Source organism: Cupressus sempervirens, chromosome 8, assembly GCF_028749045.1.
Source record: "Cupressus sempervirens isolate cs-2001-9-10 chromosome 8, ASM2874904v1, whole genome shotgun sequence".
NCBI lineage: Eukaryota > Viridiplantae > Streptophyta > Pinopsida > Cupressales > Cupressaceae > Cupressus > Cupressus sempervirens.
In genome coordinates, this window is record NC_143125.1 from 237213369 (window position 1) to 237285457 (window position 72089).

Below are 72089 nucleotides of genomic sequence, written 5' to 3' on the forward strand. Positions count from 1 at the left end.
ATCACTGCAATTGAGCTACTCTATATAGGTTGATTCATGTGAAAGACTTTTAAATAAACATGTATATGTTGAGCTCTATAGGATTCGAGAAATTCTTTGGTCGCCAAATATTTTTAGTATAAGTTGAGCCTAATGTTTGTTATGAAGTCATAGCATATTGATGCCAACCTACACAAAAGGTGTCGAGTATAGTTGAGGCTGAGCAACAAAAGAAAAGAATAGTGAATGTCTAGCATCATAAATAGTGAGTGTTAAGCAACACAAAGTTGACATTCAAGTCAAAAATGATATAAACTTTGAGGTAAACTATTTTAGGCCAACATATACATTCCATTTAATATTTTTAGAGGTTTTTATAGAGGTTATTACACATTTATGATGTGGGTCACAAATCGCTATGAGAAGTGATCAACCAATTAGATGAAGATGCGAAAAGGGAAGCATCTCAAAAGTTCTCAAATAGACATGTCTAAACCCTAATTTTGTATGAGTGAGTGTGTGTTTGAGTGTGTATGGAGAAGAGTGATCAAGTTTTTCATGCAATCAAAGAGAAGATTCAAAGTATGAAAGTGTGAGCATTGTGTGAAGAAGGAAAATGAGTTGAGCTTTGTTATTGCAAAATAGAGATAGAAACCTTATCAAGTAGTGAAGGACATAACAGAGATATATCATATTGAAGATCATATCAGAATTGAAGAGAGGAGATTTATAATCAACAATAAATTGTAGATTGAAGGATTATGTGCTGAATCATAACTAAGTTAGGGATAATCTCTTAATAAAGTAGTTTTAATAGACCCTTTGTAAATTTCTTAACCAAGTCATTATTTATTATAAAGGTAAAATCCTCTCACAAGGTAAGACCTAATAGTCTTAACAACCTTTAGTAGGGTAGGCCCCTCACAAGGTAGATCATTAGAAGTGATCAAAATTGTAACCCTAATAGGTTAACTTTATTACCGTAGTAGTGAAGATTTGTGGGTGTCATCCCCACCTCAGTTATACCTTCACCTTGGAGGGTGTCTAGGTAACCAAGTATTAGCATTATGTGTTTACATTTCATGCATGTGATTGATAGCTAGATCTACATGTTACAACATTTGATTTTATAAGTTATGTTATGCATGAATTACATATGATATGGGAAATGTGGTAAATGCACTATAGTTATTTTAAGGGATTACAGATCCTGATTCACTCCCCATCCCCCCTCCCCCCTCTTAGTATAAATTGTTTCCCAATTAAGATTTCCAACACAAATTTTATAGTATTGAAGTGTAAAAACTTGGTGGGAGACATTGAATATCTCATTGATTTTATTGGCACCCAAAGGAAAAACCAAATTCTCTAGGTTCCTTAATTTGAGAAGCACATTTTGAAGAAATCTTACTAGATTGTAGTACTGACAGACAAAAAACCCCTCATTTTCCTCCATTTTTTTGAGTTTTTGTTTAATACTAAAGATTTTCTATTGCCATTTTTTCTCTCACCATGGGAAGAAGTTGTCATCAAAAGCATAAATAGAAGAAGAAGCTAAATAATGAAGAGATTGAAGTGTATAGAGAAAATGATAGGGTCAGCCATTAGAATAAGAGATAGGGTATATTCAATACTAATAAAGGTGAGGTCATAGGCACACCCTAAATGTTGTTTCAAGTGAAGAAAAAAATCAATTTTAAATTATGTACGGTAATAATCTTATGAATGAGACTTTATGGATTGAAGATGAGAATTTACATAGGGGACAATTGAAATGTAAACAATGGCAATGACAATCCAATGATTGAAAACAAAAGAATTGACAATGACATTGATACACAAGAACCAAATTAATGGTGTGCACATCTCCACATTATATTGAAAAATGAAGTCCTTTGTGAGAGAGAAAAATACAAATTTCAAATTTGAGAGCTTCAAGAAAGGTAAAATGGTTAGTTGAAATTGATGCAACATAATGAGCAATTTTGATGGCAAGAGATTAGAAATAATTATTTTTTGTAGGCTTTAAAACTTTTCATCTTTTTTTTAAGACACAGGAAATTGGTTGATAAATGTCAAAAGCTTGTGTAGTTGTTAAAGATGTAGAAGATGAGACCTATCCTAGTTAAATTAAAGATTTGTGTGAACAAGAAAATGGAGAGGAATGCTATTATTGTGAGAAATATTTTTTGTGCTATCAATTCTATTGGGAAGACTACCAAACAAAAAGATAAGACAACCTCTTAGAGGATAATCACAACCTCCTTACTAAGTCATCATTTGAGAAAGTGATGTAGGAGAATCTTGGGTACTTTAGCAATCTTGCATCAACCGCATATATTTCCTTTTAGTTATTATTGTCTCTTGTTTAAGGAATGACACATTTATTGTTTGTGTTTTCTCTCTTTGCTTATTTGGCCCCTTAATAAAAACTCATTGTGGATCCTTTTCCTATGTTTTCAAAAACTAATTTGATCATATGTTGGATTTGTCCTTTCTCTTTGCTCATGGTTTTCTCTTTCCTAGTAGCTTGACTAAAGTGTGGATTTGGCTTCAACAAGGTTAGGTGTAGAATCAAGACTTTTTGCAAACTTGGATTTTCTTCTTGGATCACATATGGATGTATCTTTGTCCCTATGGATGTTATTTTTCTTAATTGTAAGGTTTCTTAGTTATCCTTTGTGGAAGAATCTATATTTTGTAATAATTTTTTTGATAAGTCAACTTGTGGTATTGTTGGCTATATACTTTAAGATCTAGGAATAGGATAGGTAAATAAACTTAGATATAATGAAAAAATTAAGATTTTGGCTCTATAAGCGCAAACTTCTAAGATCACATATAATACTTTGGATGTTTATGATTGCAACTAGGTAGGCCTTGTGCATGGCATGCCAATGGAAGATTGTCTCTTCATATCTACATTGAGGTCTATATAATCTCTTATGATTTCTCCTATATGTTAGCATCCTTGTTTAACTCTTAGCGAGGATAGCTTGGATTTTTTATTTTATTTTTGCATCCTATCCTTGTCCCAGGTGGTATCAGAGTGAAGTTTGCTTTACTTGTGAAGTTGGGGATCATGGAGAACCTTATCGTGGATTGGTTGTAGGGTGGCAGACTAAGTTTTTGACCTATAACGTGTAGAAGGTTATGATTTTTGTAGGAAATATTGTAAAAATAGTTTGAGGTAGAGAAAATATAAATAATTTTGTTATGGATATGTTGAGAAAAATTGTAGCTAGACTTGAAGTTTTTGAAACAACCTAGAGAAGAGGAGTGCATCTTGATGATGTTAGTGATAGAGAAGAAGAGGTTGCACCTAAAATTGAAGCTAAGGTTGATCAAGATGAAGAAAGACTCTTGAAAGCCTTAAGTGGAGTGAATTATAGACCTTTTTCTGAGCTTTCTTGCTTTAGTCTAAAGTTAGAAATAGATGTCTTGTTGAATTAGATATCTAATATTGAAAATATCTTTGATTACAAAAGTATTCCTAAAGATAGAAAGGTGAAGAGAGTAGTTAAAAAGTTGAGAGGTCATTCTTCTTTTTTTTGGGAACACTTGCAGACTGATAGACATAGAAGAGGAAAAGAAAGATCAAGACTTGGGTAAAGATGGTTGGTAAGTTGAAAAAAAAAACCTTCTTGCTGATTATCAAGTTAATTTATTGAGAAGAATATAAAATTTGATATAGAAAGATATGACTATGAAAGATTATACTAATAAACTCTATAAGTTGGAAATTAGATCTAGACATACTGATGATGAAGTTGGAAAGGTTGCTAGATATTTGAGTGGTTTGAGGGCTTCTATACAAGATGAAATTAGCTTTGTAAAGATGGAAAGTGTTGAAGAAAGCTTGTATGCCCTAAGCGCAGAAGAAATATTGACAAAGAAACATGACCATAGATAGAGAGCAAGAGGTGGCATATTTTAGAGGAGAAGAGGAAGATCTTATGGAGAAAGTAGAAAATTTGATAGTACACTTCATGATATAGGTATAGGGTTTGTGCAGGATCATGGTGTGCCAAAAAGTGGCGATTTGAAAAATTTGTAGTTCTGAAATATCTCAAACCATTTCAAAATATATTCCAACTTTTTCCCCACCCATCCTGATACTAAATGAAAATAATTAATATCTTTATAAGGTCTACTATATTTTTTGATACCAAACCTATATGGTTAAATTTAAAAAATCCTTAAAATGTGCTTTTGGCCTATTTTTATGCAATTTTTACTTCAAACATGTAGCTGGCGACTTTTTTTCCACCAAAATTTGATAAAATGAAAAGGGTTTCTTAAGAATGTTCTTATCTTTCCATAAATGTAAGGTTTGTCAAATTATGAGTTGAGTGAGTAATAATTACTTATTTTCTAATGGAGTTATGTATAAAGTACTAACTGACAGACTACTTGAAAAATAACTATAACTTTCAAATGGTACAACATTTTTTAAATCCAAAAGATGCATCACATTCTATGTTTCTTCTACTATAAGGGAAAAAATGGAAAATTTAATTTTATAGAGTTTTGAATTAGTTAAGGTGGTCAGACATGAGAGTTTTTTTATTCCAAAAATACTACAGTCAAAAATTTATTATTTATTATTTATTTAGAATAAAAATACCCAAAAATATGTGTCACATCGAGGCATGAGTCTACTACTTATATCTAGAATATTATTCAAAAATATTATCATTTGATTTTGATTAAGGTGGTCAAACATACATCTACTTCTTATTTTTGTGCTGAAATTTTTGTATTATTGCATTAAAATTCAAAATTTTAAACAATCAATTTTTTTTTTTTTTGAGATAAGTCGTAGTAGTTTAGAAACTAGATTCAATTTGCTAGATATTCTTTTCTCTTGACTTTTTGATATGAAGTTAATAACAAGTAGAAAATTGTACGTCAAGTTGACATAACCTTGATTTTCTAATTTCTTATTGCCACTTAAGGGCATAGTTTGGTTGACCATGATCCTACACATACCCTATATACGAATGGAAAGAGGATAATGCTAACAGAGGACAAGGTAACTATACTAGAGGTAATTATTTTGCTTACTAGTAGAAAGAGAGAAAATAGGTCTTGGTTTAAAGGATTTTTTTTTTAATGCAGAGAAAAGGACATAGAACTTTTGAATGTACTCAAAAGAAGACATGAAGTAGTGGCAAAAATTATTTGATGCAAGAGGAAGTTATCAACCTTGCAATGAACCTGAAAATGGAGAGAACCTAAAGATGAGAAGAACCTTCTAGAATGAGCAATTGAATAATGAACCCATTGTGAGAAAAAATATCTTTAAACCCAAATGTAAGATTGAAGGAAGATATTGCAAAGTCATCATTGACAGTGGTAGTTCTAATAATTTGGCATCTAAGTAGTTGGTATCTAAATTGATGTTACAAAGATTGAAGCATGCTCTTATCACATTTCTTAGATCAAAGATGAACATAATTTATTGGTAAGTGAAAAATGCCTTATGAAATTCAAGATTGAGAACTACTTTGATGAAGTTTTGTGTGATATTATACCCATGGATTGTTACATCATATTCTTTTGGGAAGATCTTGATAGTATGATAGAAAATTGATACTACTTGGGCTAATGGAAGAAAAAAGTATTATTTCCTTTGATTGAGAAACATGAAGAGAATCATTGTACCACAATTAGAGTTTACTTGGTTGAAGAAAATCAGTTTGTTAAAGCAATGTAGAGACAGAATGATTGCTTTGCAGTTCCTAGAATGACTTAGAAACAAGATGAACTTGAGCATACACCTGAGATTATATTTTGTTGATAGAGTTTCAAGATAATATTTATGACAATGTACTTAATGGTTTAAAGCACTACATAGACTAACACATGCAGAGAATGAATAATTGAATAGATAGATGCATGAATTGTTTGAGAAGGGTTTGATCATAGAAAGTTTGAGTCCTTATGCAATGCCTACTATATTGGCACCTAAGAAGACTAGAGAGTGGAGAATATGCACTGATAATGACATAAGAAAGGCAATGCATTTTTCTAAAGTAGATATCTTGAATTTTAAAAGATATATATAAGAAATACTAAGCCACTCTCATGGAGAACCTGGTATTGGTGGATGGATAAAAGGACAATCCAAAAGAGAATGATTATTTCATGTCAAAATTCATGGCTTTGCTTGAATATTTTACCTTCTCAATTAGAGAACTTCAAATAATTTTTGGACTTAAAGCTCCCTCTCAAATTTTTTGACCAAGAGTATAATCTTTGGACATAATCAAGTGTTAAATCTGGGCCCTATATGTTATTTGCAAATGTGATTTTTACTCTGGATCCATGTAACCCTTCTTGTCACACATGTAAAATAATGAGGCTAGAAATTTAGGGCACGAACTAGGATAGAGATACCTAGTGTAGTCAAGTGCATATAGATCAAGTTCTTGGACCATAGAACAAAACAGATCCAGATATCTCTTTAGAATCTGGGAATGAAGTTGAGACTTTAAGAAACTTTGGTTAAAAAATGGGTAGAAATTGTCAATTAGTTCTAAACTTAAGATCCCCATCTAAATTTATATGGACAATCATGCTTGTAGTAAAATTTTTGGTGATTTTTGACCTTTCAACTAAATCTATGGTCATTGATTGCTCGATCTTAACTATAAGGTGCCACATATTGCCTAGTGGAAGATCTAGGTTGTAATTTGTTACTCAAGCTCCAACCATATGAAATATGAACTCAATATTGTAAATTGACTAAATTTTATAAAAATGGTAAGAATCAAGTAGACTTCACACAAAATTTAAAGAATCTCAATCATTTCAACACCCATATATTGTATTCAAAAGAAGTGAAAAGAAAATCCCATCTTCCAACCCATCTCACTATAAAATATTTCACGATAGGGGGATAACCTACATATTAACCCCACATGACTTGGCTAATGAAGGACCAAATCACTCGATCATCAAAGAATCTAATCGACACAAGCAAAAACCAAGAGCATGCCAAGTAATGTTAACACTTGTCGCAATAGCGTGTTAACCCACATAAAAACACAAACATCATTCCACAAAAAATGCAAACAGCAAGAAAAGAGTGCTACTCTATTTTTCCTAAGATCAAGAACTTAGTGGAATAAACAAGGAAGGAGACAACTCAAGTGTAATAGGCAGGAAGTATGTATGATTATTTGTTTGCTTTCTATTAACTAGAAATGAACTATTACATAATATAAATGTAAAAACTACAACTAACTACAACTGTTGTGCATGAAATAAACTTGCAGCAAGTATAGCTACATACAAATAAATTTAGAGCTAGTCAACACTCTCATAAAGAAAACTTGGAGCAATCACTATTCAAAAAATAGAACAAATGATGATACTGATACACAATATACTCAAAAAACATTCTCTAGTACTGCTGCAACAAAAACTGACTCTGTATGAGAATGAATGGAGATTATGGAATGAATGACATTCCCCCTCTTTTGTCTTCCGACTGTCCACACAAAATTTCCCCCTCTTTTCCAAATTTGAACTCACCTACCACAGTAAATGCATATGACTATTGGAGCTGGACAGGGGATGCCAAGTTGGTAGATGGGCACAAGACAACAAAAAATAAAATAAAATATTCCAACACTCCCCCTTTTTCTCGAACCAATAAAATAAGGATCAATGTTGATCCAAACCAATTACACCAAGACTCTTTCTTAGGTGCACAAAAGTTCCAATGCCCAGAGGTTTAGTGAATATGTTTGCTAGCTGCTACTCAGACTTACAAAATTCCATCTTGATATCCCCATTCTCCACCAAGTCTTTGATGAAGTGGTATATGATCTCTATGTGCTTGCTTCTCCCATGGAAGACTAGATTCTTAGATAGTGCAATTGAGGAGATGTTCTTACAAAAGATTGTGGTTCCATCCCATTTCCCTTCATTCAAATTTGTCAAGATTCTCCTTAACCAAATAGCTTGACATGTTGCTATATTTGTTGCTATGTATTCAGCCTCTACTATAGATCGAGCAAAAATAAGTTGCTTCTTGGATGCCCATGAAATTGCACCCAATCCCATATGGAATATGTATCTGGAAGTGCTCTTCCTCTCATCTAAACTTCCAATTCAATCACTATCAGTATAACCAACCAACTTAAAATCATTATCTATTGTATACAAAATCCCAAATCCTTTGGTACAATTCACATACCTTAGGATCCTCTTTCCTGCTTTCCAATGGGAATCTTTTAGTGTTTCCATAAATCTAGAAATCAGACTTACTACATGCATTATGTTAGGCCAAGTTGTTGTCAAATACATCAAGTTTCTAACCATACTCTTGTACAGTGTTAGATTCACACATTTTATGCAATCTTCCTTGCCCAACTTTAGACTTACTGTTGTTGGTGTTGGGACTGCCTTACTGTTCTACATTTTGAATCTCTCCAAGATATGTCTTGCATACTTTTCTTGAGAGATGAAGATGCCATCATGCCTAGAAAGTACTTCAAGGGACCTAGATCTATCATCTCAAATTCATTCTTCATGGCCTCTTTGAACTCACCAATTAAAAAATTATCATTTCTCATGAATATTAGATCATCTACATACAAGACAACAATCAACACTTTACCATTTGCCACCTTGATGTAGAGAGTGAGATCACCATCACTTTTTCTAAAGTCATTTCTCATCAAATATGAGTCAATTCTACTATACCATGCCCGTGGAACTTGCTTGAGGCCATAAAGAGCTCTCTTCAATCTATACACCTTATGTTCTTCACCTAGAACTTCATAATCGGGTGCTTGCTCCATCTAAACCTCTTCTTTCAATACACCATTCAAGAAGGTGGACTTTACATTCATTTGATATACATTTCATTTGTGCTGGGTTGCAATTGCTATACCAACATGCACGGTTTCCATTCTTGCAACTGGGGCATATGTCTCATCATAGTCTCTTCCATATTTCTATTTATACCCCTTGACCACTAAACATGCCTTATGCCTATCTATTTTTCCTTCAGCATTGCACTTAGTCTTGTAAACCCATTTTACTCCAATTACTTGCTTCTTGGGAGGCAAGGTAGTTAACTCCCATGTCTCATTTCTCTCAATAGCATCTCTTTCCTCATCCATGGCATTACACCATTTTTCTTCCTTCATAGCTTCTTTAAAGTAAATTGGATCACTATGAAAAAATAATGCAAAATTAACACTCTCATCATGATCTTCCTCATACCTTTCATCTTGGTATATCTCCCTTAGGCTCTTAGTCTTTCTTGGCAATAGGGAAGCGAGAGTGGGATCTAAATTTTCAGTATTGCTATTACTTTTCTATACATTCTATACACCAATCTGGAGCTGTTTGGAGATACCCAGGGTTGAATCTCTAACTATCATTTAATACTTGCCTTTTTGCCTTTGTTTACAATCATTAATATTTTTTGCTCCATCATCCTGCTCATCACCTATGTCTTCCTCTTCCTCATCAATACTTGGCACTTTTCTTGAAGTGCTTGAAGATAGATCAACTATGCCATCCCATGACTAATTTTCAAAAAATTCTATATCTCTTGAAATGATGATCTTCTTGACCTAATTGGATCATATAACCTATAAGCCTTTGATTCTAAGCTATAACCCATGAAGGTACACTCCACACCTTTGTCATCTAGCTTTTTCCTTTGTTCCTTAGGCACATGTGCATATGCTACACATCTGAACACTCTCAAGTGTTCAACTATATATCTATTCTTTAACAAAGCCTCAAGAGGAATCTTTTCATGAACTGACTTTGTGGGATACCTATTGATCAAACATAGTGCCCACATTCCTTTTCAGCCAGGGCTTTAAATTCAAAAAATTTATCAAATGCTTCAGATCTACTTTTCAAAAAATACAGCCATACTCTACAACTAAAATCATCTATGAATGTCGTAAAATAAGTACTACCCACAATAGAAGTAGTTTGTACAGGGCCTAGACTAAATTAGAATACACCAACTCTAATGGTGCTCTAGCCCTTCTAGAATTTCTAGAATTAAAGGGAAGCCTATGTTGATTATCCAAAATGCAAGCCTCACACTTGTCAATATGAATCTACTATGCTTAGTGAACTATCTACTATTCTTTTCTTAGACAACAAATTTAAACCAACAAAGCCAAGATGTCCATATCTTAGATGCTAAAGCTTGGAGGGGTCTTCAATTACACTCCTAAGAGTTGATTGTTGATGTCTTGTTGTACATGCATGCTTGGGAGGTGTAACACTGACTTGAGAAGAGACACACATGTCTCTATCCTCAAAGGGAACATTCGATTCTTTGTCATTTAGACTATTGCAAGTAACCTATTACTCCCATCCTTCTCATGAATGATACACTTGTCATTTTCCATTAGCACCTTGTATCCATTTTGAATGAGTTGTCCAACACTCATCAAGTTGTGCTTCATACCAAGTGCAAAGTACATATTTTGTATCTCCTTCTTCTCACCTACCTTGGTGCAGACCATGATAGATCCTTTGCCCACTATGGGAATGGTTCCATTATTTCCCATCTTAATTTTAGACTTGAAAGTCTTATCAATGAAAGAAAGTAAACTTTCATTACCACTCATGTGGTTGCTACAACCACTATCCAAATACCATACCTTAGGGCTACCTTCTTCACCAATGTTACACATGATGAAGGCTGTAGGATTGTTTGCATTTCCTATGTTTACATCAGCCACATTTACATTTTTCTTTGACTGATCACCCTGCTTTTTCTAACATTCACTAGCATAATGCCCATACTTATGAAAATAGTAGCATTCAACATTGCTCCCATTTCAGTTCTAATTCTTTTTATCTCCTCTAGAGGTGTTTTGAGAGGTGCTTGCTTGACCTAAGCTTTCTACACCAACATCCCTTTGACCATTCCTTACATGACCTCTACTTCTTGAGCCTTTATCGGAGTCATTTCTTCCTCTCCCCCTACCTCTTCAATTCTCTTGAGCCTTGAAGAACTGCTCTTGGGAAGTTGTTGCTAATCTATTTATCAAGTGCTCATGGGTTTGGAGAACACCCATAAACTCATCCGTTGTCAAAGTGGTGAGGTCCTTTGCTTCCTCAATGGTCATCATAAGGTTGTCACAATATCTTTTCCACAATCCTTTATTCTTCATGATCTTCTCCATTTGATTTAAGCTAGTTTATCAAAGTGGAGATTTGTGAGATGAACTCTGCAATAGGTTCATTGTCATTTATCTAAAAGTTCTCAATTTCCCTTCTGATCTACTATAGTTTCATTACTCTGACCTTATCAGTCCCCTTGAAGTTCATCTCAAAGATATCCCATGCTTCCTTTGTATAATTTGCTACTACAATCTTGGGGAAGACTATCTCTATCATTGCTGCCTCAATCAAACTTAATGCCTTAGCATTCTTTCTCCTTGACTCCTTCAACTAAGTCTTTTGATTGTTAATAAGGGAAACATATTAAGTTGGGTATGTCACATCATTGAACCCATTAACCACAAACTCACACAAATCATTAGCTAACATTATGGTTTTCATTTTCTTTTCCTAAATGTCATAATTTTGTCCATTAAGGATGATGGTTGCTGCCATATCTTTCATGCATCTCCTACCATGTCTCCTACACAATAAACTTAAATACCCAAAAAAAGAATGCCCAAACTCATAAGGATGTAGGGCCAATAAGATCTGATACCATGTAAAATATTTCAAAATAGGGGGATAACCTATGTGTTAACCCCACACAACTCAGCCAGTAAAGGATCAAATCACTCGGTTATCAAAGAACCTACTTGGCACAAACAAAAACCAAGAGCATGCCAAGTAATGTTAACACCCGTTGTGGTAGCATGTTAAACGACGTAAAAAAGACAAACAACATTCCACAACAAGTGCAAACAACAAGAACATAGTGCTGCTTTGTTTTGCCTAAGATCAAGAACTCAATAGAATAAACAAGGAGAGAACACAAGTGTAATAGGTAGGAAGTATGCAAGGTTATTTGTTTGCTTTCTATTAACTGGAAATGAACTATTACATAACATAAATGTAAAAAATACAACTAACTACAATTGTTGTGCATGAAATAAACTTGCAACAAGTATAGCTCCATACAAATAAATCTGGAGCTGCTTAGAAGCTCTCATAAAGCAAACCTAGAGCAATCACTTCAATAGATAAAACAAATGATGATGTTGCTGCACAAAATACTCAAAACAAATTCTCTGCTACTGCAAAAACTGACTCTGTATGAGAATGAAAGGAGATCATGGAATGAATGACATCCCCCCTCTTTTGTCTTCTTGTTGTCCACACAAAATTTTCCTCTCTTTTTCAAATTTGAACTCACCTACCAAAGTAAATGCATATGATTGTTGGAGCTGGACAAGGGATGCCAGGTTGGTAGGTGGGCACAGAACAACAAAAAAAATAAAAAAATATTTCAACACACCCAAAATTGCTGAAAGCTCTAGATATTCTACTAGAGCAAATAGCACCAAATTTTGTCATTTATAATTTAAAATCTTCTCTACTTGATTTATCAACATGTGCATCAAAATTATCATGATAGAATAGGGAACATAAAATTATCTCAGCAATTGCCTAGAAATTAGAAAAAACTACAAGCAACCAATCCTACAATCAATGGTAAATAACGATTAAAATAATCTGGGCTTTTAATTATATGGTTTTTTTAAGTTTGTGTTTCATAGAATTCACCCATGATTGAAAAAAGATCATCTTAATATGATACAAAATACTCATTTTGGGTGGTCAAACAAAATCATTATTTTTAGCACCACAACTAGAAATCCATTATTCATACATTTGTTTTTGTAAAATTTACTTCATTCTTTCTATTAAATGGTGGGTTTGGTCATGCAAATAGGTTTATATTTTTTAGTAAATGTAGCATGAAATGCCCATCTAAATTCTTTTCATCTCATGTCATATACTCAAAAGATCGAGGAGGAGAACCTACCAAATTGCAATTAGAATGGCCTGTAGAGGCCACAACAAACATGAAAGCAAATATTCAAAAGAGGCATTGGTTTTAAATAGTATTTAACTTGCTAATGATATTTCTTGGAGAGATGAATAGAAAGGCCAAGATGTAGAGAATGCAAAATTAGATAAAAAGCCATTACTTCCAGGGGATAATCAAGCATTAGGAAATTGTTGATTCAACCAACTATTTAGCTATAAGTTATGTTTTTTTGAATTGTTGATTTAGGTAGATTTTAATATTTGAATTATTTGTCTAATTTAGGCCATTCACATAGAGAAACCCCAAATTATCTTCATCCATATTATTTCATATGTATGACTTATTTAATTGATTTGTTTGTTATCTAAATTACTCACACAAAATACATTGACATACATTGTTTCTTTATTTCATTATTTTTGCTGCTAACATTTCGATTATTTGAACTATCATTGTGGAATACTAGTGTAGTGATATACATTTTTAAAATTTAATTTCAACTATCATTTTTTATTTTTATGAAAGACTAAAAGCAAGGTTTGGACCTGGGACCTGTTGTTATTGTTATGACTCGTCACCTTATTTGTTGTCCCTAAGCAACAACTTGAAGAACAATATTGTGAGAAATATAAATTAAAATCAATACTCACAACCCTAAACCTAAAAAAATTTCTCAGCACTTAAAAACTACTCGGCACATGAAGGTGTTGAGTGCCAATTTTTCTCGACACTTGAAGGTGCTAAGAGCCAATTTTGCTCTGTACTTGAAGGTGCCGAGTCACAGATTGCTCAACACTTGAAGGTACTGAGTGATAGGAAACAATTGTCGAGTGATAGGATGCTCGACACTTGAAGAAGAATGCAATAGGTGCCGAGTTAGCTCGGCACACAAAGTAAAAGCTTGACAATAATAGATGTCGAGTGAGCTAGGCTCCAACTGAGAAAGAGGATGCTGAGTGTTCTGTTTCAAACTGAATAAATATAACTTAAAGAATATTTCAACATGAATGCTTTCACCATTAAAACCAGAGAACCAAAACTTTAAGCTTCAAAAAAAAAACTTGTCAAATGCAACATTCAAGGGAAGAGTAATGGATTCATGTATGCCTACTTGCTTTACTATTAAACTTGATTAAACCATTACAAAATCTGGGAGCATTCGGCTTCAACCAAAAAACCCTAAAATAACCCTAAACTGATAATACTTTAAACTTCAATAAACTTCTAAACTTGCAGCTCTAATGGCTGCATACAAAGGTGCCTAGAGCAATCACTGCTTCAACAGGACAAAACAAAACAAAAACCAACTCACAGAATGAACAAAGGAGTCATGTGCAACTGGAGACACTAAATATACTTCCTTCTGTCTCTACAATAAGTGGATTTGCTAACCACTTTCTTCTTCTTCCTTTTCTCTTCTCTGCTGAATTGAATCTCTAAATAATTTGACTGAATTAAAATGAATGTAGAAACATTCCCTTTTGTCACATTCCATTTTCCCCCTCTTTTTTGATTTCAAAAATCTCACCCACCTTATTTATGTTTCTATCTGTTATGGACGTCAGAGGTGGTAGGTGAGCATTTGGCTCTAGGGAGAAACAACCACTGCATTTAATTTTCCAACACTCCCCCTTTGTCCCAAGCCAAACAAACAAGGATCAGTGCTGATCCAAATCAATTACACCAAGACACTCTCTTAGGTGTACAAAAGATCCAATGCCTAAAGGCTTAGTAAAGACGTCTACTAGCTACTGCTCAGACTTGCAAAATTCCATCTTGATATCTGCATTCTCCACTAAATCTCTGATGAAGTGATGTCTAATTTCAATGTGCTTGCTTCTACCATGGAAGACTGGATTCTTGGACAATGCAATTGATGAGATGTTGTCACAATATATAGTGGTTCCATCCTCTTGCCTTTCATTCAAATCATTCAAGATCCTCCTTAGCCAAATTGCTTGACATGCTACTACATTTGCTCCTATATTTTCAGCCTTTGCTATAGATTGAGCAACAATAGATTGCTTCTTGGATGCCCATGAAATTGCACCTGATCCCATATGGAACATGTATCTGGAAGTGCTCTTCCTATCATCTAAACTTCTAGCCCAATCATTATCTATGTATCCCACCAACTTGAAATCACCATTTTCAGTATAAAAATTTCCAAATCCCTTGGTAGCTTTCACATACCTTAGGATCCTCTTTCCTGCTTGCCAATGGGAATCCTTTGGTGTTTCCATAAATTTGAAAATTAGACTTACTGCATGCATTAGGTCTAGCCGAGTTGCAGTCAAATATATTAAACTTCCAACCATACTCTTGTATAGTGTTGGATCCACTCTCTTGCTAGAGTCTTCCTTGCTCAAATTTAGACCTATTGTAGTTGGTGTGGGGACTGCCTTACTATTCTGCATTTTAAATCTCTCCAAGATCTACCCTACATACTTTTCTTGAGAGATGAAAATGCCATTGTGCATTTGTTTTACTTCTATTCCTAGAAAGTATTTCAAGAGACCTAGGTCGATCATTTCAAATTCACTTTTCATGGCCTCTTTAAACTCACCAATTAGAGCCTTGTCATTTCCAGTAAAAATTAAGTCATCTAAATACAAGACAACAATCAATACATTACCATTTTCTACCTTGATGTAAAAAGTGGGCTCACCATTGCTTTTGCTAAAGTCATTGATCATCAAATATGAGTCAATCCTACGATACCATGCCCTTGGAGCTTGCTTGAGCCCATAAAGAGCTCTCTTCAATCTATATACTTTCTTCTCTTCACCTACAACTTCATAACCAAGTGGCTACTCCACATATACTTCTTTCTTCAATACACCATTTAGGAAGGTAGATTTTACATCCATTTGATATACCTTCCATTTGTGCTGAGATGCAATTGCTATGACAACATGCACGGTTTCCATTCTTGCAACCGGGGCATATGTCTCATCATAGTCTCTTCCATATTGCTATTTGTAGCCCTTGACTATCAGCCTTGCCTTATGCCTATCAATTTTGCCTTCAGCATTGCATTTGGTCTTATAGACCCATTTCACTCCAATCACTTGCTTCTTTGGAGGCAATTCAGTTAGTTCCCATGTCTCATTTCTTTCTACAGCATCTATTTCCTCATCCATGGCATTACACATTTCTTTTCCTTGATAGTTTCTTCAAAATATACTGGATCACTATGAGAAAATAATGCAAAATTAACACTCTCATCATAAACTTCATACCTTTCATCTTAGTATATCTCCCTAAGATTCTTAGTCTTTCCTGGTAACAAGGAGGAGAGTGTGGGATCAGAATCTTCATTGTTGCTGCTTTGTCGAGTAGTTTGATCTTCATTGGTACTTGGCACTGACACTCAGTCATGCCTAGAGGAGCTCGACAAGAACTGAAGCTACTTTCCTTTTCTTCTATCTGCTCCTTCTTGCTGTTCATCAACATCCTCTTCATTCATGATTGGCACTTTACTTGAAGTTCTCAGTGACTCATCAGTTGGACCATACCAAGACTGATTTTCAAGAAATTCCACATCTCTTGAAAGAGTCATCTTGTTGTTCAATGGGTCATACAATCTGTATGCCTTTGATTTTGAGTTGTACCCTATGAAGATACACTTCACACCTTTGTCATCCAATTTCTTCCTTTTCTCTTTAGGCACATGTGCATATGCAACACATCCAAACACCCTTAGGTGTTCAACTGTCCATCTTCCTCATGACCATGCTTCCATTGAAATTTTGTCACAGACTGCCTTTGTAGGAGACCTATTAATTAGGTAAACTATTGTTGCCATAGCCTCTCCCCAAAATTCAGTTGGGAGACCTTTCTCTTTCATCATGCTTCTTGCCATTTTAACAATGGTCCTATTCTTTCTTTCAACCACTCCATTCTACTGTGGTGTATAGCTAGCTGTGAGCTCTTTCTTTATGCCATGTTTCCTGAAAAATCTTACAAAAGAAGTGGAGGTATACTCCCCTCCTCTATTTGATCTTAGGACCTTGATATAACATCCACATTCTCATTCAGCCTGGGCTTTAAATTCTACAAATTTATCAAATGCTTCAGATTTATTCTTTAAGAAATACACCCATGTCCTACGACTGAAATCATCAATAAATGTTATGGAATAAGTACTCCCCTAATGGAAGTGACTTGCATAGGACCGACTAGGTCAGTATGCACTAACTATAATGGATATCTAGCCCTCCTAGAATTTCCAAAATTAAAGGGAAGCCTATGTTGCTTACCCAAAATACAAGCCTCGCACTTGTCACATGAATTTCCTATGTGTGGCAAACCTTCTACCATTCTTTTATTTGACAATAAAGTTAAACCAGCATAGCCAAGATGACTATACCTGAGGTGCCATAGCCATGAGGGGTCTTCAATCACACTCCTTAGAGCTGATTGTGTGGGAGGTGCAACACTAACTTGAGATGAGAAACATGTATCAATCCTCAAGGGAAACATTCTGTTCTTTGTCATTTGAACTGCTGCAAGTAAGTTCTTGTTTCCATCCTTTTTTTAAATGACACACATGTCATTCTCCATCATCACTTTGTATCCATTTTGAATGAGCTGATCAATGCTCATCAAATTGTGCTTCATACCAAGGGCGAAATACACATTTTGTATTTCCTTCTTCTCACCTTTCTTGGTGCGAACCATAATAGATCCTTTGCCAACAACTGGTAGGGTTCCATTGTTACCCATCTTAATTTTTTATTTGTAACTCTTGTCAATAAATGAAAACAAGGTTTCATTTCCACTCATGTGGTTGCTATATCTACTGTTGAGGTACCAAACCTCAGGGCTTCCTTCTTCACCAAAATTGCACATGATGAAGGCAGTGGCATTGTTTCCACTTCCCATTTTCACATCAGCCACATTTGCTTGTCCTAACTGATCATTTTGCTTCTTCCAACATTCACTTGCATAATACCCATATTTATGATAGTAGTAGCATTCTACATTACTTCTATTTGAGTTATAGTTTTTCTTACCTCCTCTTGAAGTATTTTGTGAGCTAGTTGCTCCATCTGCTCTTCCTGAGCCTTCTGCTGCAGCATTCCTTTGTCCTCCATTACCTTAACCTTTTCCTCTAGAGTTTCTGCTTGAGCCATTTCTTCCTCTCCCCCTACTTCTTGGACTTGACTGAGCCTTGAATGCTTGCTCTTGGGAAGAAGAAGATGTAGATCTGTTGATCCTATGCTCATGGGTTTGAAGAGTACCCATCAATTCATCCATTGTCAAAATAGTGAGGTCTTTTGCCTCTTCTATGGTCATGACCAAATTGTCATATTTATGAGGTAAGATCCTCAATATCTTTTCCACTATCCTCTGCTCTTGATAGTCTTCTCCATTTGACTTCAATTGGTTAATCACATTGGAGGTCCTTGAACTAAAATCTGCAACTAATTCATTTTCCTTCATCTGAAGGTTCTCAAACTCCCTCCTTATATTATGTAGCTTTACTATACGGACTTTATTAGTCCCCTTGAAGTTCATCTCAAGGATATCCCATGCTTCCTTTGCATAATTTTCTACTGCAATCTTTGGAAAAATTGCCTCTGTCATTGCTGCTTCAATAAGACTTAATGTCTTTGCATCTTTCCTCCTTGACTCTTTCAAATGAGTCTTCTGTGCATTTGTGAGGGTAGCATACTGAGTTGGATCGGTTACATCATTGAATCCATTAACTACAAACTCTCACAAATGATTTACAACCATTATGTTCTTCATCTTCTTTGCCCATGTATCATAATTTTTTCCATTAAAGGATGGTGGTTGCTGCCATATCTTTCCTGCATCTCCTGCCATGTCAAATATCCCAAGAAAAAAAATGCCCTAACTCACTATGGATTTGGGGCCTCAAAGCTCTGATACCATATGAGAAATATAAATTAAAATCAACACTCACAACCCTAAACCTAAAAAAAATTCTCGGCACTTAAAAACTACTTGGCACATGAAGCTGCTGAGTCACAAATTGCTTGGCACTTGAAGGTGTCGAGTGATAGAAAATAGGTGCCAACTGACAGGATGCTTGGCACTTGAAGAAGGATGTGGTAGGTGTTGAGTTAGCTCGACACACAAAGTAAAAGCTTGGCAATAATAGATGCCAAGTGAGCTCAGCTCCAACTGAGAAAGAGGATGCTGAGTGTTTTGTTTCAAACTAAATAAATATAACTTAAAGAATATTTCAACATGAATGCTTTCACCATTAAAACCAGAGAACCAAAAATTTAAGCTTCAAAAAACAAACTTGTCAAATGCAACATTCAAGGGAAGAGTAATGGATTCAAGTATGCCTGCTTGCTTTACTATTCAACTTGATTAAACCATTACAAAATCTGGGAGCATTCGGCTTCAACCAGAAAACCCTAAAATAACCCTAAACTAATAATACTTCAAACTTCAATAAACTTTTAAACTTGTAGCTCTAATGGCTGCATACAAAGGTGCCTAGAGCAATCACTACTTCAACGGGACAAAACAAAACAACAACCAACTCACAGAATGAACAGAGGAGTCACATGCAACTGGAGACACTGAACATACTTCCTTCTGTCTTTGCAACAAGTGGATTTGCTAACCACTTTCTTCTTCTTCCTTTTCTCTACTCTGTTGAACTGAATCTCTAAATAACCTAACTGAATTAAAATGAATGTAGAAACATTCCCTTTTGTCACATTCCATTTTCCCCCTCATTTTTTATTTCAAAAATCTCACCCACCATATTTATGTTTCTATCTATTCTATATGTCAGAGGTGGTAGGTGAGCATTTGGCTCTAGGGAGAAACGACTATTGCATTTAATTTTCCAACAAATATTATGGAATGTTTAAAATATTTCAGAACATAACTCCAATTATTTGTTTTAAAAAATTTATGTTGCATACCTTTTGTATATATGCACTAATAACACTAAATTTAGATTTCAGCTAACCATAAATTTATTTTCGTTTTATTGTATAATATACTTGTTAAAATGTAAGTGTTTGTAAAACCTGGAGAAACTAAACAATGGAATCTATGGCTGACTGTACTTATAATTAGAATGCTTGGGAGTTGTTTTTACACTTTCTTGCAACACCCTTTGGCACATTTCAAATCATGCATAGGTGTAAAAGAACATTCTTTGCAATCATAAACTGATAGATAGTTCATAGAAATAGAGATTGCTTGATATTGGCATTTTATAGAATATCGGTTACAAATAGAGAAATTCTCTTTATCCCAAACTCACAATTGGAATACCCATAAAAGAAAAGCATATTGTGGTCAAGCAGCCCTATCTTACAAATTGACATAACCATTGATTGTAGTTAAGAATTAGTAGCAAGAAGTCTCGTAGCCTGCAGACCTAGCTTCCCATTAGTGTTGCACTCCAAGAAATTAAAAAGCATGGAAATAGGAGAAATAAGGATGTTGAAGGCACTATTTTTCCATTAATCTTTTTCTAGGATCCACCTCCAACATCTTCAAGAGGAGGTCCATGCCTATTGAGCATCCCATCTTTTCAGCTGTACTTTCAAACTAATTCTGCAAACTAGACCTCTAGCCGCCACATCCCAAAATATTGCTCAATAGCTACACACAGATTTCTTTGTAGTTTAGATCTGATAAAACAACCCAGTATTTGTCCATCATCTCCCAGGCAGAACCTCCCACATGCTAAAATACAATACTTAGTTGCTCCTCTGGAGACTCGCCACAAAATAGGGGTTCTCCAATCACCATCTCTGCAAAAATGCATCCCAGTGCCCAGATGTCGATTGCAAAGAAATTGTATGCTTTTTGTTGAAGCAATAACTCAAAAGCTCTATACCACAAAGACACATATTCTTTCCCATTTCTTTCTATCATACCATTCTTTTTATCCTTCACCATCCTTGCCAATCCAAAGTCTGCAAGCTTAATTTTGATGCCCCCTGCCATGTTAATGGAGAGGAGACAATTATTGGGCTTGAGATCTCTGTGTGTAATGCCCATGTCATGGCAGTAGGCCACTCCACAGCACAACTCCCACATAAGCCCTTTCACCAAGCTAGCCCTATTAATGTTCCTAAAATATAATCAGTTGTGCTCATCATGATATGGATATACTAATGATCCTCAATGAATAGTTTTCTTGATGAATGACAGGAGGTCTATATCCATCAACTCCATAGCAATATAAGCAATCTCATTTGCATGAGCAACACCTGAATCATCACCATTATTGTGGATGGTGGTTACCCTCAAAAAACAACCGTGCACTATTTCTGCCATACCACATCCAAGAATCTGCACCACATATGGACATGTCTATAGATAATTGTGAACTTTGGTCATGCACTCATGCATGTAAAAATATCTTTTTAGCTAAAAATTAGTCATTTATGTGAAATGATCTTTTTAAAGTTAAAATATTTTTTCAATTTAAAATATTTAGTATAAATTAATAATGATTTTGATATAATTAGTTTTACAATTTAATGATTATATTTTTGTTTCAGATATTCCTTTTTATTAACATTCTCTTTTATTTATTTGTTTATTTGATATTTTATGTTTAAATTTTATAATTGTAAAAGTAATATTTTTAGTTTAATCAATATATCTAAATTATTATTTGTTGTACAATAGAGATAATTGTGTAGCATAAGATTGAATTGCAATAAATTATTATATAATATAAATAATTTTACGCTATACTCTTTTTTTTCCTAATGAATAGTCATTTTCTATTAATATACTTGTTACAAATTCATAATTCATTTTTTGATGAATAGTCTTTTTGTTAAATAATGTCATGAATTCATTTTTAAGATTTAATAAAAGGTTTTGCAGATGTTTGAAGTATCAAATGAATATAGTTTCAAATTTAACGCTAGGTAGCATCTATTCAACCGGCTGAATTTCCCTGAATAAATCATTTTTAACGATTACAATAAAGATAAATCCATCAGTTAGTTAGCAACTAGCCATACCCACATTATCAAATATGGAAGCATTTGTAGTGCATCTATAGTAATAATCGAAATAGACTTGTGGATCAAAATAAATAACATACAGATTGGAATGCCTTATGAAATGGGATGATTGCATTAGGTGGCACCAACAAGCGAAGTATAGATATATGTTGAAATATAATTAATATAGGGGTTATTTGTATTTTTATTTTTATTTAATAATATTTTGTTATAATTATAAATTAATCTTTATTTTCATTGATAAGTTATTTTTAAAATTATTTATTTCATATAATTTTAATTTTAATTAAAGTTTTGAAAAGTTGAATAAGAGGAGCAAGTAAGTTTAAGAATATATGCATGCAAAAAGATAATGGTGAGTTCAAATCATGTACGTAAAATTTAATTTTCTCATGTATGTGAAATAGTCTTTTTTTAAGCTGAAATAGTGACTATAAATTAGTGATGATATTGATATAAATATTTATATAATTTGATTGTCATATTTTGATGTCAGAATATGTCTATTTATTAAAATTATATTTTATTTAGCTATTTATTTTATAATTAGTAAACTCAATTTTTTAGTTTAAACAATACTTTTAATTATTTAGTATAAAAACTTTAACCATTATCCTATTATTATGTTTCTTTTATTTGGGAACTTTAATTCCTTGAGTGGTTATTGGACAAGTAAATTTGGTTTCTAAGGTCCAGGTCCCCTCCTCAATATTAGCTCCATGTGCTCTCCTAGTATTCCCATGCCTCCATGGTTTTAAGATTTTGAAGGAACAAGATTCTTGAAATTAAGGTCCATGTTCCTAGTTCTTTTGCACCACAATCTCCCATCCTTATTTCATCCCCATTAATCCATGAACTTGCAATTGCGGTTAGATACAACCTTATTCTACCTCAACTCTCATGACCTAGTATTGTTTCCTAATCCTAATTTTCTTTGTATTCATATATTTGTCATGGGTAAATCTGTACCTAACCACATGTGGCCAAAAGGTGGTAATGTGATATTTTTTGTTTTTCATCTTCCTAAAAATGCAAATCTTGTGTTGACTTTTTAGTAAGCCTATGTTTCAGTGCACTTGGAAAAAGGGAAAATACCTAGATACATATGGGATATATGAAAAAGTTTAAACAATAATATATTAGTATATATGGGTAATAATTGTTAGGATTAAACCACAGATAGAAAATAACAATTACATGCAAATATAACCAGTAACAGAAAATAATAGATCACACGGAAAAGAACACAAGGCACCAAGATTTAACATGGTTCACCCAATCCCTAGGCTACATCCACCAAATAACAAGTCCGATATTATTACAATCCAGTGATTATAACCTGATTACAATCTATAACCCCTTATAGCTCAATACTGCCGCAAGAACCAATTTTGCATCACAACTATGAAACAATCCCTAATCCTAAGCTCTTTTATACAAGTATTTTTACCGCTTTAGAGTTATAATTAATAATTACACGTCAGCCCAAAATCTTGATAAAATAGGGCCCCAAATTTTTTTTCAGCCGATGCCCCAAGCCCCAAAGAATTTATGAAGTATGTATAGTATTTTCCTAATCAGTCACCACAATCTAACAATCTCCCACTTGGGGATTGATCAAGCTCCACACTAGACAACAATCTCACACTTGGAGACTAATCTTGTAGCAATACTGCTACCAAATGGAGCTCCCACTAGATCAAACCACCCTAGACTCAGTTGTTCTTTTATTCATAGTTAGTCTAGAAGACCAAGCGAAGCTAAAGAGGAGTTCAACTTCTCCCTAGTCACTACCTTTGTAAATATATCGGCTGGATTGTCATCTATATGTATCTTGTCCATCTTTCATTATCCATCCTCCACTACTGACCGAATGAAATGGTACCGCAACTATATGTGTTTGGTCTTTAAATGCAGAGCTGAATTCTTTGCAAGATGAATGACACTTTGACTATATGTAAACAAATAATTATCCTTTTGCGGGTGTTCCAATTCTTCCAAGAAGAACTGAAGCCATATCATCTCCTTGGCTACCTCTGTAGTAGCTACATATTCTACCTTTGTAGTGGATAAAACATTAACCTTCGATAACCTAGAAACCCAACTCATGGCTGCCCCACCAACAGTAAAGACATATCTTGCAATACTCTAGCTAGTATCAATATCCCCTGCCAAAGCTGAGTCAACATAGCCCTGTAAATCAATAGTAGAGCCCCCAAAGTGTAAACACTTATTAGATGTTCCTCTCAAATATCTAAGAATCCATTTGACGACATTCCAATGCTCAATTCTTGGATGACTCATATACCTGCTAATGACTCTCACTACATGTGCAATATCTAGCTTGATACATACATAACATACATCAAGCTTCCTATAGCTAAAGCATAGGGTACCTTGGACATCTTATCTTCTTCTTGCTATTTCTTAGGACACATCTCCTTAGTCAACTTCAAATGACCAAGTAAAGGTGTGTTGATAGCTTTAGCATTCTCCATAGAGAGACATTGCAACACCTTCTCAATATAATCAACTTGAGATAGCGTTAATATTTTGTTCTCCCTGTCTTTACAAATCTTCATATCAAGGATTTTTTTTGTTGCCTCCAAATCTTTCATAGCAAATGCATGTGCACATTGGTGTTTCAGCCCCTTAATGTGATCCATGTTAGACACAGATACAAGCATATCATTAATGTATAAACATAAAATAATGTAGTTGTCATCAACCAACATCTTAAAATAAACACAATGATCTATATGACACATATTGTATCCATGCTCATGCATAAAACTCCCAAATTTCAAATACGGGTATAAGTAGGATCATAGTGTGCCAAAAAGTGGCAATCTAAAAAATCTATAGTTTTGAAATATTTCAAACCATTTCAAAATCTATTCCAACTTTTTTCCACCCACACTGATACTAAATGAAAATAATTAATATCTTTATAAGGTCTACTATATCTTTTGATACAAAACATATATAGTCAACTTTAAAAACATCCTTAAAATGTGCTTTTGGCCTGTTTTTATGTGATTTTTACTTCAAACATGTAGCAGATGACTTTTTTTTCACCAAAATTTGATGAAATGAAAAGGGTTTCTTAAGAATTTTCTTATCTTTCCATAAATGTAAAGTTTGTCAAATTATGATTTTAGTAAGTAATTATTACTTATTTTCTAATAGAGTTACGTATAAAGTGTTGACTGACACACTACTTGAAAAACAACTATAACTTTCAAATGGTACAACATTTTTTAAATCCAAAAGATGCATCACATTCTATGTTTCTTCTACAATAGGGAAAAAAATGAAAAATTGAATTTTTAAGAGTTTTGAATTAGTTAAGGTGGTCAAACACGAGAGTTTTTTTATTCCAAATATACTAAAGTCAAAAATTTATTATTTATTATTTATTTAGAACAAAAATACCCAAATATATGTGTCACATCTAGGCATGAGTCTACTACTTATATCTAGAATATTATTAAAAAATATTATCATTTGATTTTGATTAAGGTGGTCAAACATACATCTACTTCTTATTTTTGTTCTAAATTTTTTGTAATATTGCATTAAAATTCAAAATTTTGACCAATCTATTTTTATTTTTTTGAGATAAGTCCTAGTAGTTTAGAAAGTAGATTCAATTTTCTAGAGATTCTTTTCTCTCAAATTTTTGATATAAAGTTAATAATAAGTAGACAATTGCACGTCAAGTTGACATAACCCTAACTTTCTAATTTTTTATTGCCACTTAAGAGAAGAGTTTGGTTGACCATGATCCTGCACATACCCATACCATTGCCAAGGTGCTTACTTCAAGCCATATAAAATTTTCTTCAATTTTTACACTAAGCTCTCCTTACTTTTGACCGCAAATCCCTGTCGTTGAGCCATATATATCTCTTCATCTAAATCACCATGAAGAAAGGTTGTTTTAACATCAAGCTGTTGTAAATGCAAATCTTCAATAGCCACAAGACTTAAAATAGTATGGATAGAAGTCATCTTAACAATAGGAAAAAAATATCTTATCAAAATCAATGCCCTTTTTCTATGCAAATCCTTTCACAACTAACCTGGCTTTAAATCTTTTCTTACCTCCTTCCTCTTCTTTCAACCTATAAACCCACTTATTCTGTAAAGCTCTTACTTGCAAGCAACTTGCATAAATTTTATTTCTTATTCTTCAGCAAAGAGTCCATTTCATCTTTCATTGTAGACTCCCACTGAATCTTAGTATCCACCTACATAGCTTCATCATAACATTCAAGTTCAGCAACATTAGTAAGTAAAATTAATACAAAGAGGGAGAGAATCTTTCTGGAGGTCTAATTTTTCTTGTTGACCGTCTAACATTCATTGATGTGTGTGCTATTTTTTGTTGCAATTGTTGTACATCATGAAGAATGGTTGAAACACCATTTTTTGGAGTATCATCCAGCACTACATAATCATCTTCTTTCTTCTCATGGTGCTACAACAAATCTTTGTACAACACTTTCTCATTGAATATAACATCCCTACTTCTTAAAATTTTATGATTTTCAAAATTTCAAAGCCTATAACCAAATTCATTAATGCCATATCCAAAAAATACTCATTTCTTTGACTTAACTTCCATCTTAGTTCTATTTTCAGAATCTATGTGAGCAAATGCTTCATAGCCAAAGGTTTTCAAAAAATAATAACTCACCTTCTTACCAATCCTTGCTTCCTTTGGGATCCCCTAGCCCAAAGGAGTAGAGGGACCTCTATTAATCAAATATACAGTAGTATTGATAGCCTCCACCCACATGTGTAAGGGCAACCCATCATGCAACCTTGTGCTCCTTGCACGCTCCATTATAGTCTTATTCATGCGTTCAGCCACTCCATTTTCTTGTGGAGTCCTTGGAATAATTTTTTGTCTATGAATACCATTAGTGGAGCAATAATCTTCAAATTCACAACTACAATACTCACCACCATTATCAGATCTAAGATATTTTAATTTCTTGCCAATCTCATTTTCAACCAAGCATTTCCATTTTATAAAAGTTTGAAATACATTAGAATTTTGTCTAAGGAAATAAACCCATACTTTTCTAGTTGCATCATCAATAAATGTAACATAATAATGAGAGCCACCAAGGAAAGATACTTGAGTCAGTCCCCATACATTTGTATGCACAAGCTCGAATTTCTCCTTTTTTTTTCCTTCCCAGTCTTTACAAAACTCACTCTCTTTTATTTTCCATATACACAACTTTCACATAATTCCATATTAACACATTTCAGACCTGGTAAAACTTTCTTTGAATGAAGTACTTTCATACTTCTCTCACTCATGTACCCAAGTCTATTATGCCACAATGTTGTACCATAATTTACAGTAGCTATTTGTTCTCCATGCTCAATTGTAGCAATTGTTCCTAAACATTCATTTTTCTCTAAAACAAGTAAAGTAGAAGGCACAATATGACCTGTACAAAGATATAAAGTTCCTACTTTGACACCTTTTTCTACTACAATGGAACCTTTTGAAACCTTCCAATTTTTATCATTAAAAGTATTTACACAACCCTCATCACTGAGTTGCCCTACTAAAATTAAATTCTTACTTTGTCTTGAAAAATGTCTTACCTCATGTAGTAGCCAATGATTCCCATTCTACAACTTAATCTTGATTTTTCCCTTTCTAATAATCTGACAGGGTTCATTATCCCCCAAATAAGTATGCCCAAAATCCCCTTGGACATAATTAATGAAATAACCTCTATGAGGTGTAGCATGAAATGAGACACTAGAATCTAAAACCCATGACTCATCAACACTATCTAAAGATAGAAGCAAAGCTTCCTCTTTGGATTTGTTACTTACCACATTTTCCTCCTTGTATCCATCTAGTTTATCTCCTTCATTTTTCTTTTGATTTCAGCAATCTTTCCTTTTATGACCTGGTTTCCTATAGTACTAGTATTCATTCGGTCCTCTCGATTGCTTAACCTCCTCCCGTTTGACTTTCCTCTTGATTTCACATGATTTCTAGAATTACTTCCTCTCTCAGTCATTCTGCCCCTACTTTGTGCATTCAAAGAACTTCCTAATGTAGATCCACCTGAAGATTTCCTACCAGTTTCCTCACTCAAAATAACACTGATTACATCATCATATTTTAGGGTACTAGATCTAGGAAAAACATTACTCACAGCCATTACCAAGCCATTCTAGCTTTCAAGAAAAGAACACAAAATCAAGAGAGCCTTAATTTTCTCCTCAAAATTGATACCCACAGAAGATAACTAACTAGGAATAGTACTAAACTCATTTAAATGATCTACAATAGATCCACCTTTTTCCATTTTCATATTAAATAAATGCTTCATGAGAAATACCTTGTTTGAAGCAGAGGGCTTTTCATATAGTTTCACTAGGGTTTGCATCAATTCTTCTATTGTCTTTACTTTTGTAATATTAAATGCCACCAATGGTGCCAGGCATAACTAAATGCTTCCAAGTGCTTTTATTTCTAAAAGATCTCATTCATCATTTGACATAGACCCTTGATTCTTGGCTTTACCTTCCAACGGCTTCCATAAATCCTTTTGATAAAGATAGTCTTCCATTTGCATCTTTCATAATTGGAAGTTTAGCTCATTAAACTTATCAACTCTCAGCTTACCCTTTTCTACCATTATTCCCACATAACTATGAGACTCCCACTCAACTATGAGACTTTCTTGCAGATGATAACTAAAAAAACAACCCCACTCTGATACCACTTTTCAGGATTAAACCACAGACAAAAAATTACAATTACATGCAAATATAACCAATAATAAAAAATAATAGATCACATAGAAAAGAATACAAGGCACCAAGATTTAATGTGGTTCACCCAACCCCTGGGCTATGTCCACCAAACAAAAATTCTAATATTATTATGATCCACTAATTATAACCTGATTACAATTTGTAACCCCTTATAACTCAATACCACCACAAGAACCAATTTTGCATCACAACTATGAAAAAATCCCTAACCCTAAGCTCTTTTATACAAGTATTTCTACTACTTTAGGGTTATAATTATTAATTACATGTTTTCCCAAAATCTTGATAAATTAGGGCTCCAAAATTTGATTGTGTTGGGTATCTCATCAGGCCATTTTTCCAAGACCCATTTATGCTTTCAGCATTGTAGTTGCTATTGGAGTTAATGAAAGATCAACCCCATAAGTCCCAAGAATCACCTACATGAAAACACTTGTCACAAAAAGAGAGAAGCAAAGTCTATGGAGGTTGGAATTGCTGGATCCATAGATGAGACATTATTCATGAGCAAAACGAGAAATTTCTATTATCAAAATTGAATCTATCAGTTTAATTACAAAGAGAGATCATCCTTATAAAGGAGATCAAAACCCTAAAAATATCTAACCTAGGTTGCATAATAATAATTAATAAAATTAATTAATTATTACATACCTAAATTTTAGCTTAAGTGAAATAGAGTTATTTAGGAAATATCTAATTACTCTAACACCCAGACCGCTTTAAGATAAACTTAGGGAGTAGCTAAAAACCTAGAAACTACTATAGAAAGTAGATTTGTGTCCCAAAAAAAAGCTTGATGAGGTACCCAAGCACAACGAAATCTCTAAAAAGAGGAGAAATGAAAAAAACTACATGGGAAAAACCTAGCTACTCCAAAAAGAGATGGAAAACATCTAAAAGAAACTAGTGAAAGGTTGAAGAAGCCTCCAAACTAGTGAATGTTCTAGAAGATAGGAAGAAAAAATGATCATGAAGAACACGTAGAAGCTATAAAGCTCTATCAAAGGTAACTTTTGATCCAAATAAATTTCACTAAAATAGAACTTGACCAGATAGAGATGAAATGGGCACCCCTGGATGTCCCAAAAAACTAAACCAAACTGCTGAAAGGAATTATGTCAAACAGTTTGCATTCAACTTCTTAAAACTCCTTATAACTCCAAAAATTAAATGTTTATTTGTTTGTTGTGTTTCATGCATGGAATTGGTATCATACAACATAAAAAAGAAAGAAACTACAATAATATGCAAAGTGGAAATGAACGGCTGCTAATAAAATGCTATTTTCAGAATTCATAAAACCAAATACATGGCAGATTTATCAACTCATTAATTACTTCAGCAATATTGTCATAATACTCCAGCCCATGCTTACGAACTTGCTGCTACAATACTTTTTCCTCCAATCGGTCCACTACCTTCATAATACCATTCCCTCCGAGCGGCATAAGCGTCGGACAAGTAGTGAAGAAGATATGAGCAAAATATCAAATCTACCTGTAGCCGGAAATGCAGCTAAACTGCCTGATAATGAAGCCAATAAGAAAGAATTCCGAAGGCCAAACCCCAAGGGAATGACATCTAGAATTTTACAAGAGAGGATAGACGTCCTCAAATGCCAAGAACAAAGCTACAACTCACAGACCAATTTCTTCTCTTATTCAACCCTGTCTAATGAAGCCACAAATGCTTCCTTTTATTCTATTCCCACGGGTCCGCTCAACTCATATGGGCAATGTGGGATAAAAGATGTGTAATATAAAACATATATTAAAATACCCCTTATGTCTCCCTTGGGTACACATCACCATAAAATAAATATTAAAGTAACACTTTAATATTTTACAATTAAATTAGACGTTACATTAATAAAACTTTAGGCATTAAAATGTATTAGCAATCAGACTCCGAATAATGCGAGTGATAGCTCATCGAAAAGCTCTCACCGAGGAGTATCGAATCCAATCACCAAAATTGACCTACACTGTGTCCTGCTGACTTACTAAAAATAGTAAGTATGCCTGAAACTGAGTAAATCAACTTCGTTTTGGCCCAAACTGGAAATGACTAGGCCAAAACACTCCAAGATCCCATTAAACCCTTCGTTAGCCATCGAGACCATGTAGAACAAGGCTAATGCACACACACTTGGTCAACTGCTAAAATGGGGACATTACAGTCCGCCCCCCTTGAAATTGCTTGTCCTCAAGCAATCTCAGTCCAGCCTACTGAATAGCCTGCTCACTCTCCCATGTAGAATCTTCCTTTGGCAGGTCTTTCCATCTGACCAAATACTCCTTCACTATCTTGTTTCTAAGCTTCCTCTCTCTGGTATCCAGAATAGCCTCAGGTACTAACACAAGCTTCCCCTCCTCATCCAAAGGGGATAAATCTGCAGAAGGCACTACACTCTGACCAATGGCTTTCTTAAGCCTAGACACATGAAACACATTGTGCACTCGATTGCCCTCTGGAAGCTCAAGCTCATAGGCGACTTTTCTGACTTTGCGAATCACCTTGTAGGGACCATAAAATCTAGGTTTCAACTTTTCAGCTTCGTTCTTCTTGAGCGATGACTATCTATATGGTTGTAGCCTCAAGTAAACCATATCCCCTACCTCGAAGCTATGCTCTATTCGGTGCTGATCAACATACAATTTCTGTTGATTCTGGGCCTGATGTATATTCTCTTTGAGCACTTTCAGGATGTCCTGACTATCCTGCAATAAGTTTTTGGCTTTGGGCACTCTACTGTCCCCCAAAACTAAATCCATGAACCTAGGTGCTTCATAACCATAGAGTGCCATGAAAGGAGTCATCTTGATGGACATATGATAAGTGGTGTTATAACAATACTCTCCCATATGCAACCATCTGATCCAAGCCTTTTGTTGTGTAGTTACATAGTTCCTCAAATATCCTTTCGCCCATTTATTCACAATCTCTGTTTGCCCATCTGTTTGTGGATGATAACTAGTGCTAGGTGTAAGATATGTACCACACAACCTAAACAAATCTTGCCAAAAAATACTCATAAACTTACTATCTTGGTCGCTGACAATGAATCTGGGCAGCCCATGTAACCTGAATATCTCTTTAAAGAAAAGATCTACCACCTATGCTGCTGTGTAAGTGGACAGAATAGCAAAGAAGTGAGCAAACTTCGTCAAGCGGTCCACCACCACATAGATGCAATCCCTTCCCTACACTCGTGGTAAACTAGTGATGAAGTCCATCGAAATACTTTCCCATTTCCTATTAGGAATGGGAAAGGGCTATAATAAACCTGCAAGAAATGTGTGCTCTCCCTTATTCTGTTGACAAACCACACACTCCCTGACATACCTCTGAACATCATCCTTGAGCCCTTTCCATGAAAATTGCTCTTGGATCTTCCTGTAGGTCTTGAAGACCCCTAGATGTCCAGCTGTGGGTGCATCATGAAATGCCTTCAGGATCGCCTCTCTCAAATGTGATGACAGAATCAAATAAACCCTGTCTTGAACTCTGATCAATCCATCTATCACCTCATAGCGATCATCCTGTATGGTACCTGAAATCAATCCAGAAGCCCAAGCATCTTCGACATACTTTTCTATAATCCGATCTCTCCAATCTCCTGAAATCTCTGCCAGAGCACATAAGTGAGGTCTCCAAGATAAGGCATCAGCCACCACATTTTTCTTACCTTTGACAAACTCTATGTCAAAGTCATAAGCCTGCAATTTAGTCACCCATTTTTGTTGCCGGTCATTAAGATCACGCTGGCTCATGAAGTATTTAATACTGTTGTGATCAATCTTGATCACAAAACGTCCACCTACCAATTATGATCAAAATTTGGCCAATGCATGCATTATGGCCAACATCTCCCGGTCATAGATAGAATAAATTTTCTCAACTCCTCGAAGGTTCCTACTCTCAAATGCAATGGGATGCTTCTCCTGCATCAATACTGCTCCAATCCCATCACCTGATGCATCACAATGAAGCTCAAAAGGCTTCGTGAAATTCGATAGAGCTAGAACTGGACATGAAGACATTACCTGCTTGAAATGCTCAAAACACCTCTGTGCTACCCCTGTCCCCACGAAGGCTCCTTTCCTGGTAAGATCTGTCAAGGGTGTAGCAATCTGTGAGAATCCCTTAAAAAACCTCCTATAAAAACCACATAAACCAAAGAATCCCTTAAGCTGTGTAAGGTTTGTGGGAGTAGACCACTCTACAATAGCTCTAATCTTTTCGGGATCAACCCGAACGCCATCTGCACTAATGATATGCCCCAGGTAAAGGAGCTCAGTCATGCCAAACTCACATTTAGATTCCTTGGCATACAATGACTCTCTCTCCAGAATAGATAACACCTCCTCCAGATGATGTAAGTGCTCCTCCCAGGTCTTACTGAAGACCAAGATGTCATCAAAGAAGATCAAGACAAATCTCCTCAGCTGCTTCCTGAATACCTGGTTCATACAACTTTAAAATGTAGCAGGTGCATTGGTTAGACCAAATGGCATAACCATGAACTCAAAGTGGCCATAGTGACATCGGAAGGCTTTTTTTTCAATGTCCTTTTCTCTCATCCTGATCTGATGGTATCTGGATCGCAAATCAATTTTGGTGAAGAAGCATGCCCCATGCAACTCATCAATCAGCTCATCAATCCTAGGAATGGGATACCTATTTTTAATTGTTTTCTTATTCAGTGCCCTGTAATCAATGCACATGCACATCGTCCCATCCTTCTTCTTTACCAATACTACTACTGAAGCAAAGAGGCTCTTACTGGGCCTGATATGCCCCATCTCCAACAAATCCTTAATCGCCTTCTCTATCTCATCCTTGTGTTTCTTAGGATGACGATAGGGAGTAATCATAATTGGTTTGGCTCCCTCCTCGAGCTCAATAACATGTTCCATCTCTCTGTCAGGAGGAACCCCATGAGGAATATCACTAAATAGTTTAGCGTGTCTATCAAGTATCTTCTGGACATCTAGTTAATGACTCTTTTCTTGTGGCTCTGGTGAAGTTGGCATAATGTGGCACTCTGTCGCCCACTCTATGTCATCATGACGAAAAAGTCTCTGCATTCTCCTCAAGGACACTACTCTGCAACCTCTATCTGAAAGCCCTCTAAGTACCAAAGTTCTGCCCTCATGTTGGAATCTCATCTCCAATTTTGCTAGATTGAGTGTGAACTCAACTAGTGAAGCCATCCATGTCATGCCGAGGATGACATCATAATCTCCCATGTCCACAACATAGAACTCATCCTCCAACTCGTAGCCATCTCCAAACCTGATGCGAAGATTAGATATCTTCCGAGTGCATAATAACTTATCACCGTTAGCCACCATGACTCTAAACCCATCATGCTCCTCTGTCTGTAACCCTCTCCTGGCTACCAACTGTGCATCTATGAAGTTATGTGTAGCCCCAATGTCAATAAGAGATATCACTTTCTGCCCCTGGATAGTACCCCTAACCTTAAATGTGATTGCCTTTTGGGCCCCTGTCAAGCATGCCAATGATCTATCATCCTTAGGAATGTTGCTCTCCTCTATAGTGTTACCCTCATCTAAATCGTAGTGCTGATCCTCCCCTTCTGACTCTGACTCTTCTGCTGAAAAATACTCCATTTGATTTGCCTTAGCCTTGAGAGAACATTTATGAGATAAGTTCCAAGTCTCTCTACAATGGAAGCACAACTTCTTCTTTTGAAGTTCATTCAAGGTTTCATTGTCTAGTCCTTTTGATCCTTCTTTAGGTTTTCTATACTCTTTTTGAAACAATTTTTTGTCTTTGTCCTTGCGGTAGGAAGAATCTGTTGAATGGTTTTTTCCTTTGTATATCGAAGGGGCTAAATCTCGTGCCTTTTTAGTTGCTTCAGCTAACGTGAGTGGATCATGTCCCTTCACCCAACCTTGTAATGGATCAGCAAGACCATCACAAAATAACACCACCAATCTCCTAGGAGAGATATCAGTAACAAGTACAGACAAGCACTGAAACTCGACAATGTAAGCATCCACAGAACCTGACTGTTTTAACTGTGCTAGCTCCTTGAAATGTAACTCAGGATCCTTAGTGTCAAATCTCCCAATCAATGTTTCGGTGAATTCCTCATAGGATGTAATCTGATTATGCCCCAAAGTCACCATGCCATGATGCCACCATTCATGTGCAATGCCATCCAAGTGCATAGCCGCATACTTGATAGCCTCCTCCTCAGGAATAGGATTTAGCTGCAAGTATGTATCTACCTTCTGCACCCAAGCTCGTGCAGTCATCTTCCCTAAAGCATCATAATAAGGTAAAGAAAGTTTTCCAACTTTCTTCCTCAGCTCAAAGTTTTGATTCCTCCCTCCTGCTTTAGGCATGTGTCTCATCCTCAAGTCCATATAATCTCTAAGAGAAATATCTACCTGAAACTCTGGTCCACTAGCCTCCCAGTCCCTCCTGAATTGATCCTGTAACTCGGTAATCTGCGATTCATTTACTGGTTGAACCGGATCTCTGGGTGGGAAAGTGGGTAGAAGAGGTCTCGAGCTCGTAGTCTGTGCTGGGCGTGCAACGTGTCTAAAGTTATCAGCCTCATTCTCATTGTTTCCATGATCATTATTACCATTAATGTTATTCTCAGGACCATTGTTGTTGCCTTGGCCTTCATGGTTATTGTTTCCCCCGTTGTTATTGTTTCCCTCGTTGTTATTGTTTCTGTTGTTGGCATCACCTGGATTAATATTGACACCCATCTATCTAGCCATGAGCTGCAACATCATGTCCATTCACCTATTCTGCTCCTGCTACATACGATGCCCCTGCTCTAATGTATCCAGTAACTGTCAGAACAGTACCTCCCCCTGATCTGGACCAGCATTTCTGCCTTCGCCTAATCCTGTATTCCTGTCATCTCGATCACCCATATTATTGTCCTAATCACAGAATATCTCCTCTATGTCTGTATGGTTGGATTCAATGTCCCCCTATACGGATGTACTAGACTATTTGCTTTGCAAGTCTGAAATCCTATTTTGTCTTGCTCTGGTATCGCGGAAATTATAAGACCCCTGTCGCATGCTCAAGCATAAATGCTTAGCCTGTGTTTTTTATTTATTTCTGATTTTAGTGTTTTGACATTTCGTCAAACACTTTTTCCCTCTATTCGGCTGTTCCAAATTCCCTATAAGACCTCCACAGGATGGCAGGACTTATAGCTCTGATACCACTAAAATGGGCACCCCTGGATGTCCCAAAAAACTAAACTACTGAAAGGAATTATGTCAAACAGTTTGCATTCAACTTCTTAAAACCCCTTATAACTCCGAAAATCAAACGTTTATTTGTTTGTTGTGTTTCGTGCATGCAATATTGTCATAATACTCCAGCCCATGCTTACGAACTTGCTACTACAATACTTTGTCCTCCAATCAGTCCACTAACTTCATAATACCATTCCCTCCAAGCGGAATAAGCATCGGACAAGTAGTGAAGAAGATATGAGCAAAATATCAAATCTGCCTATAGCCGAAAATGCAACTAAACTGCCTGATAATGAAGCCAATAAGAAAGAATTCCAAAGGCCAAACCCCAAGGGAATGACATCTAGAATGTTACAAGAGAGGATAGACGTCCTCAAATGCCAAGAACAAAGCTACAACTCACACACCAATTTCTTCTCTTATTCAACCCTATCTAATGAAGCCACAAATGCTTCCTTTTATTTTATTCCCACGGGTCTGCTCAACTCATATGGGCAATGTGGGATAAAAGATGTGTAATATAAGACATATATTAAAATACCCCTTATGTCTCCCTTGGGTACACATCACCATAAAATAAATATTAAAGTAACACTTTAATATTTTACAATTAAATTAGACGTTACTTTAATAAAACTTCAGGCATTAAAATGTATTAGCAATCGGACTCCGAATAATGTGAGTGATAGCTCATCGGAAAGATCTCACTAAGGAGTATCGAATCCAATCACCAAAATTGACCTGCACTGTGTCCTGTCGACTTACTAAAAATAGTAAGTATGCCTGAAACTGAGTAAATCAACTTCATTTTGGCCCAAACTAGAAATGACTAGGCCAAAACACTCCAAAATCCCATTAAACCCTTCGTTAGTCCTCGAGACCATGTAGAACAAGGCTAACGCACACACACTTGGTCAACTGCTAAAATGGGGACATTACAAGAGAATACTATAACTTGCATTGAATCAAGAGGCACATAAAGGCAAACAACTGAACTCAAAGATACAAATGGTATGAAACACCAAAGCTTGAAAATTTGATCAATCAAACCAAGGAAGCATGAGAAATAATAGACGAATCCCCCTAATGTAGACAAGGGTGAGGTGATAAGCAACTAGAAAAGTGAGCCAAAAGAATTACATGTCAAGGAACCATGATCAAGATGCACAAAAGAGTACATATGTGTGTGTTGAGGTGATCAATCTCAAATATGTCATGAGGCTAATTTTATGGAAGGGATACTCTCTGGATGATATTGAAATCGAAGGCAAAAAAAATTTGTACATAGGTCACTTTAACTGGGCATGCAAATTGAAGCAATGATTGGACTTGAAAATTGAGACTGTAGAAAAGCTTTTTTGATGAAAGATCAACCCCACAACACCCAAGAATCATCTACATGCAAACACCTATCACAAAAAGAGAGAAGCAAAATGTATGGAGGTTGGAATTTTCAGATCCATAGATGAGACATTCTTGATGAGCAAAAAAAGAAATTGCTATTATCAAAAGTGAATCAATTGGTTTAATTACCAAGAGATATTTGTTGGATACAATTGATTAATTGTATGTTTTTTTTAATCTTATACAAATGTCATATCAGTTGACAATTAGTGCATGCCCAACTCACTTGGTCAGTGAAGATATTTTTCCTTGTCTACCAAGCTTTCCTGAGTCTGCTCCATACAAAAGGTAGTATCTACCAAGCTCACTTGGGCATCAAAGAAATTTATGCAAAAAAGAGTGTTAACTAAGCTCACTCAATTAATAAAGGAAAATTGAATAGAGCCAGTATTAACCATGTTCACTCAATTACCAAAGCAATTTCATAAGTTCATAGTTTTAATCGAGCTCCTGTTGGTTAACATAGCAAATCACTTCAGAATTAGTTTCTACTGAGCTAGGTCAGCTACCAAATGATTTTCTTATTTTGGCACATAAAGCTTAATTATTTTACCTAGTGATTCCATATAACTATGGTAATGAATATTGGTTACTCTAATTTATATTTGAGCCAACTTGACAATTTGGAAGGTATAAGTAAAAGGTCAATTTGTGATTTCAAATTATGTAAGTGGAATGATTTAAAAAGAGATAAGAAGAGAGGAAGCAAACTTGAAGGATAAGTAGGTATCCTAGTGGAGTAGAAAAGAGTTATTTGATTAGGAAAGATCACGTATAAGCTTGAATAGAGATTTGTAATCAGCAATTTAGTTTCATCTCAATCATGTCATTTCATTGTTACTCTCTAACCATTGTAGTAGTGATCTAAAATCTCTTAATAGAGTTGGTTTAATAGGCATTTGTAAATCCTCTAACAAGGTAGAAAATTCCATTGAATTGTTTCAAGACCTCTTACAAGGCCACTCCTAATAGGGTGATCAAATACTTTAATAAGATTGCATTTAACAATGTGTTTTGTAACCTTTAATAGGTTTGGCTCCTAACAGAGCTCACTTCAAAAGAGTAAAAAATAGTAACTAGTTACATTTGGTGTTTTTTCCCAAATTGGGTTTCTACGTTAAGTCCTAGTGTCATGTGTGTTCATGTTATTTATTTCATGCTTGCAAGTAAATTATTGACATTATCTTAAGATCTACTAAGTTAAACAGATTCTGCATTTACCGAGTTACATCAATTTTTTTATGCTTACTGAGTATCAGTAGTAATCATTTTTTTTAGTCTAAATTTTATATTTAATATCTAAAGGATCTAGGATTTATTTTAGTAGTAACTGATTCACCCCTCCCCTCTTAGTTACTCCTCTTATATTTTCAACAATTGGTATCAGAGCTTTTGGTGCTTGCAGAGAAGGTTTCAAGGACGTAAGCTAAAGATTAGGATGTCTTACAAAAGAGAGATTCCAAAGTTGAACAAAGACAACTTTGCAGCATGGCAAGGACTTATGAGGCTTCATCTAGATACCATCAATGATTTAGGCGAAAAATATCTTGATGAAGAATACTAAACTCCCACTAGAACATTATCAATTGAAGATATTGTTGAGAAAAATAACCATAATGTCATGATGATTGATATTACATTTGCTCTTAGTTATGCTGAATTTGATGAGGTCAAAAGCTATAAAACTACTTTTGATATGTGGAACAAACTAAAAGAAATCCATGGAGGAGATGACAATATAATAAGAGCTAAAGTAGAAAGCCTTAGATAACAATTTGATCAAATGAAAATGAGAGAAGATAAAAATATTACAAAATATGTGGAAAGAATTAAGGCCAATGTTAGTGCAATTAGAGCATCTGAAGGAGAAATCAAAGAAGAAATTGTGTTAAGAAAAATACTCAAAAATCTGCTTCCCATCTATGCAATCAAAGTGTCTACTATTCAAGAAAAGAGATGTGATCCAAATAACAAGAAAGGCTTGGATTTTCTAGTAGCAAGATTGACAGCTTTAAAACTAGACAACTTTGACAACTACATTCTTGTTTCCAAAATTATTGAATCTACATTTGATGCTAAATTATCACTCAAAGAAAAGGGCAAGAAAATAAAAGATAATCAATTAGGAAGTGAAGAAGAAACAAAAGAAAGTTATGATAGTGGTCTTGAAATTGCTGAAGCCCTACTTGCAAAGAAATATTTCAAGAGCTAAGGGAAGTACAAAGGTAAAATTCCCCTAATTTTTTTTTCTTGTAAAGAAATTGGTCATATTGCTGCTAGGTGTCCAAACAAAGAAAGCAAGGAAGAGAAGAAAAGCCACAAGTACAAAGGCAAGAAGGAATTCAAAGGTCGCAAATCTTACAAAGACAAAGGTAAGAAAACTTGTTTTATGGCTAAAGATTCTGATAACAATGAAGATGTAATAGTGTATATTGTTGTAAAAGATGAATCTAATGAAGAAGAAGATAAGATGGCACTTGTCTTTCACGTTAGTAAAAATGATACTTGGATCATAGATAGTGGATGTTCTCACCATATGAGTAGAGATAAATCTAAGTTTGAACATTTTGAACACTATGATAGAGGTAGTGTAAGGTTTGGAAACAATAAACCTTGTTGCATAAAAGGAAAATGTCAAATCTCATTAACCAAAGAACTTGTATGTGATAATGTCTATTGGGTTGAAGGACTAAAACATAATTTACTAAGTGTGGCATAGTTAAACAACATTGGATTCAAGGTAGAGTTCATGAATGGCAAGGAAAATTACTGGATAACAAAAGAAATCTGATTGGATCAGGCAAGCAAACAAAAGGTAACCTATTTTATCTTGATCTTGGTGATTGCTCATGTTTTATTGCTCAAGTAGAAGAAATCTAGTTATGGCACAGAAGACTATGTCATGCAAACTTTGATAGTATGGTCAAGATAAGAAAACTCAGAAAAGTAAGAGGTATCTCTAGTTTGATGAAACCTAATGTTGGATTATGCAAAAATTGCTAAATTGGTAAAATGGGAAAGACTAGTTTTAAGAGAAAAAACTATTAGTCAAAAGATGTCTTAAAAATTGTGCATACTAATTTATGTGGACCCATTGGAATAGAAAATTATAGTGGAGAAAAAAAATTTCATTCTTTATGTTGATGACTATTCTAGAATGATGACTATTATGTATCTAAAAGAAAAATTATAAGCTTTTGAGAAATTCAAATGGTATCTGGCTAGAGTAGAAAACTAAACTAGAAAAAGATTAAAATGCTTAAGATCAAATAGAGGTGGTGAATTCATCTCAAATGAATTCCACAATTTCTACATTGAAAGAGGAATCAAAAGACAAGTATCAACCCCTAGTACTCTTGAGAAAAATGGAATAGCTAAAAGAAGAAACAAATCCATCATGAATTGTGCAAGGACACTAATGATTGAAAAGAATGTTGCTATCAAATACTAGAAGGAAGCTATTAGCACTACAGTTCATACTTTGAACTAAGTTCAGTTAAAAAAGGACTCAAACAAAACCCCCTTTGAACTATGGTATGGCTACAAACCTAATGTAAGTTACTTGAAATTATTTGGCAGCAAATGTTATATCTTGAAGGAATCTAGAAAAGGAAAATTTGATGTAAAAGGTGATGAAGGTATATTTCTAGGATAATTCTACAGAAGTAAAGTATACAAATGTATGAATTTGTCCACTCACAAAATCATAGAAACTGCACATGTGAGAATTGATGAGTTTGCAAAAAAGAGTGAAGAAAAAAGCAAAAAGGAGCCAAAATATTACAAAAGATTTGTTTACTTTGAACCTGATACATTACCAAACATATTTGACAAAAAGGAGACTTCATCTCCCGAGCTCTCCAAGTCTCCAACAGTTACCAAGTTGCAAGAAGTGCAAACTGAGTCACAAGGACCTAAGTCACATTTAGAGCATGCCGAGTTAGTGCATACCGAGTCTGAAGGACTCGAGCCATAGATAGAAGGACCCGAGCCTAAAGTTGAGATTCAAAATGAAGATAGTACAATTCATTCAAAAGTCAAAGAACCTGTATTGGCTAAATATGTCAAAAGGCATCATGCACTTAATTAGATCATTGGAGACAAATCAGATGAAACAATAACAAGAAGTAAACTAAAAGGTACATGTTTACTTGTTGAATTTGAACCTAGAAGTTTTAGGGATGTACTGGAAAATGAAAGTTGGATTGAGGCTATGAATGAAGAAATAGAATAGGTAGAAAAGTATAAAACTTGGACTCTTGTTCCTAGACCCAAAGATAAAAATGTGATTGGTACAAAATGGGTATTCAAAAATAAGCTGAATGAAGATGGAAATTGTTAAGAGACAAAGCAAGCTTGGTATGTAAAGGCTATTCTCAAGAAGAAGGTATTGATTAAAGTGAGACTTTTTCCCCTATTGCAAGATTAGAAAGTGTAAGGACTTTACTGACATATGCAACTCATAGAGGATTCCAAGTATATTAGATGGATGTTAAATTTGCATTCTTGAATGGAATACTTGATGAGAAAGTCTTCATTGAACAACCAAAAGGTTTTGTTGATCCTAACAAATGGGACATGGTCTACAAAATACACAAAGCACTATATGGTCTAAAACAAGCCCCTAGATCCTAGTATGAAAGATTACATAACTATTTGATATAGATTGGTTTTCAAAGAATAAATGATGACAATAGTTTGTATATCAAGGAAGGACCATATAAGAAGATTATGTTTGCAAAAATATTTGTGGATGATACTCTATTTACAGGAAATGATTACTTATGCAAAGCATTTTCAGAACAAATGAATAAAGAATTTTAGATGTCCATGTTTGGAGAAATAAAATTCTGTGTTAGATTGTAGATACAATATAACAAAAATGGTATCTATATCATTCAATCTAAGTATATCAAAGAGATGCTCAAGAAATTTGGAATGAAGGATTCAAAACCAGTTGGAACCCCCATGTGTACTAGAATTAAGCTTACCAAAGATGGTGACTCCAAAGAAGTAGATCAGACCTTATATAAATCAATGATTGAAAAATTATAGTATGTAGTACATACAAGGCCTAATATTGCCTTAGTAGTTGGGATAGTAGCAAGATTCTTAGCCAAACCTAGATAAACCACATGATGGCAATAAAAAGAACCTTGAGATATATGAAAGGTATTGAAGACTATGGCTTATGGTACAAACTTGGAGGCAATCTTGACTTAAAAGTATTTAATTATGCTGATTGGGTAGGAAATCTTGATGATAGAAAAAGAATTAGTGGTGGAGAATTCTTTCTTGGTAAAAGGTTGGTATCTTGGACAAGAAAGAAGCAAAACTACACATCTCAATCCATAGTAGAAGTAGAATATGTGGCTGCAATAGTAAATTGCTATAACATTGTTTGGTTCAAACAATTGTTGAAAGGAATGAATTTTGAAATCAAAGAGCCAATAGTCATGTATTGTGGTAACACTAGTGCAATCAACATATCAAAGAATTCAGTGATGTATTCCAAAAGAAAGCACATTGCTATAAAATATCACTTTGTAAGAGAGTTAGTAAAAGACAAAAAAATTAGATTGGAATATGTACATACAAAAGAACAAGTTGTAGATATATTCACCAAGCCATTATCTAAGGATGCTTTTTTGTATCTAAAAGATAATTTAGGGGTCATTCCCCTATCCAAAGCTCACTAAATAAAGTTTAGTGATGCATCAATAGGAACTAAGTTGAAGATGAATAAGTTGATGCAGTATTGACAAGGACATATTGCAAATGAATCTTTACTCAAGATACATTGACACTAATCAAAATTTTCTTTGGCATGTGTTGCCAAAGAGGGAGAAGTTTTCTATCATATCTTTCTGAAATTTTGTAATTCCAAGAAGGAGAAGTTAAGTAATTCCTTTAAAGAGGGAGAATATTATAGAAGAATTTTTCTATGTAAAATCAAAGAGGGAATTTTTTTTTGACAAAGGGAGTCTTGTTCTCAAAATTTTATTGTGCTATGATATGTTGTGTTGCCATCAATGCCAAAGAGGGAGATTGTTGGATACAATTGATTAATTGTGTGTTGTCTTCGATGTTACAAAAATATCATATTAGTTGACAGTCAGTGAATGCCAAGCTCACTTGGTTAGCGAAGACATTTTTCCTTGTCTACCAAGTGTTCTTTTTTCTTCTCTGTATAGAAGGCAGTATCTACTGAGCTCACTTGGGCATTGAAGGAATTTATGGAAAAAAGAGTCTTAACCGAGCTCACTTAGTTAACAAAGGAAAATTGAATAGAGCTAGTATTAACCAAGTTCACTAGGTTACCAAAGGAATTTTGTAGGTTCACAGTGTTAACTAATCTCCTATTGGTTAACATAGGAAATTGATTCAAAATTAGTTTACCAAGCTAGGTCAGTTACCAAAAGATTTTCTTATTTTGGCATGTAAAGCTTAATTATTTTACCTAGTGATTCTAGCTGACTATGGTAATGAATATTGGTTACTCTCATTTGTATTTGAGCCCACTTGACAATTTGAAAGGTATAAGTAAAAGGTTAATTTGTGATTTCAAATTATGCAAGTGGAATGATTTAAAAAGAGATAAGAAGAGAGGAAGTGAACTTGAAGGATAAGTAGGTATCCTTGTGGAGCATAAAAGTGTTGTTCAATAAGAAAGGACCAAGTATAAGCTTAAACAAAGATTTGTAATCAACAATTCAATTGCATCTCAATCAGTTCATTTCATTTTTGCTCTCTAACCATTGTAGTAGTGATCTAAAATCTCTTAATAGAGTTGGTTTAATAGCCATTTGTAAATCCTCTAACAAGGTAGCAATTTCATTGAATTGTTTCAAGACCTCTTACATGGCCACTCCTAATAGGGTGATCAAATCCTTTAATAGGGTCACACCTAACAATGTGTTTTGTAACCATTAATAGGGTTGGCTCCTAATAGGGCTCACTTTAGAAGAGTGAAAAATAGTAACTAGTTACATTTGGTGGTTTCTCCCAAATTAGGTTTCCATGTTAAATCTTGGTGTCATATGTGTTCATCTTATTTCTTTCATACTTGTAAGTAAATTACTAACATTATCTTAAGATCTACTAAGTTAAACACATTCTACACTTACCAAGTTACAACAATTTTTGTATGCTTATCGAGTATCAGTAGTAATCAGTTTTATCAATCTAAATTTTATATTTGGCATCTAAGGGATCTAAGATTTATTTTAGTAGTAACTAATTCACCCCTCCCCTCTCAGTTACTCCTCTTATATTTCCAATAATATCATCCTTATAAAGGAGATCGAAACCCTAAAAAGGTCAAATTTAGGTTGCATAATAATAATTAATAAAATTAATTAATTATTATATGCCTAAAGTTTAGCTTAAGTGAAATAGAGTTAATTAGGAAATATGTAATTACTCTAATAGTTTCCTTGCTTTTTATGCATTGTTTCTCATCTTAAGGGGGTGTTAGAGTAAATGATTAATTTAATTTAATTTATTGAATTACCTCTACTCCCTTCTTATGATTTCACTTTATGCACATGCATTTTCATTTAATAATTAAATATTAATTATTAAATATCATTTACCTTTTAGGGTTTCCCTATATAGTTTTATGATCTCCTTTATTAGGATTGATCCATTGTACTTTAATTTATTCTTTTCAATCTCATAATATATTCTTCCATATTTTTAGAGCCAAAACCTTTCCTCCTCTTTTATTTTTCTCTACAATAGGTTCTTATATGCAAGTGTTCTATTAGATCTGTCAATTTTTTCTCATTAATTCCTTCAAAAAATATATTAAAAAATTATCTTTATAGGTGAATGCACCAAGTTGTGGTGCCAAAAACATGACATCTTTTTTTTCTTCAAAATTTCTATTATTGTGCATGCACTATAGTTCATACACACTATGGCCTGGGCATAGGCTTGTGGAGCCTAAGCCATAGTACATGCATGCTATGGGATTCTCTATAGTGTGTACATAGTATGGCCTATGCTTAAGCTTGTGGAGCTTAGGCCATAGTGCGTGAACATTATGGGATTCTCTATAGCGCTATTAGAAATCACATAAAATACTCTTTCTCTCCCCACCCCATCTCTCTCTTTCTCCCTCCCTCCCTCTCTCTCTTTCTCTCTGTCTCTCTCTCCCCCTACCCCATCCTCTCTCTCTTTCTTTACATCCTATGTCATATGCTTCCTATATCCCCCCTCTCTCTCTCTACATCCTATCCCATACTCTTTCCCCAATCCTCTCTTTCTCTCTCCCATCTGCTACTCTATATCCATCTCTCTTTTTATATGCATCTTATCCCATATACTCTTTGAACCCCCATCCACTACTCCCTATCACTTTCTCCCTCTCTCTCCTATCCCCTACTCTCTCTCTAACCCCTAATCCCTAACCCCTCTCTGTCTATCTCATACCCTCCCTCCCTAACCCCTCTGTCTCTTTATCTCTTCTCATCCCTCCCTAACCCCCCTCTTTCTCTACCTCTTCTCAGGCCTCCCTATTCCCTCCCTATCCCCCCCCTTCCACCCTAACCCCCCCCCCCCCCCCCCCACTCTCTCTCAATTCCCTAACCTACCTCTATGTGTCCTCTCTAACCCCTAACCCCAATCCCTCAGTCTATAACCCCTAATCCCTAACGCCTATCCTCTCTCTCTCTCTCTCTCTCTCTCTCTAATGCCCCATTGAGGAACCCAAGATAAATTAACCTATAATGTCACTAAATTTTCTCAACATTTTTTTGAAATATTAAAACAATCAAGAGATAACATAGTAGAAGAAATAATTCACATACATACAAAGAAATAAAATAATAGTTACATCTCTAGAGTATTCTATAATGTTGAATCACATAGTAGTTTAATTAAGATTATTCTTTATAAGTAAACAAATTCCATGTCATAGAAAAACCATATGTACAAAATCATAGGAAAGAATATACAAGAACATAAGATGCCACATGGTTTAACTAGAATGCATAATCATCCTCTACATAAGTCATAAGATATCAAATGCTAATAGAATATACATCATGATAAGATACAACATTTTGTAACATCTCAAATAACCAAAGTACAAATACCAAAATGTGAACATAGAACATAATCACAAGATAAGAAGGATAGAATAACTGCACAAGGTACATCTAGCTTTGGCATCGAGCTATTAGATCTGAATGGTATAAGAAACACTACCACTCAACCTCATGGAACCCAAATGGCTTGCTCCCACCATCTTGAGGAGATAATCTCATGTCCCAAATGGATAATAATACAAAAGTCATAACAATAATCTAGGTCATGGAATCCTTCTAGCAATCTATCTCAAGGTACCTAGTATATAAGCAACATTTAATTCCAAAGGCATCAAAGACACATACGAAACATAATATTTATGTGGAAAAGTGTCATCACATAAGTCAAATCTAAGGTTACCCTAGCAGTCTCTCTGGACTCTATCCCCCTAGTGACCCTATGTGGCATCATTATCCTTTATTATACACGAGGCATACTAACAAGGAAAGGTTGCAACTAGGTATCCTCTCTACTCCCATCCTAGGCTATACTAGCACTCAAGGCATGGGCAAGGTAATATACTAACTTTTGTTAATTGATTTTAACCCAATTAATGACAATATTATCACATTTTATTAATATAACTTAGAAACGGGTTACCCAAGAAACCTCTTTAGGGCTCTAGCCTCCATTACAAGCCACTTCCCATCATACATATAGATAACGTACCTTAAGCTCATAAAAGTGTATCTCATGAATCACAATAATCACATTAGTCTTATAAAATCAATTGGAAAGCACCAATAGATAGTTGATTGAAACCTCATAGTTTACACCAAGAAAATAACAACACATGAGCTTACAAAGAAGAAATCGATCTCATCATAGAAACACATGAATATATAACATTGGTTGGGAATTAAACAATCATGATATAACAACATCACATAATAACACTTTTAGAATGTCCACTTCCCAACCCTCTAGTAAACATTCCTAATTGGCCAAACTAATTGGTTTTCCCAAACCTCATCATGAGATAAAACACAACATCTCAACATGCATTTAAAACAAACTTAGTTATTCAGTCATTTTAGTTTTTGATATATTTTCGTAAATCTTGATTTGAGTAAAAGATCAAGTTTCATTTGAAAATGTTTTCCCATCATATGTGTTTTCCATGTTTAGTTCACCATAATATAATTCCTTATTTTTGTAGTTTAAAAGAGCCCATCTCTAGTAAAACCTATGTTTTTATTTAACTATCTTTTTTAAAAAGAAGTATTATTCCTAAATAACATTAGTTAATATAAAAAGATAAATAAAAATAATTTAAATAAGATATTATATTAATAATTTTTTTTCAAAGAAAAAACTTTAAAAAAATTAATCCCTAAAGAGGGGATGATAGTTGACAACATGCTCAAGGTAGCTACAACATTACCAAGGTAATTGTTGTTGCCCTTGTCCAGTCTTGGTCTGCAAGCTATGGGGTACAGAGGGAGGCATGCATATGGTGGCCCCTACCCTCACTTCAAATATGATTTTTATTATTAAATTTTTAAATAATTTTTTTATAATAGGCCCCCCTCTTCTAACCACAAACCCCAAAAACTTTACTTATTACAATAAATAAAATAAGTATTATATATATATATATATATATATATATATATATATATATATATATATATATATATGTATATATATATATATATATATATATATATATATATATATATATATATATATATATATATATATATATAATTATAAATTAGCTATATTATATATATTTATATATATTTTGAATAAATATTATTATAAATTAGTTATTTTAAATTGAATTTGTTAAAAATTGTGTTTTTTTAATAGAAATTGTTGAAATTTAGGTTATTTTAAATATAAATTTTATGTTTTTCAAATTAATAGGTATGGCTGACCCAAATGATGATACTAACATAGGAAATAATGTTCCTTGTAACCCTCCACCAAACAATCCAGAACCCCCTCAAAATTGTCCACCAAATGATCCCCTACCCGCTCAAAACCCTCCTCAAATTGAAGATTTGATAGTTGAAAATCTCGTCAAACTGAGCGTTTGCGAACCACATATAACACTATACCCACATTGGCTCCCATGTTATCCATGTTAAACACCATACTAGATAATATTGAAATACTTACCAATGAAAAAAATGTTGCTCTTCACTGGCATGAAAAAATGCATGCCATGTTTGATGATGGGTTGGACTATGATGAGGTTACAGCCCTAAATATAACTAAAGATGATATAGTTAGCCTTTTTGTGGACCCAAAAACTGGTAAAAAAGTACAATGCACAAAGCCCAAACTATCAATTAAATGGTGCACAAATGAGGCTATGCATGCAAACTTTTGGGATCATTGGTGGATGATTTTTGACATCCCTCCACACAATATTTAAAGGTGCCATTCTATTTCATTAAAAAATAATATGCCAAATTTGTGTTGCACCTCAAAGTGAACTATTGGAACATGAGGCCCAACATGGGTGTAGGAGGAGGAGCTCCTCATAATAGACCCTTTTTCTAGTGGAAGAAAGTTGGCACTTTTTTCCCCCCTACTAATGTCTCCCCCCTCCTCTAGTACAACATCCTGATATTATTGTAGAGGCTAGCTCTTAGACTACTAGAGTCATCCATAGATTGAGTAGCCTATTGATATCCCAAGATAGGTCAATGTTGCCTCATATTGATGATGTTGGTACGAGTTCATCATCAGCAAGCTCATCACATATTTGTGTGCCCCATACTTGCATAATGTGCAAGAATATTGGTCTAGGTCCCATAGGTGATCTGTCTAAATATCAATTTGAATTTGAGGAGGATACACCAGATGCATGTACAGAGGCTACACACCTTGATGTGGGAGAGGAGGGGCATGCAGAGGCATGGAATCCTTCTATGTCAGTATGTGTATACAATTTTTTGTTACAAGATATGCAATTTAAAGCTAATCTTTATAATAGATTAATTTTAATTTTTAACCCATACTGACCTATACATGTATGTGATCTTCATTTATGTTTAGTTAATGACTGAGGAGGAGCTCAGATAGGTTGGTAATGTCACACTCTCAGCTATTTCATTTGGCCTTGAGACATCTATGGTACATTATGTTGTGTTCTCATTATATTTTCTATTTTCTATTGGAACATGAATGATTTCTAATCTTTCTTTTCTCTTACAAGTATCACCTATTAGTGGGGGGTAGAGTGTAGGTGATGAGGCACAACCCATTGACAAGGGATATGTAATTAGGTGCTTTTAAAGTGGTTAAATATCGATATATTCTTGTAAAATGTTTGTGGAAATGAAATTTAATTATATTCTTTATTGTATAGGATGTGGCTACTGGTGATGAGTCTAGGCAGATTCCATGTCACAGACCCTCTAGTGTTTCCATTTGCAGTGAGAGCCCCATCGTATATATAAGTATCATTTATTTTTATTTCTTCCTTATTTTCATTAATAAATTCAAAACTAATTTCTATGATATTAACAACTAGTATTTTGTATCTCATAGGAAACACCTAATGCATAGGAGGTTGGATGCCTGAGTTTTGTATGTTTTCTAATGAAGCCATTATATCTAGAGGGGGAGTCAAAAAATGTAAGTTATAGTTTGAATTCTTGATTATATGTTATGAATTTAGCATTTTATGAATTATAATGTTATATTTTAAGTTGTAGATTCATTTGAAAAACATAATTGAACATACATAGGCCATAATCAATGAGGTTCAAGAATTTTTGAGGACATATGAGAGGACTCCTGACTGATGCCGGAGGTCGATGAGAGAGATATTTATGATGAAATTTTAATACTATAAATCTTCATTAAAAAGGGATCATTATGCATTTGAGTAATTCAATATTAGATACATAGAATCATTTAAATTTAATAGTCTAAGTTTGGGTTTTCCATTTTTGTTTATGTAGGAGGCATCTGATCCACCAAATGTAGTGAAGAGGCTACATTTTGATCATCCACCAATAGTATAGGATAGTATAGTTTTCATAGGATGCATCATGAGACATTTTGAGATGGCATATGCCACACTGTATATAGAAACATTGATATTATACACATTCTGATGGCATGTTAGCCATATTTTGTATATGGATCTATGTATTTTGATATATATTTACATAATTTGTCTATGGATACATGAAATTTGATATATATCTGTATAATTTATCTATGGATATATGTATTTTGATATATACTTTTGTCATTTATGTGCACAATGATATACATATTAATTTAGTATAGTATTATTCAATTGTGAATCATCTGTATTGTTCATGTTTATAGAATATCAGTCATTTTTATCATGTTTTTTATATTCAATTCAAATACAATAATTTGTGAATAACATTTTAACAATCTTTATTATCAAATTTTTGATGCAATGTTTAATTTGAAATGCTATTGTATATGTTTAATTGAAATGATCTCTGCAACCCCTTAAGATGTCACTATGGTTCACCCACCCAAACACACTTAGAGCACCTTGGAAATGAGATAGATTATTGTAGGTTTTAGCATGACCATCCTGTAGCATTTAATGTTTCATCAATAGCCCCCGTGAGCTCCATGTTACTATCCTCAGAAGATCAACCTCAAAACCACTTATAGCACCTTGGAGACTCTTCAATACAGGGTGGCTATGAATGATAAAGGCTCTTAGCAACCAGAATCAGAGTGGCACTAGGGTTCACCCACCCATATGGAGCTAATGGTTTTGATGATTTGATTCCAAGATTAATAGTTTTAAAGTTATGTTGTGATGCACCTATGAACTGAGGCACAGTGTGAGTTTTTGCATTGAGCAAGATCATTGTGCCAAATCCAAATAGAATGTGATCTCTCAAAAATGAGATAGGTTATTGTAGGCCTCAACATGATTGTCTTGTAGTATTCAACATTTCATCAATAGCCTCCATGAGCTATGAGTTACGAGCCTTAGAAGTTCAACCTTGAAATGCACTTAGAGCACCTTGGAGAATCTTTAGTATGGGGTGGTTGTGAATGATGGAGGCTCTTTGCAGTAAAAACAAGAGTATCACTATAGTTCACCTACCTATCTAGAGCTAATGGAACTGATGATTTGATGCAAAGATTAGCAGTTTCAAAGTTATGTTGTGATGCACCTATGAATTGAGGTACACTCTTTTGGCATTGAGTGAGATTGTTGTGTTGAATCCAAATGGAATGTGATCTTTCAAAAATGTGATAGGTTTGTAGGCCTCAGCATGAACATCTTATAGCATTTTAGATTTCATTAATAGCCTCTATGAGCTTAGTGTTATGACCCTCGGAAGATCAACCTCAAAATGCACTTAGAGCACCTTTGAGACTCTTCAATATGGGGTGGTAGTGAACGATGGAGGCTCTTTGTGACCAGAAAAAGGGTGTCACTAGGGTTAACTCACCCATCTAGAGATAATGAAACTAATGATTCAATGCCAAAATTAGTGGTTTCAGAGTTGCATTGTGATGCACCTATGAACTGAGGTACACTGTGAGTTTTGGCATCAAGCGAGATCACTGTGCTGAATCCAAATGGAATGTGATATCTCAAAAATGAGATAGTTTATTGTAGTCCTTGGTATAAATTTTCTCTATCATTTGACATTTCATTGATATCTCCCATGAGCTTTGAGTTATGACCCTTGAAAGATCAATCTTAAAACACACTTAGAGCACCTTGGAGACTCTTTGGTATGGGGTGGCTGCGAATGATAGAGGATATCCATAGTTGGAACAAGGGTGTCATGAGGGTTCACCCACTCATATAGAGCTAATGGCACTAATGATTTGATGCCAAGATCAGCAATTTTAAAGTTATGCTATGATGCACCTATGAACTGAGGCACACTGCGAGTTTTGGCATTGAGTGAGATCATTGTGCCAAATCCAAAGGGAATGTGATATATTAAAAATGAGATAGGTTATTACAAAATTTGACATGACCATCCTATAGCATTAAAATTTTCATTGATAGCCCCCATGAGCTTTGAGTTATGACCCTCAGAAGATCAAACTTGAAATGCACTTAGAGAACCTTGGAGATTCTTTGGTACAGGGTGACTGGAAACAATGGATGCTCTCCATGACAAGAACAAGGGTGTCAATAGAGTTTAGCCACCCATCTAGAGCTAATGGCACTAACAATTTGATGCCAAGATTAGCGGTTTCAAAGTTATATTGTGATGCACCTATGAACTGAGACACACTTTGAGTTTTGGCATTGAGCGATATCACTATGTCAAGTCCAAATGAAATGTGATCTCTCAAAAATGAGATAGGTTATTTTATTCCTTTTCATAACCATCCTATATAATTTGAAATTTTATTGATTGCCCCCATGATCTTTGAGTTATGACCCTCAAAAGATCGACCGCAAAATGCACTTAGAGCACCTTGGAGGCTCTTTGGTATGAGGTGGACATGAATGATGTAGGCTCTCCATGGCTATAATAATGGTGTTAATAGGGTTTACCTACCATCTAAAGCTAAAGGAACTAACGATTTGATACCAAGATCAACAGTTTCAAAGTTATGCTGTGATGCACCTATGAACTGAGGCACCCTACCAGTTTTGGCATTGAGAAAGATCATTGTGTTGAATCCAAATAGAATGTAATCTCTCAAAAATGAGATAGCTTATTTTAGGCCTCAACATGATTGTCCTATAGAATTCAACATTTCATGACAAGCCCCCATGAGCTCTAAGTTATGATCCTCAGAAGATCAACCTTGAAACACACTTAGAGCACCTTGGAGACTTTTTGGTATGGGGTGGCTATGAACAATAGAGGCTCTCAATAGCTAGAACAAGGGAGTCACTAGGATTTACCCATCCATCCATATCTAATGGCATTAATGGTTCATTTTCAAGATCAATGCTTTCAAAGTTATGTTGTAATGTACCTATGCATTGAGGCACACTACGAGTTTTGGCATCGAGTGAGATCATTGTGTCAAATCCGAATGGAATTTGATCTCTAAAAAATGAGATATATTATTTTAGGCCTTGGAATTATCATCCTATAGCATTAAATGTTTCATTGATAGGCCCCATTATCTTTGAGTTATGACCCTTAGAAGATTAATCTCGAAATGCACTTAGAGCACCTTGGAGACTCTTTGGTACGGGGTGGCCACGAATGATGGAAAATCTCTATGGATGGAACAAGGGTGTCACTAGAGTTAGTATTAAGTAAAAAGATTATTTTTAACCTCTCTCAAGTTTTTTTTGTTGGGCACAGTGCAATTTTGGTGTTAGTATGTATTATAATCATCGTTTTTTAGGTCCCTCCACATAAATTGTATTAAGTAAAATCATCTTTGTTTCTTACATTAAATAAAAAAGTTTAAATTTACAATACATCAAGTGTTTCATCATTATTACATCAATACACAACTATCACAAATCAAAGTGTCAAAAATAGTAGTGTCAAAAATCATAGTGTCGAAACTAGTAGTGTCAAAAATTGTAGTGTCAAAAATAGAATAGATTTTTCTTCATTCTACTACTTATTTAGTTTTTATCTTCATGCATGGCTACTCTTCATGATGTACCTACATTTCAATATCATAAAAAAATTAGTAACTTATTGTATTAAAGAATATAATCATTAGTTCACTGAATCATTGTGAACAAAAGAACATAGGAAGTAAATATACCTAGTCGAGTGTTCCATTAGGGTCCTCTCTCTATTTTAGGGTCTCCAGTATAGATTCATGATCAACATTAGTAATAGTAAAAAGTTCTTTTACTTTTGGTCTTCCTTGATGCTTCAAAAACTTCACATTTGTTTCTATAATAAGATGTGAATACATGAGAATTATTTTGTGCTTCTGATAGTTTTTGAATGCAAGAATTCCATTCCTTCTAAGGATGTATGTCTGTAGCCATGTTCTAGCAACAACAACTGAACTAGTAGGATATGTGAATCCATCATCATCTACAATTGGTTGTGCAACCTTTTGTTTACCACTTACACAATGTGCTAACTAAGAACCTAATTTCTCATCATTTCCCTGTGGTGCAACCAATGCAAAGACATGTCTTGGCTAAAGAAGATCAGATAGATGGTTATGCTTAAGTGAACTTTCCATGTCATCATTTTTTATAGTGGGTATGATAGACAATGGAATAAGATAATGTGGAGCCCATGTGTTCCCCCACTCACTTGACTCATAGTGGTCCCACTCACACTAAAAACAACTAGGACAAAAGCAAGCTAGCTATTGTGTCCAAATGGTCCATGTACTACAATCAGAGCTCTAGAATGAATGCATTTTTTTATGAGTCTCTCACTGTAGCACAATTTGATCTATTAGAGATGGACCCTTCCTCAACCAAACAAAATAACCTATGTACTACTGAATTAAGAGTCCCTCCCTTGTGATAATGTTGAACTATGCTAATCAAAAATGCTATGAGCATCAAGAAGCTCTTCTCCTGAAATCTTCAATTGCTCCTTAACTAGAGCTCTCTTCACACATGCCCCTACTCCATCATGTTCCCCTTTCCCATGGCCAAACTTAGAAAAACTCCAAATATGAAGCACCCCGCTCTTTATGTGCATCCTACACAATAATAAAATATGTGAGCATTATTGAATTGGCCTATGCAATTATTTAACAAAATGATATGTTTATCCATAGCAATGTCATGCTCCTATAAGACATCAAAATAATTCTCGAAACAATGTTGCACAAACTCATGAGAGAGGGATCTATCATCACTCATATAAAAATGACACTCTCTAATAATCTTCCAATTATCTTCTGCACTATCATGGGCATGTCTATATGCTATGTGGACAAAAATATTTATCTAAATAGAGTTGTAATAATAAGATTGTGTCTCCACTAGTAAATTTATCCCTAAATTTTGACAAGAAAAGGTCAAAATTGTGACGAGAGTTGTTCGAATAGACAACTAAACCTATCATCAATCTTTTTTAGTTAGTTTTTCATCACAGTAATTAAGCATCAAAATTTTGACTCAAAAAAGGTCGACTTACCAATGTGAGTTTCATCGATTTCCTTAGTTCATCTTGAACTCTTATTTCCTCATTTGTGTCCATTGCTGGTTGAAATTTCAATTTACACCACTTGAATTTTTCAATAGTAAAGCCAAATGTTCGACAATAAAAAAAACCAATCGTCATTGAAATTGCGACCAAGATCCCTTTCAACCATCATCAAAATTGTGACCAAGGCCCTTTAATTTTCTATGGTGGTACCATACATCTTGGTCAAATAGACAACTAAACCTATCATCAATCTTTTTTAGTTAGTTTTTCATCATAGTAATTAAGCATCAAAATTTTGACTTAAAAAAGGTTGACTTACCAATGTGAGTTTCATCGATTTCCTTAGTTCATCTTGAACTCTTATTTCCTCATTTGTGTCCATTGCTGGTTGAAATTTCAATGTACACCCCTTGAATTTTTTGATAGTAAAGCCAAATGTTTGACAATAAAAAAGACCAATCATCATCAAAATTGCGACCAAGATTCCTTTCAACCATCATCAAAATTGTGACCAAGGCCCTTTAATTTTCTACAATGGTACCATACATCTGATGAAAAAGGGAAGACATTTTGGTCAAAATTGAGACCAACGCTTGGTAGAAATTTAGACAAGCTATGCCAATTATTGGAAAAGCTTTGCTCTTATAGGAGCCTTCGAAATTGCACAAAATTGGATTCTAAAGCATAATTGCTCAGTGTGAGACTCAAGGTATTGTGCACATTTCTACCTCCACACCATTGTTTGATTCATATCACATGGTTTATTTCATACAAAACAATGGGAAAGATGAAGAAATTTGCACAATATTCTGAGTCTCCATCAAGAAATTATGCTTTAGAATCAAATTTTGTGTAGTCTAAAAGGCTCTTGTGAGAGCAAAGCCTTTGCAATAATTGGCATAGCCCATCTAAATTTTGGTTCTTGAGACACCATTTCTTGTGAAGACTGTAGGGAAAAATAAAACTAGGAAATAATTATTTATCAAGAATGAAAGCTAATAACACTAACTAATCTCTATTTTTCAAACAGATAAACATGACAAAAAAACTTACAATCCCAATCACATCATCATAAGAGCACATATATAACTATAACCCCTTATTTGGCTACTTGTTGATCAATTCCTTGGCAAGAGCATCCAGGACATAATATTAAAACACAATCAATCACTAAGCCTATTTCTAGCAATTGATCTATACTATAGAAACAAAAATTGCCTTAAAATTGATACCTCACCAGTTGTAGTTCATTTGCATTCGTAATGGCTTCACAAAAGTTGAAATCTTACCATTTGTCAAGAACACAAAAGGCACTCGTAGTTTAGCTACATCAATAAAAGTAAAGTTATTTGAATGTTAAAAAAATGTGAAAGTTCCACTTAATAGCTAGAAAAGCCATAATTCCTCAGTATACATCATCTTTGATGGAATGTTCATAAGTGAATGATTTTATCTAAAAGCTAAAACTTATGCACAAAGAAGCACCATGCTCTTGAAGATATATATATAGGTTACAAGACTAATATATCAAAAGGAGGATGTGAAGGCAAGAGACTATCATCAATATTGATTGTAGAGTTGTAGATAGGTAAGTGATAAACATAAAAAGGTAGCACAAGGCACCATTTTCCATGTTCTAATATGATGAACTGCCTTGGAGCTAGTTCTAAACCTTGATTTCTTAATGTTGGATTTGATCCAATGGTACCATTATCTTGAGGAGGTCCCACACCCCACTTTCCTACTGATTCTAATGACATAAACTCCTCTATCAATCATTCCAAGAGTGAACTAATTTGAGTTAAATGGATGTGATGCAATTACTAGAGGATAGACACTACATGAATAATCAAAGGATACATATTGAGTTAAGTCATAAAATACAAGAAGGCTATCACATGAATATATTACACTTGAAATGGGAGCAAATAGAGAATCATGAGGTGTCTACTGCAGTACAAACAAATGTTATATCAGTTTACATTCATATAGAGAAGGTAGCTACTATCATTATCAATTACTAAATTTGAATTCTAAATTGTTGACAAAGACTTACATAATGCAAAGGGTCAAACTTAGAAGCATCATAAATAGCAAGCTAGCTCTCGTGAACAACCAACAAGTGAACTTGATCATTATGGAACTGTACTCTTGTATCTCCAATCACTGGTGATGATCTTCCTATCTACACTTGTGAAAATTTTGACTTTTGCTTCTCCCATCTATCAATGCTCCAGAAATAGACCTGCCAGAATATTGGCCAAATATTTAGTAATTTGAATCTATAAACATGTGAATGTACAAAATAAGATGAAAAAGGATATATAAAATGAAGAGAAACCTAAGCATTGACCCTAGAAGATACCAATACATTCAAAGTGTGTGAAAATGCCAAGCCTATAATTTTCTTTTGGTGGCCTTTAAGCTTCATTTTTACCTAGTTAGTTTAAACAAGTTTTGAAAAGACACAATTTAGAATGTCATCATATTGAACAATGTCATCATATTAAACGACCCCAAATACTCTTCCTATAAAATAAACACCAAAAAAAAATGAATAGAATGAGGATAGTTCACTTTGACTGTGTATAACATTTTTGCATCAAATTTGCAATTCATATTTTAGAATCTATAATCTAGAGAGTGAATTAGTGAAAAAGAGAACTGCCATGATGTATCATTTAGTATAGTGAGCTTGAAAAGAAATAAAAATTCATGCTAGATCATAAATATAATTTTGGAGATACCTACAATCAAGAGTACAAGCTTTCCAATTTAAGATACAAATTAAGACTTTTTCATATGAGTGTGGTCAGGTTTATAATGGATTAGACAAGATAATGAGCTAGAAAAGAGAAAAGTTATGATGGTAGATAAAGCTATAGGGTATGTGGAGGATCATGGTGTGCCAAAAAGTGGCGATGTGAAAAAAAGAGAGTTTTAAGACGCTTAAAAGCGCTTCAAAATCCGCTCTGACTTTTTTTTACCTATCCAGGAACCAAACCTGGAAGGTTAAGCCGAGCCTTATCGAATATCCGATATCCGATTTTAAATCCAATATCCGACTAATAATTAAAATCATATAATAGTATGATATATTATTTAATATTATTATTATTGATATAAAATAATAATAATATTAAATAATATATCATACTATTATATTATAATAATATTATTATTATAATAATTATTATACTATAATATAATAATATTATTATAATTATTATTATACTATAATATAATAATATTATAATAACATATTATATTATAATAATATAATATAATATTTCATATATTATAATATATTGTAATGTAATATAATATATACATATTATAATATAATAATAAAAAGTAATATCTTATAATATAATATATAATAAAAAAGTATAATATATTATAAATTATAATAGTATAGTATAATAATAATATTTTATATTATAATATATAGTAAATTAATATAACCCTATGACCCCCTTTGACCCATATTACCCATTCGAATATGTCCCTAGGGGTCATAGGACCCCTAGAGACATATATCATTGTTTAATGGGTCAAGTGTGTCATAGGTCACCCTATGACCCCCTTTGACCCATATGTACGATTCAAATATGTCCTTAGGGGTCCTAGGACCCCTAGAGACATATGTCGTCATTTAATGGGTCAAAAAGGGTCATAGGTCACCCTATGACCCCCTTTGACCCATATTACCCATTCGAATATGTCCCTAGAGGTCCTAGGACCCCTAGGGACATATGTTGTCGTTTAATGGGTCAAAGAGGGTCATAGGTCACCCTATGACCCCATTTGACTCATATTACCCATTCGAATATGTCCCTTGGGGTCCGAGGACCCCTAGGGACATATGTCATCATTTAATGGGTCAAAGAGACTCATAGGTCACCCTATGACCCCCTTTGACCCAAAATACCCATTCGAATATGTCCCTAGGGGTCCTAGGACCCCTAGAGACATATGTCATAATTTAATGGGTCAAAGGGGGTCATAGGTCACCCTATGACCCCCTTTAACCCATATTACCCATTCGAATATGTCCCTAGGGGTCCTAGGACCCCTAGCGACATATCTCGTTGTTTAATGGGTCAGAGAGGGTCATAGGTCACCCTATGACCCCCTTTAACCCATATTACCCATTCGAATATGTCCCATATCATCGTTTAATGGGTCAAAGAGGGTCATAGGTCACCCTATGACCCCCTTTGACCCATATGTATGATTCGAATATGTCCCTAGGGGTCCTAGGACCCCTAGGGACATATGTCGTTGTTTAATGCATCAAAGGGGGTCATAGGTCACCGTATGACCCCCTTTGACTCATATGAACAATTCAAATATGTCCATAGGGGTCCTAGGACCCCTAGGGACATATGTTGTCGTTTAATGGGTCAAAGGGGGTCATAGGTCACCTTATGACCCCCTTTCACCCATATGAACGATTGGAATATGTCCCTAGGGTCCTAGGACTCCTAGGGAAATATGTCATCGTTTAATGGGTCAAAGAGGGTCATAGATCACCCTATGACCCCATTTGACCCATATTACCCATTCAAATATGTCCCTTGGGGTCCAAGGACCCCTAGGGACATATGTCGTCGTTTAATGGGTCAAAGAGGGTCATAGGGTGACCTATGACCCCCTTTGACCAATATTACCCATTTGAATATGTCCCTAAGGATCCTAGGACCCCTAGAGACATATATCGTCGTTTAATGCGTCAAGAGGGTCATAGGTCACCCTATGACCCCCTTTGACCCATATGAACGATTTGAATATGTCCCTAGGGGTCCTAGGACCCCTAGAGACATATGTCATCGTTTAATGGGTCAAAGAGGGTTATAGGTTACCCTATGACCCCATTTGACCCATATTATCCATTTGAATATGTCCCTAGGGGTCCTAAGACCCTTAGGGACATATGTCGTCGTTTAATGGGTCAAAGAGGGTCATAGGTCACCCTATGACCCCCTTTGACCCATATTACCCATTCAAATATGTCCCTAGGGGTCCGAGGACCCCTAGAGACATATATCATCGTTTAATGAGTCAAGAGGGTCATAGGGTGAGACCCATATGAATGATTCGAATATGTCCCTAGGGGTCTTAGGACCCCTAGAGACATATGTCGTCGTTTAATGGGTCAAAGAGGGTCATAGGTTACCCTATGACCCCATTTGACCCATATTACCCATTCGAATATGTCCCTAGGGGTCCTAGCACCCCTAGGGACATATGTCATCGTTTAATGCGTCAAAGGGGGTCATAGGTCAGCCTATGACCCCTTTTGACTCATATGAACGATTCAAATATGTCCCTTGGGGTCTTAGGACCCCTAGGGACATATGTTGTCGTTTAATGGGTCAAAGGGGGTCATAGGTCACCCCATGACCCCTTTTGACCCATATGAACCATTCGAATATATCCCTAGGGTCCTAGGACCCCTAGGGACATATGTCATCGTTTAATGGGTCAAAGGGGGTCATAGATCACCTTATGACCCCCTTTGACTCATATGAACGATTCAAATATGGACATATGTCATCGTTTAATGGGTCAAAGGGGGTCATAGGTCACCCTATGACCTCCTTTGACCCATATGAACCATTCAAATATGTCCCTAGGGTCCTAGGACCCCTAGGGACATATGTCTTCGTTTAATGGGTCAAAGAGGGTCATAGGTCACCCTATGACCCCCTTTGACCCATATTACCCATTCGAATATGTCCCTAGGGGTCCGAGGGGTAGGACCCCTAAGGACATATGTCGTCATTTAATGGGTCAAAGAGGGTCATAGGTCACCCTATGACCCCCTTTGACCCATATTGCCCATTCGAATATGTCCCTAGGGGTCCTAGGACCCCTAGAGACATATATCATCGTTTAATGGGTCAAGAGGGTCATAAATCACCCTATGACCCCCTTTGACCCATATGAACGATTCGAATATGTCCCTAAGGGTCCTAGGACCCCTAGAGACATATGTCATCATTTAATGGGTCAAAGAGGGTCATTGGTTACCCTATGACCCCATTTGACCCATATTACCCATTCGAATATGTCCCTAGGGGTCCTAGGACCCTTAGGGACATGTCGTCGTTGAATGGGTCAAACGGGGTCATAGGTCACCCTACAACCCCCTTTGACTCATATGAATGATTCAAATATGTCCCTAGGGGTCCTAGGACCCCTAGGGACATATGTCGTCATTTAATGAGTCAAAGGGGGTCATAGGGTGACCTATGACCCCCTTTGACCCATATGAACCATTCGAATATGTCCCTAGAGTCCTAGGACCCCTAGGGATATATGTCATCGTTTAATGGGTCAAAGAGGGTCATAGGTCACCCTATGACCCCCTTTGACCCATATTACCCAGTTGAATATGTCCCTTGGGGTTCGAGGACCCCTAGGGATGGATGTCATCGTTTAATGAGTCAAAGAGGGTCATAGGTCACCCTATGACCCCTTTTGACCCATATTACCCATTCAAATATGTCCCTAGGGGTCTTAGAGACATATATCGTCGTTTAATGGGTCAAGAGGATCATAGGTCACCCTATGACCCCCTTTGACCCATATGAACGATTCGAATATGTCCCTAGGGGTCCTAGGACCTCTAGAGACATATGTCATCTTTTAATGGGTCAAAGAGGGTAATAGGTTACCCTATGACCCCATTTGACCCATATTACCCATTCGAATATGTCCCTAGGGTTCCTAGGACCCCTAGGGACATATGTCGTCATTTAATGGGTCAAAGGGGGTCATAGGTCACCCTATGACCCTCTTTGACCCATATGAACAATTCGAATATGTCCCTAGGGTCCTAGGACCCCTAGGGACATATGTCGTCATTTAATGGGTCAAAGAGGGTCATAGGTCACCCTATGACCCCCTTTGACCCATATTACCCATTCGAATATGTCTCTTGAGGTCCAAAGACCCCTAGGGACATATGTCATCATTTAATGGGTCAAAGAGGGTCATAGGTCACCCTATGACCCCCTTTGACCCATAATACCCATTCGAATATGTCTCTAGGGGTCCTAGGACCCCTAGAGACATATGTCATCATACATATGACCCATAATACCCATTCGAATATGTCTCTAGGGGTCCTAGGACCCCTAGAGACATATGTCATCATACATATGGGTCAAAGGGGGTCATAGGGTGACCTATGACCCCCTTTGACCCATATGTACGATTCGAATATGTCCGTAGGGGTCCTAGGACCCCTAGGGACATATGTCATCGTTTAATGGGTCAAAGAGGGTCATAGATCACCCTATGACCCCATTTGACCCATATGAACGATTCGAATATGTCCCTAGGCATCTGAGGACCCCTTGGGACATATGTCGTCGTTTAATGGGTCAAAGAGGGTCATAGGTCACCCTATAACCCTCTTTGACCCATATGAACGATTTGAATATGTCCCTAGGGGTCTGAGGACCCCTAGGGACATATGTCATCGTTTAATGGGTCAAAGAGGGTCATAGGTTACCCTATGACCCCATTTGACCCATATTACCCATTTGAATATGTCCCTAGGGGTCCTAGGACCCCTAGGGACATATGTCATCGTTTAATGGGTCAAAGGGGGTCATAGGTCACCCTATGACCCCCTTTGACCCATATGAACAATTCGAATATGTCCCTAGGGGTCCAAGGACCCCTAGAGAAATATGTCATCGTTTAATGAGTCAAATGACTTATGACCCCCTTTGACCCATATTACCCATTCGAATATGTCCTTAGGGGTCTTAGGACCCCTAGAGACATATATCATCATTTAATTGGTCAAAGAGGGTCATATGTCACCCTATGACCCCCTTTGACCCATATGAACGATTGGAATATGTCCCTAAGGGTCCTAGGACCCCTAGGGACATATGTCATCGCTTAATGGGTCAAAGAGGGTCATAGGTCACCCTATAACCCCCTTTGACCCATATTACCCATTCGAATATGTCCTTAGGGTCCTAGGACCCCTAAGGACATATGTCATCGTTTAATGGGTCAAAGGGGGTCAGAGGTCACCCTATGACCCCCTTTGACCCATATGAATGATTCGACTATGTCCCTGGGGGTCCTAGGACCCCCAGGGACATATGTCGTCATTTAATGGGTCAAAGGGGGTCATAGGTCACCTTATGACCCCCTTTGACCCATATGAACTATTCGACTATGTCCCTAGGGGTCATAGGACCCCTAGGGACATATGTCATCGTTTAATGGGTCCCTTTGACCCATAATACCCATTCGAATATGTCCCTAGGGGTCCTAGGACCCCTAGAGACATATATCGTCATTTAATGGGTCAAAGGGGGTCATAGGTCACCCTATGACCCCCTTTTACCGATATGAACGATTCGGCTATGTCCCTGGGGGTCCTAGGGACATATGTCATCATTTAATGGGTCAAAGGGACTCCCTTTGACCCATTAAAGGATGACATATGTCCCTAGGGGTCCTAGGACCCCTAGAGACATATATCGTCGTTTAATGGGTCAAAGAGGGTTATAGGTCACCCTATGACCCCCTTTGACTCTTATATATTAATAATATACATATATATTAATAATATACATATCAATATAATATATATATATATATACATATACATATTACATTATTATATTTAATAAAAATATTATGTTATTATATAAATATATTAATAATATACATATTAATATAATAATATATAATACGTATTTTATATATATATATAAATTACGTTATTATATTTAGTAAAAATAATAATAATATATATTATATTTATAGATTGTAATAAGATTAACATAAGATATTATTATCTATTACTAGATTATATCTTGTATGTTTACATTACGTTATTATATATATATATAATATTAAAATATGCTTTTACATATTAATATAAGTGAAATAATTTAAAAATAAAAAATTAGAACGTTTAAATCGAATTTCCCTCCAAAATTTGAAGATTTTTTGAATTTGACTATCGAGCCATATCGGATATCCAATGTCAAATCGGATATCCGATTTTGAATCGGATATCCGATTTTGAATCGGATATCTGATCAGGCTTGGTATTTACCAAGCCTACTCGGTCAACCCCAAAGACGTGTTTATAGAGAATTTTAGTGATACTCAGACTTCGAGTAGCCGTCTGACAATGTTATTTTGATCGAAATTGAATGAAACGAAATGGGTTTTTTAATATCGCTCTCTAGATTCCATAAATATAATTTTTGTCAAATTCTAAGTTCGATAAGTATTTATTAGTTAATTATCAATGAATATTATTGTAAAGTGTTGATTGACATACTGAATAAAAAATAGCTATAACTTTCAAACGGTATAACATTTTTTAAATCTAAAAATTGCTTCACATTCTATACTTCACCTAGTATAAGAAAAAAATAAAAAAATAAAAATTTGATCAAATTTTCTATTAGTTAGGGTGGTCAGACACGAGACTTTTTTTAATTTGAAAAAGTTTTGGTAGAAAATTCATATTTAATTATTTATTTGGAATAAAAATATCAAAAAATATGCGACACATCCGGGCATGAGTCTAGTTTTCATATCTATAATTATATTTAAAAAAATTATGATTTGATTTTGATTAAGGTGGTCAGACATACACCTACTTTTTATTTTTGCCCTGAAATTTTCTTAGTACTGCATTAAAATTCAAACTTTTGACCAATCAATTTTTTTTTCTCTTGATAAGGCCTAGTAGTTTAGAAACTACATTCAATTTTCTACAAATTATTTTTTTACAACTTTTTGATATAAAGTCCATAACCACTTCAAAATTATGTGTCAAGTTGACATAAACTTGATTTGCTAATTTTTCACTGCCACTTAAGGCCATAGTTTGGTACACCATGATCTTGCACATACCCTATGATTTCTATTTTCAAGTTTACAAAAAAACACAATCAACTCAAAAAATGAAAATTCAGAGCAAATAAAGATTCTATTTATAAGTAGTTTACTTAGTGGACACTATTTTTCTCAGAATTTAATGAATTTCAAAGATTTTGATATGACTTCATAAATCTCTTTCGCATCAATATTTATGAGTTATTAACAAGACATTATGAAAATGACACATACTCCATTATCTATCATGATCAAGATAGGAAGTTAGAGAACATGAAAGTTGTGATGGTAGATCATAGAACATGATCTAAAATATTGATAGGAAAAAATGATAAAAATAACTAAATTTGAAAAAAAAAATAGGCAGTCTTACTTTCTTGGTCTATAATAAAGATTTTCAAAGAGTTCAAACACCCATCAATATAATGAATTAAAAAAAAAAAAAAAAATCATGATTATGGATTGTAAGAACATGGATCATACTCTATAATGCATTATTGAAACAATGATCTAGAAAAGACAAGGTCATAATGGATCATAGAAAATGTTGACACAGATAAAATATATGCAAACAATTTCAAGAGCATTCAAATTTGAAATAAATTCAGCAATCATACTCTATAGCTCCACATTAAAGACCTTAAATATTTGAATTGTTATCTATTTTGAAGATACTGAGCTAGATAAGAAAAGTTTGATACATAGATCATAGAATTTTGACAGCATACTATGTGATGCATCAAAATAATAAATTACAAAGGAAGAAAGCTATACTGATAGATTGCAAGAATGAAATCTAGAAACCTCCCAAAAAGAAATCAATAATGTACAACTTCATTCATCCAAAATTTGAATCAAATCACTATTTTGTAGATGTGCAAATTGATTGGTCATGAAATAGAGAAACTATTCTACTAGCTTTGCCAAACTAGTTTTTTCAACTTATTTTCAAGTTCTTCCAAACAACTCTCCAAATACATTAGGGTTTTAGATACCCTTTAAAAATTTATACAATATATATCAAATTTAACAACATTTATTTTGAACCAATACCTCAGACCAAACCTTGCTACCCCTTTCAAGAGCTCCAATTAGGCTACTTTTACAAAGAAAGTGTCCTTTCATCTTGCAACCAAGTTCTTAAATTTTACAAAATGTCTCAATTTATTGCCAAACCACATATTCTTGCACTGGTTCACTTAGCCATACTCATTTTATGCATTAACTCCCAAACCCTCACTATTAAGCCTCAAACTAGGGCATAATCAAACTAAGCCTCCACTTACCTTCAAACCCACCTAAAGGACCCCTCACGATGTCCTTAACATAAAAAAATCTATCATAAAACAATAAATCTTTGTGGACAACTTGACCAATCCAATAGTTGCTCACACATTCCATTTACCTTTCTTGAATATTTTCTCTTCTCCCTTGTTGATCATCACTCAACCCCTATTCTTTCTGCACCATGTGAGTATGGTTATATTACATTTATTTTAGGCCTATTCCATAATGGATAGTGGTGACATATAGTGGGATGACCATTATTCCATTCAAAACTTAAAAATGAGGTTGCCCTTCCTATGGTTCCTTAAATCAATCAACACATTACATTCAAAAGGATGAAAAATGAACTTAAATCAATGCAAAGGTATGTAATAACATTTTTTCATTGCAAACAATAGAATCCTTAAGAATTTAGAAATAGTTAAACAATACACCATGAATAATCAGTAAAAACATTCATTTTATTCAAAATTGGGATATAATCTATTAAGGGCAATCTTGAAGTCATTAAATGGTTGCTTCCTCCTAATCCTCTACTATTCATTTTCTATAGTTTATGAGACCTTGTAGAATTTAGAAAATTGACTATAACTACCCATCACATTAACAAATGATTAAAACTTCAATTAGGCCAACTAGACATTGATATTCAAATTCAAACTTGACAATTTCTCTTCAAACACAAACTAAATTTAATGACTTCCAAAGCAACCAAAAGCCTTGTTATTTACCAATTTGACTAAAGGCACCCTATCAAGGACTGATAGAACCAAACAAACACACATTTTTATCATTTGGTCAAAATTGACCATTATTACATATTTTAGGACATTAGGTCATCTAACTTAATTATAAAACTAATTACATCTTTAGGCCATTTAAGGCCTATTTACATCATGTTAGGTTCCTTGGACCTTGGAACACACATTCCTTGCCATTTTTCCTTCTTAGGTCTCTAAGGATCATTAGGTTCTTCTATACCATCCAAGAATATGGCTTGTCATATGACTTCTATTGCTAATGAAAATTTAAGCAAGTGTGACAAAACTAATCAACCTGTTAACTAATAAAATCACAATCTTTGTTGTAAGCACCCATAACAATGACCTTTCATCTACAACTAACAAGCATTTTACTAGCAACCAATGAGAGAAATACAATTATTCCACATTAGGGAATAATAAGAAAATCATGCTTGATTTTTTGGCATCTTGGAAGTCTATAATAGAAAACATAATCATTTCTTTAATCAAAGTGACCTACGATTTGTTGAGAAAAATGTGTCTTAACCTTGTGACTTTTCTAGATAAACCTAAAAATGTATCGTCACATATTGGTCACTGATTGAGATTTAAGGGTAGATCTTTGAAGAACTATAGAAAAATGGTGATTTATTACAAAGGACCCTAGATTAAAGTTCATAATAGCATCTATGGACTTCTACTATATTTTAGCTACCAAGAATAGCTCGCAGTTAGAAGCCACAACCAGGTTATGAAAAATACTACATGATATGAAGATTCCCTATCCCTAGTATCTCTATGCTCAAAATATGAAGCCCAAAATGCCACTAAAAATAGACGAGGTACCTAAGTGCCATATTGAATCATTCACATTATTAGTTTGGCTTTAACATTCCATGGTCAATGCTAAATCCATTGTTCCTTTTATGAGATGAAGTACCCATCAACATCTTTCTAACTCTGAAATTTATAAATATTAAAAAACATAGTTAACATGTGTATATCCATATCTTCTCATGAAAGAAGGCATAGTGAATGAAACAACCTGGTTTTTCTTGAAACAATCTTGGCTAGTTTTTGATACAAACTCCTAGATCACATTGTTTAATATGGTTTAGAGCCATTCTCTAAATGATTATCTTCAATATAATTTTGAAAAAGTACATTTTTACCTTAAAAAATAAAAAATTTATTCCAAGGCACTATTGAGATCTCTCCTTCTGTAGTGAGGGGTCTATAACAACTTGTGGTCTAAATTCTGGCTTAAGGTAATTTGTGAGTAGCTCTGAATACATTTCATAATAGGCTATCATTCAAAATCCCCATTTATCCTTCACTTGTCTACAGAGGTTAAGATCCATGTCTAGAATAAGCAATCCATTTTCATAGTCAGAATTACATGGAGTACATGAAGCATTTGGTCCTAAAAACACATCTAACATTTCTCCATTCAAGAACTCTTACAACTAATGAGAGATGGTATCAAAATAGGAAAATTTGAGAAAATTATTTGGACTCCAAGATAAGAGAGAATTAAACGTAACTGTAACAAGCCAACCACCAAACCAAGCAACAAAAGACACCAAGCTACCAACATTGCCCTTCATATTTATATGAAATATCTGATCAAACCAAAAATAGATAAATCTATAGATTATGAAATTCATATAAATTGATTATCAATATAAATAAACCATTGATTATTGATATAATTTATTTTAGTATTTAGAAGGTTGGGTTTAGTTTTGACTAATGTGACCTAAAGAATAAAGTTCAATTACCAAAATTTCACTACAGAATTGTCTTTTTAGTCTATATTAGTGGTGTAAAACTTTTGGAGAACACTTGCAAGCTCCAAAACTAATTGGTTTACTAAATTCCTTTATCTATTTCATAGTTAATGATTTGTTTTAAATTAATGTGACCTAGGGATTAAATTATAACCCATGTTTCAAAGCTTAGCTATTGATAGAGAGATTCTATAGTGGTAGGGTACATGCATCTATAGCCAAGGGCAGGTATTCCTAATGATCCAAGGATTACACCAGGGTGTTGAGAATGATTTAAGTGGGATATAAACATTAAATTCCTTAGAGAATGAAGAGTCTGAATGAAAGAATGATTTAGAAGAAAAGCTCTCTAGATATTTTCAAGGTGGGTGAGGATGAGGGTGTACAGAGGAACTAATCCATAAGACATTGGGTCTACTCATTAAAGAAAAGTCTCTTTATAATGATCATGAGGTCCATTCTTCTCAAGAGTAATGTCTAGCCTTCAGTAATCAAAAGAGTTGGGTACTAAACTTAGAAGAAATGATAAGGTAGGAAGTTTTGATTCATTAGTGTTTATTGATAGACTAACTTCATCTCTACAATTTCTTCTTAACCTAGTCAATTCACTTTTCTAATAAGAACTAACCTTAGACATTATAACCCATGGAATTTTGCCAACCCCTAATGAAAATGTTGCAATATAGGCCTGTACAACATAAATACAAGAAGATGTTATAAACAATAATTTTTATCAGAAATAGATACTAAATTATTGAGATCTAAATAAAATATTGCTTGGTTAATGATGTAATACTCACCAATAGACCAATCAAAGCTAGCCTACTCCCAATCAACTATAAAATAGATTGTGTAGAGTGTTACTGCAAAACAAGGTAGATTGAAATAATTCAAAATAAACATTATAATTTTGATGTTCTATCTAATTGTCATTTTTTGTAATTTACATACTTGGTAATTATGTTGAAAAATTGGCTACCAACTTGTGGAGTAAAGTAACATTAGAACTCAATTATCAAATAGAAAATATATGCTTGTCAACAATAGTTCCATTTTTAAACACATTGACACAACAATGACATTCCCTTTATAATCTTAGATGATTTAACAAGAGAAATGGCTACTTTCTTTTGCATGAGAATTAGGTAAATGAAATTAAATCCTATTAAATTGAGTTAGTGGATGTAAAGTGTTATTATGATAGGAAAGTGTAATTACCAGTATGTAGAATGACAATCCAACAATAAGACAACTGATACTCATTCCTCCTACAACAATCTAAAGAAAGTTTTCTTTATTATTGTTCAAATTAATACACAGTAAATGTCCTTATAATAGTCTATATTTAGGACCTAACTCATACCATTAGAAGTGGTCTCCTACCAAATTTGTCCATCAACAATGCACCTACTATTGTCTTTGGAATCTACCAAGCACCACTTTCTAATTAATAAGTAAGACAAATGTGTTTGATCATTGAGAGGAACTAAATAAGATATTCTTATCTAGAATTGACCATTGTTGGCACTTGAACTATAGAAATTGGAACTAATGTTGTCTAACCTGAAGAATAGCCTACAACAAAGTCCAAATTAATTATATTACATTAAAGTCCAAAAGTCTTTTGACCTCTTATGAATTCCTTCTGCCTATAGTTTTGACTTGATATTACTTTTTATGGTCTTGTTGTTTCTTTATTGTACAAGTTTGAACCCTATCCCACTTTATCTAATCAAAACAATTATATTACATCTAAAATAGAAAAGAACATATTTATATCAGTAGAAATGAAAGAAAAACATCTAATATCCTAACGTAGCTTCTCACTAGCAGCCTCAAAGATTGTATTGGCATAAAATATAACACCATTGATTCCACTAATTTGTTGGCATATTGATAGGTCAACACCAACTTGATACAAAAAATACAATTTTTAAGTTGTAAAGGATGACTAGATAAATAACTAAGAGTCAAAAAAAATAAAATTCATCAAGTACAATACATATTATGAAATTGTAAATGATGAATGAATTATTGGAAGGAACTGTGGATGAGTAGATAAATTATGGAGAACCAACAAATCATTGAGCATATTGCTTACAATGACAGCAGGAGCATAGTTTCTATGAAACAAATCAAGTATTTTGGTCTTGGGTAGATTTTCCATCTCCTCTATATATTCTTGTATAATATACTCAATAGATTGATAACCTAATATCAGCAACAATCAACTTCTTTTTTTTAACATCTTCATTGGAACTGATTAGCTCCAAAGTTTTACTCAAATTTCAGCTTAAATTGAAATTGGAAGTTGACCTAGTTGATACCAGTGAATGAAATATATATATATTTTTAGAACAGACAAAGACACACACCAAGATTTCAGTTGCTTGATATGACACATCACATTGTCTTCCCCTAAGAGCTTGTAATGCTTCTTTAAAATCTTTATCATGACCAATCTTTGCCTAGAATGCATTGACAACAAATGTATTAGAAAGAGTGCCACATTTTGAACATGTAGGGTTTTTTTAATCAGATATTGTACAATTCTTAGATGGTCATTTTAAAACATCTCACATTAATATGAAAATTGAGTGTGGAAAATAAGACAATTTTGACTATTTAATACTTTTAGTTTAGAAAAAAAGTCATAAATTATGTTCTTATAGTAAAAGAATACTTTGACTTAAGAACAAACTACACAATATTAAAACATGACATCATTCTTTAAAAACTAAAAAGGTACTTGTAATGAAGAACTTCATT

The 72089-nt window shown here is 34.6% G+C and overlaps 1 pseudogene; it reads right to left on the reverse strand.

The window, feature by feature from the left end:
- Window positions 1-20404: 20404 nt before the first annotated feature.
- Window positions 20405-55657, reverse strand: LOC149542381 (cell division control protein 2 homolog B-like; annotated as a pseudogene).
- Window positions 55658-72089: the final 16432 nt, after the last annotated feature.